The sequence below is a fragment of the Bos taurus genome, chromosome 16 (genome assembly GCF_002263795.3).
Source record: "Bos taurus isolate L1 Dominette 01449 registration number 42190680 breed Hereford chromosome 16, ARS-UCD2.0, whole genome shotgun sequence".
Taxonomy (NCBI): domain Eukaryota; kingdom Metazoa; phylum Chordata; class Mammalia; order Artiodactyla; family Bovidae; genus Bos; species Bos taurus.
In genome coordinates, this window is record NC_037343.1 from 74,755,424 (window position 1) to 74,827,512 (window position 72,089).

Below are 72,089 nucleotides of genomic sequence, written 5' to 3' on the forward strand. Positions count from 1 at the left end.
GCACTTGGGCGCACGTTGCCTTAGCAATATCTTTCATTCTATTAGTTTTGATAGAGCACCATCCATCTGTTTCCTCGTAATGAGGTTGTTGAGGACCAGGCGCTTTGCCTCATTGGTGCTCCCAAAACACTTTACACGTACCTCTATTACAGCACTTAGGAACTTTTATTCTTGCTATTTGTTTACACAATCTATTCGCCCCTTTAGACTATCAGCTACTAGAGCAGAAGCTTCTAGGCCAGCACGTGGAGGATACTGGTAGGCAGGCAACGAAGAGCGCCTGTGTTCACCACCCGTCCCCCTTTTTACAGGAAGAAGGCAGGGCTTAATCCCGCAAGGATAGATAGTGGTGGACTGAAGAACCCCACTCAATAAGGCACGTGAACTCAGCTTTTGTAACTCTAGACCCAGGGCTTCCCACGAGCGCTTACAGACACATGTTCTGTGGTTTGTAGTTTCACAAGGGCATACATATATATAGTCTAAGTCACCTTCATAATAGCCTTTAAGGCAGGGACACAGTTTTAGAACTTGAGGTAGAACTTAGTGAATAGGAAAACAGACTCAAAGGTGTCAGGCAATTTACTGGGCAAGACAATCCAAAACAAAGGCTTTGCAGAACTGTATTTAAATGCTAGTTCTATCCCTTCTTGCTTATGACTTAACAGTTATTTCATCTCTAAAATAGGAATTGTAAACCCGGCCTTGGAGAAGATTCTGAGATTTCCAGATAAAGGAAATACATTGTTTTGGCTTGTATTAAGCATTACACAGAAGGTAACTATTATGATTGCCATCTTAAGGTTACATCTACATTTTCTAAAGAAGCCCTCTTCTCTTTTAGATTCTTCTTTTAAGATGTAAATACCCTGGGCGGGACAATACTTTAAGACTGGCATTTCAGAGCAGAAGGCATTAAGGTTGAATATTGAGGAGTTCTTCTCAAATTGCCAAGGGGATTGAAACCTGGGGGCTGGAGGTGACAAAGTGAGATTTTCTGACTTTATTGTTTTGGAGGTGGTCTCAGAGGGTGTAGGGAGTGGGGAGGTGGGGACTAGACTGCCTGGATGCTTTCCTGTGCAGCCCTGCCTCCATAATTCCGTAGGAGAGTGAAGTGAAGCTTGGACATACGGTACTTATGGCTCTGGAGAAAGTTCTGTGTCCTTGCACGCTGCTTTGAGGATGGGTAAGTGGGTGTCCAGAGTGATTATGAATCAGAGAAGCATGTGGGTCTGTTTGACTTTGATGGGTCAACACCTGCCTGCATGAGTCTCCTTTTGCGATGTTTGGAAATGAGGTCCTGGAAAATGAAGTGTTACCTCTTCCTGCCTTGGCCACACTTGGAATGAATAGCCTCGTCGCTCTGAATTCATTTGGTGTTTATGGGAATATCATATGTAGTTCTGTCGACGTTCCCTCGCCATTATAATGCAGTTACCATAGATAATGCTCTCTTAGTGCAATATGTTATCACCATTTTAACAACCTGACATACGATCGGCTCATATTATCACTTAAATGAAGCCATTAAGCAGCTAGAGGCTTCCAGGAGTCAGATGCAAGAGCATCCAGTGGACAAACCTGAGCCACTTCCAACACGGCCAACCTTTTCAGCCCTACCTGCAGGTCATCGGGCCAGCTGGCTAAGGGATTGTGAAACAGTTCCCTCTGAAGCTAACTTAGACGCCAGGCCCTGAGCTAAGAAAGGAACTCCTGCCTTATTACAACTCTTCTTTAATGCAGAAAAAATAAAAAATGGGTGCCTAAGAGCAAAGCAATGAGATGTAATCAAATTCACAACTCCAGCTACAGAGCTGAGTACTTTAGATCTGAGGGAGGCAGCAACTACACAGAGACCTGAAATTACACCTGAAATTACCTTGCCCGTGAGGTTTGATTTGAGGCATAGTAACAGCATCAACTAACATTTGCAAAATGCATGAGGTTGACAAACTCTTATCGCATATACTGTATTTTATTTGATCTTCAAAAGCACCCAGTAAGGTAAACTATTATTATCCCAATTTTCAGGTGAGGAGAGGGGTTATTTTCATCAAGCTAGCCTCATAGGATTATAGGAGGAGTACACAAAATAATGCCTGTGAAAAGCCTAGCATTTAGTAAGCACTCTCCACATATTTCTTTTCATTAACTGAGATATTTCAGTGGGAAGTTTCCTCTGTCCAAAATCATTTCTCCATCTCCCCCAAACTTAATCCCTAAAGCCCATCATCAGATCATCAGTCTGATTGGTATTTGATCCATGAAATGGGTCTGTTGTAGGAGTCTGGCCCCCCAAGTCCAGTTTTATGGGAGGAACTGACCAGAAATGGGAGGAACCAGTGACTTGGGAGTCAAAGAACTCGATCTAACTAAATAATTAAATTTCAGGATTAATGGGGTTTCATTTAAATACAAACTGGCAAGTGAATTTTACAAGAGGTGCCACTTACACAAGAAGATACTAAGAAGTCCAGAAATTTGAGAGGTTAGGAGAGAGTTTGAATTTTAAACTTCAGCAGTTGCCATATAACAATGAACAGAGGTCCCTGTGCTATACAGTAGGTTCTTATTTGTTATCCATTTTAAATATAGCAATATATAACGTTACATGGTAGACTGGATGGTAGGATAATTTGGGGGAGAATGGATACATGTATATGTACAGCTGAATCCCTTTGCTGTCCATCTGAAATCATCACAACATTGTTCATCAACTATACTCTAACACAAAATAAAAAAGTTTAAAAAATTAAATAACAAAATTGACAGTTTGTCCTCAGCTGGGACAACACAGACTTTCTTCTGAAGACTTTATTCTTTTTAGAGCAGTTCACAGGAAAATTGACAGCAAGGTGCAGAGAGTTCTCATATAACTTCTGGGCCCTGCACAGCATGGGTTTTTTTTAACCAGCTTCCAGGACTTGGGAGGTGAGACAGACAGAGAGTGAAGATCCCGTGATAGGAGCAAATGAAGAAACCCAACGAGGACACAGCGGTGGTGAGCCTGCAGGGCTTAGCAGAGGTCCTCCTAAGACCAGAGGCCACAGGGGCTCTCGTGGGAGCAGAAACACACTCTCTGTAAGCTGGCAAAGTGATGCCAATGCCAGCTGGGTTCATAGTCTCCTTAAAGCTTTAGTGAATTATGTCTGGAATCCTCCACACCCAAGACTGAATTCCACCTGGCCCTCCGCATTCTGAGCCGCTTCTCGGGTTTTGTCTCTTGCTTGGAGCTCAGTGTTATCCTCTCCAATTTTTTTTTTTTTTTTTAACCCTTCTTTGACAGTATATTGAATCATATAGGGGGTGGACGTGGGATTACAGTTTAGAGGGGCTCCTACCCTCTGTGCGACTTTATCTCACTGCTGATCCCCTCATGCCCTTCTTTCTTAGAATCAGTACGAGGTTCATCTTATGGGACATAGACCTGTCTGCTTCTCTTCAGGGATGACTTCTGTAGCCCCAGACTGTTCTCAACCTTGGCCATGCCTATCTTGGGGAATCCCAAGTGGATTTACATCCAACCATTCTTATATGCTTTTTATTTCCATTCTGTATCTCCATTTCTATTTTATTTTCTTTTTTTTTCACAAGGCCAGAGGGGAGAAAAGAGGACGCTGAGAGGAAGTTAAAGAGCACTGCAGGAAGCTATGGAGAAGGCACTGGCAACCGACTCCAGTGTTGTTGCCTGGAGAATCCCAGGGACCGCGGAGCCTGGTGGGCTGCCGTCTATGGGGTCGCACAGAGTAGGACAGACTGAAGCGACTTAGCAGCAGCAGCAGCAGCAGGAAACTATCTCTACTTTACAATCAAGGTCGAACACTGATAAATTGTAAATAGCGTTCACCTGCGGATGAATACCCTGGCGGAGAGAGACTAAGGCAGCAGACCGATTCTGGCAGGAGGGATATGCAGCGTGCTTAAGAACCAGCGTGGGAGAGAGGAGTTGCCGGCCGCGCAGTCCGGGAGGTCACGAGGTGCAAGCTCCTCCCTCCAGACACTTCCATCCTGGGCTCATTTTACAGTTCGTCTGAAGAAAGAGGTACCGGGAAGGACGACCTGGGACAACAAATCCAGTGCGCCATCCTGGGTCTGGTGGAGATCAGGAGGCACTTTGGTGTGTCTGACAAAGGGGGCCCTTCCTTGAAAGGGGATGCTCCTCAGCCACTGGACAGGGCACGGTAGAGAAGCCAGAAAAGGTGGTCATCCCTGTCTGCGGTTAATGGGGTAAAAAAGGGCACTTCCTTAGCTCTGCAGCCTGTACCTTCACGTAAATTGAAACAGACAGAATTACCATTGATACAAATTAAAAACAAATAAAAAGGGTACACGGAGCTGATTCTGGGAGTTCAAACTCCATTACCAGCTGATTTACTGAGCAGTGACCTGTGATTGTTGGGGGGAGGGCGGGAGGAGCAAGGAGTCTCTGTGAATCCCATCAACCCCATTGCCATGTGGCACACTAGTCAATAAGCTATTTAATTTAATGGGAAATGGTATTGACGAGCCAGAGAATGCAACTCACAAAAGATGCAGCTGCAAGGAGCAGATAAAGTCTTCAACCCAGCCTCACTCTTGGGGTATCCACCCCTTAGCATCTCCTTTGTCAAATTCAGAGGAGGGACCCGTGGGATTGGGGGGATCAGGGCCCCAAGGGGATGGTGCTTATGTAGGATTACCAACACTGAGAGATGGAGTCAGCGAGGGGTGGACTGGCAGGGAGATTGGGAAGAAAATTGGAAACAGGTCTTCTGAACTGAGGACAAAGTCGTTAATGACCTTTCAGAGTGAAGGCAGTCAGCAAGGGGAAGGCTAGTAATTCCAGAGGCAAACCCATCAGCTACATCCCAAGAGGAGAACGAGCCCATCTGTTTGTTTTATGGGCCAGATCAGGGTGAAATGCTACCAGAACCAGAAGCGTTCTTTGGCCAACACAGAACTGAGGCAGAAAAAACCAAGCCAGTCGCACGTACCATCGGGGCCTACAGCAGGAAGACAGGGGAGTTTTTTTAGAAAGGGAATGGACATGTAGAAAATTAGGACTGGAAGGGACATAGGAAAGAATCCAGTCTAATGTCCCCCCACTGTATTTGGGAAAGGGAAGTGAGGAATATAAGACAAAAGAGACAAGGAGGTGGGGCTGGGTCCTTCACCCCACGTTCAGTGAGATTCCCAATGCTGGAACGAGTGTAACAGATACAAGCCAACGGGTAGGACTTGGATCAGCCTGAGCACACCCTGAGCTTTAAGATCTGAGCTCTAAAGCAGGGGTCCCTAACTTTTGGGCCGTGGACCATGCAGGGGTCCCCAACCCTCAGGCTATGGACTGGTCCTGGTCCATGTTAGGAACCAGGCCACACAGCAGGAGGTGAGAGTCTCTTTCTGTATCTAAATTTCCTTTTCTTACAAGGATACCAGTCAGAGTGGATTAGGGCTCCTCCCCAATGACCTTGTTTTAATGGAATCACCTCTTTAAAGGTCCTACCTTCAAATACAGTCACATTCTGAGGTTCTAAGGGTAATAGGCTTTTTGAGGGGACACAACTCAGCCCATAACAAGCCCTTAAATTAAATAATTGGCTGTGTATAGAAGTGGGGAAAAAAAAGTTTCCATTCTTGTAGAGCTTACTATCATGAGCAAGAAGATAGTGATCAAAAAGGAAGTATGAAGAACGTTGTAGTCTAGTCGCCAACTCACGTCCGACTCTTTGCAACCCCAGGGACTGTAGCCCGCCTGGCTCCTCTGCCGCTGGGATTCTCCAGGCAAGAATACTGGAGTGGATTGCCATTTCCTTCTCCCAGGAATGTTCCCCACCCAGGGATCGAACCGGCATCTCTTCTGTCTCCTGCACAGGTGGGTTCTTCCAGTAGCACCATCATGTCTTACTCTTTGCAACCCCATTGACTGTAGCCTACCAGGCTTCTCAGTCCATGGGATTTTCCAGGCAAGAGTACTGGAGTGGGTTGCCATTTCCTTCTCCAGGGGATCTTCCTGACCCAGGGATCGAACCCAGGTCTCCCGCATTGCAGGCAGATGCCTTATCCTCTGAGCCACCAGGGAAGCCCTTGGGATTACATAACACAGGGTAAAAGGGATTGCGAGTGATGAGGAAGTGCTTGCTGTTTTTCGTAAGATGTCCAGTGAAAGCATCTCTGATACATTAAAAGTTACACAGTGACCTTAAAGCAGTCAGGAATCAAGCCAGATTTATATCCATATAGGAAAAAAGAAAATAGAGCAAAGTTTTAGACTAGTGTCACACGTGGTAAGTCATAAAAACGTTTGTCTTCATCATCGTCATCGCCACCACGGTTTTCCCTGTCACTTTTCCCACACCTATTCTGCTTCAGTTGCTGGAGACCTACCTGCATCTTCAGTTTGTGAACAGTTTCCACCAGGACTGACCAAGTTCACGGACGCGCTATCCTGCCAGCAGGTTTCGTCTGGAGATGGTCTTGAGGCTGTGTGTTCCACGCATAACATGCTCCATGGGACCGAGCCCCTTGTGCAAGCTGTGCCTGTCCCAGTGTCCCAGGAATCCCTACTGTGTGGCTTGTATTTATATAACGAAGCTGTAAGAACCCCAGCTTCTCTCAGATGGTCTATCTCCCAGGCAGGACTGAAGTTCAGCCCTTAGCAAATAGTTCACACTATTTGTTCAGGGCCTAGCTTCCCGACACCCTTGAAGTTCTTTTCTCTAGAGCAGTGGTTCTCAGTCAAGGGAGCAAACGTAATTTTTCACCCCTAGGTAACACTGAACAATGTCCGGAGACACTTTTTTCATGGTTACAATTTGTGGGGTGCTCCTGGTATCTAGTTGGCCAAGGTCAAGGATACCACCGAACAGCTCACATGGCCCAGGATAATTCCTGCAGCAAAGAAATATCCAGCCCAAGCTGTAAACAGTGACATCATTCTGGCTGAGAGACCTGGAATGAAAAGAAGGCACCAAATGCCAAACACAGAGCAGAGTAGGGAAAACAGGAAGGGATGTGCACCGTAGGGCGAAGTGCCTCCTTAGTGTGGGGTCTGCCTTCCCTGATCACCCCATCCCTTTCCTTTCCCTCCACACCCCGTCCTTGTCCCAATGGTCCCAGGCAGTGCCTGGAGGGCTTCCGTTAGACGGACCACCAGGAGCTACAACCCTGACCTCTGGTCTTGCTCCCAGTCTGCCTTCCCACTGCCCTCCAGACCTTACCTCCTGGGACACGCTTCAGACCAGCATGGCTCCGCACATGCTGGAATTCACAGACCCCTGAAGGTACTAAATGCTGTAGCTTCACTTCTCACAGGAGCGACTGACAGCTGCGTGTCTCTCGCCTGAAGTCAGGCTCAGTGCCAGCTCCCCGTCCTTCCCTGGGATGGCTACAGCTGAGTCCGAATCAGTGCACCATCAGTCCACAGACGATGCTGGGAGGCTGTCACCAAGGAGGTCAGAAGGTCAGCCACGCCTTGCACACCATAGTCAGATCAGAGCTCTACCTCGGAAAGAATGTAAAGGCCAACTTCACAGAGCAATCCCACAGTCCAATAGAACAGAATCTATTACAACAATTTCTGCTATGTAAACTCCTTTTCCACTCCCCAAAGGCTTGAGAAACTTCCCTTTTTCACCTTAAGTAAAGAAACACCCAAAAATGTTCTTTAAGTTAAATCAGCTTTCCTCCTGAGACAAGGAACATCTGTCCCTGGCCCTGCCTTTGAGCAACAGCCCACCCTGGGCAGTGGGTGAAGTGATGGAATGATGGAGGGTTTTCGTGTTCATGAGTCAGAGGACAATGGGACAGGGACTCACCAGCCCCAACAGGGTCTGAGAGTTTTGGTGATCCCCACAAGTCTGGAACCCAGACTCCCTGCAGACAAGCGTCTATGGCAACAGATAGCATCCGAGAGATGACAGTTGTGTTCTGAATGCCACAAGCATTTCAGGAACCAATAAAGTAGGGACGCTTGACGATGGGGGGCAGGGAGGGAGAGATGATATTGGAATGGAGAGAATGTGTAGTGAGTTTGAAGCCAGGTTATTTGTAAAGCCGGTAGAGTTTCTCCCAAAAGGGCAGATGTAAACGAGAAAAAGAGCAGACCAACGGCTAAATAAACATGAAAAGTTGGGGAGAGGAAGAGGCAGGCAGCCCGAGGCAGAGCATCCTGGGTGTGGAGTTGCTCCCTACCCTCCGCTTTGTCCTTCTTATCCTCACCCAGAAAGGATGCTGTTGCTTCTCAGAAAAGGTTAAGGAATTGTCCTGAATGCAATTATGGTAGCAAAGAAAAAGGGAGAGAGAGATTATGTACCAGCCTTCCAATCTTGAGAAACTCTGTGCCGAAGGAGGAGGAAAGTACTGGACGTGTGATCAGGAGGCATAGACGCAAGTTCCATCACCGTTACTTTTGGCCACCTCATCCTGGCCAATGAGGGACCTCTGTAAACTGTGGTTTCTCCACCACAAACCCATAATAACCACTCTGCGTCCACCAGAACCCATTCTGAGAACCAAATGAGATAACTGTGAATACGTTTTGTAAACAGCAAACATTAAACCAGCCTTTCCCATAACGTTCCCTATCGAACATTAATTCCATGGGAGAGTAGTAAGATCCTCAATGCACAAAGCAAAACAAACAAAAGACAGCCATCAAGCTAAAGGGCTCCTGTTTTAATTGTGAGGTTTGGGAAGGTCTTTCCAGAACTAAACTGCCTGGGATCTTTTACTGCTGAGTGTCTCGCATGACTGACGTTGCAGAGCGAGTTTGGGAAATGTTTCCCTGTAGAGATATCAGGAATGTTCCCTCTCTCCTTGGCTGTCGCATCAGTGACGGGACTGTGCAGAGGCGAGGGGTCAGGCTGCCCTGGCAGAGAGAGAAAGGGGCCTGAGGACTTGCTGCTCCTTGAGTGTGTCAAACACATTTCAAGGTTTGAGAACCCCTCGCTTTCTTAGGAAGTACAGACCACACGTTCTGGGTGGAATTGTGCCCCAAAAGGAATGTTGAGTGTCTAACTGCTGGTACTCTACATGTGACCCTGTTTCAACATAGAGGGCTTGGCAGAGGTAATCAAGTTAAAATGGAGTCCTGAGGAGGGGCCCTAATCCAAAACGGCAGTCATCCTTATGCAAAGGGGGAAATTTAAACACAGAAGCAGGCATCAGGAGATAAGCAAACGGTAACGTGCCACGGAAAGATGAAGACAGAGATCTGGGCGATGGAAATACAAGCCAAAGATCACCAGCAAACCACTGGAAGCCAGGGAGGAGGCACGGGACTCCCTCGCAAACTTCAGGAGCAACCAACCCCACTGACACCGTAATCTGGGACTTCTGGCCTCCAGAGCTGTGAGACAATGCATTTCTGTTGTTTAAGACACCCAGTTTGTTGCACTTTGACATGGCTTCTTTAGGAAACGAATACCCCACACCTCCTCTAAAGAACCTGCCAACCCTGCGTCAACATTTACAAGGGCCTGACAAAGAGCTGGAACTCAGAATACAGATGATGTTCAAGTTGGGCTCTGTTTAATAAAATTGCAATAAGATCTGCTGAAATTCCTGAGGCTTTTATTTTCCCTCTTGAGCTCAAAGTAAACCATGTTTGGAAAACTAAGAAACTCAAAAATGAGCTGTCTTCTTTGGGAAATACTTGTACTCATTCAGAGGAGGGTAAATGGGATGGTGTGCGTTAGCAATAGTGGAGACAGTCAGATCGCGTCAAGAAATACCGGACCGAGCCGTGGCAGAGAAGAGGGCCAGGTGTTTGCCCAGCAGGACTGCTCTGTGGGGTCGAGACGTAAAATGCGACGGTGGTGGCCAGTATCTGGCACGGAATGCATGTCTGAAAAGAAAGAGGAAACCATGGTAGTCTGAGCCTGAGTAGCTTATCACTGAGTTTTATATAAAACTTCAATTAATTTTAACCAATCCGTTTTCTAAGAATTAAAAGGGTTAGTCAAAGTGCTATTTGACAAGACATTTTTAAGAAATTGCTTTTTCCTAAGATACCGATCCTTGCAAATATTTAAACATGTTGTTACATTTCTCTATGAGTTCTAACAGGGTCAAATATTTTCCCTCTAATGGGAATGTTTTCTGTGCCAATAGCGTAAATGCCGTCTTTAAATTGTATTTGCTGGCTTTTACTTTTAGGGAGTGTCATTAACACTCTGCCATTTCCCCAAATTTTCTGATGTACTATATTGAGAAAACACTTTATTTGTAAACTCTGGAAAGTGAAGAAATACTATGGACAGAAGAGCAGCTTCTGTTTTGTCCAGACTTCTAGGAAGCTCCAAGCTAAATTAAATGTTCAATATCAACAATTAAATTTTTTGCTTCCTCTACTTTTTTTTGAGTTCATGATTTTTATTTTCTACTTCAATGTTAAATGCCTCATTTTTTCATTAGCAGCATGATTTTTATTTTCCACTTCTATTTTAATGTCCTATTTTATCATTAGCTCTCTGAAGTTAGTCTTCAATCTCTTTACTGAGCTCCAAATAGCAAATATCCAGCTTTTTAGGACATATATCTGTCCAGTCTGGATATCTCACAGAAGCTCAAGACTACATTCAAACTCATGCTTTTATTTTTCCTTCTAAAACAGAGCGCACATTCTGCTTTTCTGTCTTGGTGATCGTCATCACCAGTTTCAGTCATTTCCCTCTTTTTAACTACCCACACTCACTCCATTACTATCCTGTTGAATCTGACTGTTTCTCACATCAGTTTCTGGGCTGCATCTATCTTTATTCAGGACTCCCTGGGTCACCATATTGCTTCCTAATACGTTTCCCTTCCATTAAGTTTATTCTTTAAAAAATTAAATAATGTCACTCACTATTAAGAATTCTTCCGGGCTTGTTCTCTTTGTGAGGATGGACTTAGGCTCCTTTAGCATGGCACACAAGGTCACCTCTCCAGCTTAGTATGGTACCCAGGCTCACCTCCTCGGCCTCAGGACCTCCAGGTGAGTCACATGCTCACCTCCATAGCATCAGGTCTCTTAGCACGGGACTCAGGCTCACCTATCCAGCTTCAGGCTGCACACATTCACACCTCTGCTGGCTCAGTTTCACTTCATTTTAGACTTATAATTTATGTCCCAGATATTTTTGAATCACCTCCAAGTTCACAATGAGACTCTATCTCAAATATACAAAATCTCTGAGCCTCCCTCTTCAGGGTCAGTATTACTACTGTTAACTATCTCAACAGCTGGCTCAACCAGAAACAACAGTGTCTCCACAAAATCAAGGGTCAGAAGAAAAATTAACTTCAGGCCTTTGGACTTGCTGATTTCTTTTCCTTGAACAGCATTTTCAAACCCAGTTCACCTAGATAATTCTTCTTTGTTCTCTGAGACTCAGTGCAAGCATCTCTTCCTCTACAAAAGTTTTTGCTATTTCTTGTTTCTCTTTAGGAGCTGTAGCTTCTGGCCTGTGTGCCTCCAATGTATCTTTTACATGCTCCTACTAGAGCTCCTACATGTATGTAACTGTATGTTACCTTATCTCTACTTAACCATCACCATGAACACACTAAATTTTAAGTTCCTTGCCTTGAAAGCAAGAACGATTTTGCATCACTTCTATCCCCAGAATCCAGAACAGTGATATCACATAATGTGAATTCAGTAGAAAGTTTTCCCAGGAAATGAACAAATGAGAACCTTCCTGGAATTATATGAGATATAATAGCTAAATAAAAAGGTCAGTTCAGTTCAGTCACTCAGTCATGTCCCACTCTTTGTGACCCCATGGACTGTAGCACGCCAGGCTTCCCTGTCTATCAACAGCTCCCAGAGCTTGTTCAAACTCATGTCCATCAATAGCCTTTAAAATATAAGGCCATACCTGGTACAAGTGATCTACTTACTACTGATCTACTTTATTGCAAAGTAATATGTGCCCACGAATATGCCTACTACTAACACCATGGGGTTCCCTATGTAAACTGCATGCAATTAACTAAAATAGGTTTCACTTTCTATACAGCAAAGCCTTAGAGTAAATCACTGGCTGTAAAGACAAGGTCTCTATGCCTCAGAGAAGTTTATATCTAGATATAAGATATAACTCTATTCTACAGATAAAGAAAATGAGACATTGAAAGAATAAATAACTTGTACAAGGTCACTCAGGGAATAAGCGTAGGAATAAGATTCAAATGTGGGCAGTCTGCCTCCCGATTCAGACTACTTTCCACTTCTATGGACTATAAGATATTACAGGGAAATCTTAAAACATAACATCGTCTTTAGCTCAAAGTTGTACTGTATGAGAGCTACAGGAAGCCAGAGAAGTAGATGGAACACTGCATCGTGGAAGAGCTAGTATTTAAGTTGGTCTGAGCAAATCGGTTCCAACATACAAAGGAAAAGGAAAGGTATTCTCAGAAGGGGACATAGCATAAACTAAGGCTCATGCTCAGGCAAATCTTGCAAAACGTAACAAGAGTACTAAGTAGAAAGCTATTAATTATTCAGAGACAGTAAGTGCTAAATAGTCTTAATCTATTTTCTCCCAGTTTTATTTTTCTTTTAAATGCCAAGTTTTCGTGTTATTTTTCAAAACTGAGATTAGACCATATGCACAATATTGAATCCTACTTTTCTTTAACTTGTGTACTATCATAAGCATTTTCTTCTTATTATAAACTATTTGTAAGTATTATTTTTAATAGCCACCTGATCATTAAATGGATATATGATAATGTAATTAAACTTTTTCCTGTTGTTGAATGCTTAAAGTCCTGTACTATTTGTTTGGATTGGAAATGATGCGACTAAGAACATCTTTGTCCATAAGGTTTTTACATATTTACTCTTATATCCTTGTGATACAATTACACAAGTGAAACAAATTCTCTTAAATTACACAAGTGGAATTCCTAGGTCTAAAGTACTATTATTTTACTGTTTTCCCCTCATGCTGCTGCTAAGTCGCTTCAGTCGTGTCCGACTCTGTGTGACCCCATAGGCAGCAGCCCACCAGGCTCCCCCATCCCCGGGATTCTCCAGGCAGGAACACTGGAGTGGGTTGCCATTTCCTTCTCCAATGCAGGAAAGTGAAAGTGAAAGTGAAGTCGCTCAGTCGTGTCTGACTCTGTGCGACCCCACCGACTGCAGCCCACCAGGCTCCTCCATCCATGGGATTTTCCAGGCAAGAGTACTGGAGTGGGGTGCCATTGCCTTCTCCATTTTCCCCTCACATAACTAGACTAATACTTGCTGGAAATAAGGGATCAGAGTTAAATGAATTAAAGTTGCTGTCCTCAGGAACTGACTTTCTAGAGGAAAAACAAATAAATAAACATAGACAAATAAACAAAATCCAGTTGGGAAAATGTCTTAATTGAAAGAAGTATAAGCAAAAGCCATGGGACCAAGTGAAATGAACAACATCTCTGCTGGGAAACTATGGAACAGTGTCAGAAGGAAGTGACTTCTGAAATATATTCTTATCAGCTTAATCTGAGCCTGATTTGGGGGAGACAAATGTAATGTCTGATCAAGTTATTTCAGAACCATTAGGAGATTTGAAGCTAGTGCTACCAACCCAGAAGGAGTCTGACGATTATATATTTTTTAAGATGCATTTGCCTGCATTATTAACTACATTTCATCATAACTATTAACTCATATAACCAAATTACTAGATGCAAAATTGAGGAAGCTCAGTGCTTTGCTGGCTTCACTCAACTCTGTATCATTTGGGGAAAAGTGAAAGAAACAGGAAAGAAACAAGAAATTGTTTGTGTTTTGGATGATTCTGGAAAGAGCACCTTGTTATAAACCACAGAGAAAAGAGAGGGGGAAGCACCAGCTTTCCTAGGTCTCTTTCCTTCATGCTCACCCTCTAGGCCAGAGGTTTCCAGACTCAGTTTATGGCCTTCTTAGTGTCTCAGTAATTGCTTTCATGGCATCCCTAAGCCAGAGGAAATAGCTAACTGTTCCATTTATCAAGCAGTTAGATTAAATACATACCTAACTAAAGTTAGGTTAAATACTTAATGATATTTAATGTCCTAAAAACATAGTAGCCATTTGAAAAATAATGCACATTAATTGAAAGAAGAAATTATTTGCACTTTATTCTTAGGTAACTGCAGTCACTTGCAAAGGAGACCTGTGCAGAATTCTCAAACCTTGGAATCAGATCAAATATCACCACTCTTGCCTCTTGATCTGCATCGATCTTAACATAATACTTACCTTTTATCATAACGGCTGCCATAAACACAACTTCACAAAGATACGATAGCGCCTTGCTGATGGGAATGTAAAGTGGGGCGGCTGCTGTGGAAACCAACGTGGTGGTTGCTCAAAAAAACGAAACCCAGAATTACTGCCACGTGATCCAGTGATTCTGCTTTGGGGTGTCTGCTTGAAAGAATTGAAAGCAGGGATTTGAACAGAAATATATATATCAATGGTTCAAAGCAGCATTATTCACAACAGCCAAAAGGTAGAAACAGCCTAAGTATCATTGACAAATGAGTCAAGAAAATGTGGTGTATATACATATGTGTGTGTGTGTGTGTATAATATATATAGAGAGAGACAGAGAGAGAGAATATTATTGACCCCAGAAAGAAACGCCAATGCACACTGCAACATGGATGAACCTGAAGACATTGTTGAAAGTGAAATAAACCAGGCACAAAAGAACAACTGTTGCATGATTCCACTTACCAGCTGAGCCACAAGGGAAGCCCCATGATGTACCAGCAGTCCTCAGATTCATAGAGACAGACAGTAGAGTGGTGGCTGCCAGGAGCTGAAGGGAGGGGAGAATGGGGAACTGATGTTTAGTGGTACAGAGTTCAGTTTGGGATGATGAACAAGTTCTCAAGATGGATAGTGGGCATTTTGCACAAAATCTTGGACTGCAAGGAGATCCAAACAGTCCATCCTAAAGGAGATCAGCCCTGGGTGTTCATGGGAAGGACTGATGCTAAAGCTGAAACTCCAATACTTTGGCCACCTGATGTGAAGAACTGACTCATTGGAAAAGACCCTGATGCTGGGAAAGATTGAGGGCAGGAGGAGAAGGGGACGACAGAGGAGGAGATGGTTGGATGGCATCACCGACTCAATGGACGTGGGTTTGGGTGGACTCTAGGAGTTGGGGATGGACAGGGAGGCCTGGCGTGCTGCGGTTCATGGGGTCACAAAAAGTTGGACACAACTGAGCAACTGAACCAAACCGAACCGAACTGAACTTGCACAAAAACATGGCTGTACTTAATTCTATTGAACTGTACACTTAAAAATGGTTAAAAGAGTATATTTTATGTGCATTTCACTGCAATAAAAACGCCCCCCAAAAAAAAGAAAATGTGATGCCATCAGAAGAAATGCAGTACTGTCGAATGCTGGAGCACAAGCAACCTGGAGCTGATAGCTTGCCTAGGGTCTGACCACGCTGACTTTCATTGCATTTCCTCAAAAATTTAAAACATTCAGTGAGTGAGTTTGGGGCCATATTCTGGGATGCCTTGGCAGCTTTTACAAACATCTATATAGGTCACGTTCTCTACCTTAACACTTATCCCTTCTCCTCTGGGTAGTTGTAGACAAAAGGGCATGGAAGGAAGCCACACAGCTGTTTCACCCCTGACTAGCTCTGTGCTCTTAATACAACCACCTCTCTCACCCAGAGCTCCCTCCTTCAATGAAGATAAGACTTTCCAAAACGCTTTACAAAAATCTAAAACTATCTTGTTACCAAATAAAAGCTGTATTGTTACCAAATAAAAGCTGTATTAAATCACCAGGTAAAAGCTATATTAAGTTCTATATCTTAATACCACTCATGGGACACAGAAAAAGCAGGGTTCTTCTACCGTGCTTTTGTGGAAATCCTCAAAACGGTGATGTAGATCCTGCCCAGTGGAGTCAGGCAGGCAGGCCGCCCTCCCCACACTGCTCACCGCCTTCATCTCCCTGACTCTCTACTCCTGTCATCTTCAGCTTCTCTCTGTTCCAAACTCATCCTCAACTTCCCTCTCTAAGCCTTTCCCCATGCTCCGCCTCCTACCTAAAAATTTGTCCCCATTCCCCCCTCTGTTTACCTAAGAAATCCCTGCTTATTCTTTCATCCCCCACCTGTCCCTGTCGTTGGGAAGCCTTCCCTGATGTCCTAGACCAAGCGTCTGGGATCGCTTCTTTGTGATTATTGTATGATGTCTTCCTCTCCAGCCTATGAGCTCTTTGAGGGCAGACACTACACCCATCCTTCCCTCCACTGGGTCCTCAGTGGCCTGACACGGGTCCTGGAATATAGTAGCTGCTCAATTAATTTTAGGAGTTCCTCATTCACCAGAAATGTCGAGATTCATACAACTGAAGCTGAGACAAAGGAAAGCAACTGACTATGTTGCCGTGAGTTGACTTTATTCCTCATTCATCTGAAGGCTATTTTTTTTTTTCTTTCTCTCCTTTTTCTCTTTCTTAATATTCCCTTCTCTCTCCTTTCTGGCTCTTAGTACTCTCATACCAGTGCATGCTAAGTCACTTCAGTCGTGTCCAACTCTCTGCCACCCCAAGGACTGTAACCCACCAGGCTCTTCTGTCCATGGAATTCTCCAGCAAGAATAATACTGGAGTGGGTTGTCATGCCCACTGCAGATCTTTCTGGCTCTTAGTACTCTCATACCAGAGACTGAGAAAAAAGTGCTGTTCTGGGAATCTGAAGGGGACAGGAGGGAGGAGCTTTTCTTTCTTTGGGACACAAAAGGAAGAGAATTCCTGTATTTAAAAGGTGTCTTTGGACAAGTACAAAATTCGGCCATCTCTCCTCTTCTCCCAAAGTGTAAGCAAGTCTCTGCCTCCTTTTTGTGTTAATATCCATGCAAAGAGATCTTCAGAAGCAGTTGGGGGGAAGGGAGGTTGGAAGGGAAGGGTCTCCTCCTAAGGCTGGCAATATTGACTTCCCAGGGAGCTCCCAGTGCTCACCCCCCACCTCTTGTTATCAGGAGCCTCCGATGTACCAGGGCTGGATAAATCACTTTACTCACATATCCTCTACTTCTTACCAAGAGTTATATCCTCAGAGATATCACTGCGCCCATTTTACTGAATAGGGAAATGGACTTTCAGAGTGGTTAAGCAGTGCTCCTAAGGCTAACCCACTAACTTGGTCCTCAGGGTAGCAGGACATCTCTTCCCGTTTTCCTTCTCCCTGGCCTCCATCGCATGCCCACTCCATTTCAGCTTCTGGAAGGAGAAGCATAGCGAGGATTTCCCCTTGGGAGCCCACTCATTTTCTTGGGTGCTGGGGCTTATGCAGAGTTTAGAGTGCCTGTGATTCTGTCTGCCACTTAACTGAGATTAGCTGGAAGCAATCTACTTAAAGTTTAAGCATCAACTTATCACTTTGTTAACTGCGCATTCATTTTCCCGGGGATGGTTAACTTTAATGGCAATGGAGAACTGAATCATGTGGCAACAGGTTCGGTGACATGTGGGAGCCAGAAGGGAAGTGAGAGGCCTTCCCCATCACATGCTGTGTGGAGGGGGCTCTGATGTAAAGAGCTGGATTGATTGTCTGCCTGCAATTTCCCCACAGGGGACAGACAGGAAGACTCTCATTCTGTTACCCCGTGATTGACATCAAGAGCTCACTCTCCTCGCAAGGCAGGATGGCGTCTGAAAGAATGAGCAAGGCAGGGAGATGGGGTCAGGATTTCCTCCAGCCACAAGAAACTCGGAGACACACAGGCTATCAGAACCTGCCTGCTAGAAGGGATCTCTGTGCTCATGCAGTCTCATCACTTCATTCTACAGAAGAGGAAACCAAGGCCCAGAGAGGGACAGAGGCCTGTCCAACAACACACAGCAGGTCTTAGAATAGAAGCAGACGTATTGCCCCATCTCTCACCTTCCAAGAATCTCTTGAATCCTCAATGGCAAACAAAGTACAGCTTGCTTAATTCCTCAAACTAGGTTTTCTGGACTTGTAACAAAAAGCATTCTTTGATTGTATGCCCACGTGGTTTCCTGTTTTCTCCCAAAGAAGCAAAACTTTCCTTTGAGAAAATTAACAGGCTCACAAGTTCTTGAATTCCCATAAGTTCCACCCACCCCCCAACTCTCTGTAAGGACTATTAGGTACAATCTTCTTTTTGTCATACGTTCTGATTAGGTACAGAAGGCTGAGACGTTTTAACTTAGTTAATGATGGATGACGCAATGAGAGGAGAAAGGTAGGTATGAGAGACCCTACAAATCCAGAGAAGTAGGCCTGACTAAGGAATCTGGTACTTCAGTCTTCATCCAGATAGCTGATTTTAAAATGTTTCCCTGGGACTCCCCTGGCAGTCCAAGGCTTAAGGCTCTGAACTTCCACTGCAGGGGCCACAGGTTTGATCCCTGGTCAGGGAACTAAGATCCCACATGATGGGTGGTACAGTCAAAAAAAACATAAATAAATAAAAATATTGCCTTCTTTGGCAGTTTCAGAGTGCCATGCTCGGGCTCAGCTTCAACCAGCCAACTTTTCTCACCAAGTATCCATCCTAAGTCAGGCAAGTTTCTTTATGGGCATCTCCAATGTCTCACGTCCATTTATAAAATGTATACTGAGCCCCTACTACACATATGACATTGTCCAATATTCCGGAAATAAAAGGGGAAAAAAAGAGATAAATCCTATTGAATAGCTTGCAGAGTCTGATACAAAGTAGCATCTTTCAGTCTACAAGTACTGATCAATTTGTAGATCATGAAATACATTTATAGGCTGTGAACAGAATTTTCTTTTAATGAAATGATGGTATTCCTGCCTCTATGTGACTCATTCAAAAGCAGAGACATTACTTTGCCAACAAAGGTTCGTCTAGTCAAGGCTATGGTTTTTCCTGTGGTCATGTATGGATGTGAGAGTTGGACTGTGAAGAAGGCTGAGCGCCGAAGAATTGATGCTTTTGAACTGTGGTGTTGGAGAAGACTCTTGAGAGTCCCTTGGACTGCAAGGAGATCCAACCAGTCCATTCTGAAGGAGATCAGCCCTGGGATTTCTTTGGAAGGACTGATGCTAAAGCTGAAACTCCAGTACTTTGGCCACCTCATGCGAAGAGTTGACTCATTGGAAAAGGCTCTGATGCTGGGAGTGATTGGGGGCAGGAGGAGAAGGGGATGACAGAGGATGAGATGGCTGGATGGCATCACTGACTCAATGGACGTGAGTCTCAGTGAACTCTGGGAGTTGGTGATGGACATGGAGGCCTGGCATGCTGCGATTCATGGGGTGGCAAAGAGTCGGACATGACTGAGTGACTGATCTGATCTGATGTGACTCATTGGCCAGTGGAACAGTAGCAAGCATGACGTAAACAGTGACTTTAAAATTGTTTAAGCTTTGGAACTTGCCCTCTCCTGCTGCCATTGGGAACTCTGAGATGATCAGCCTGTGCAAGAACCAAAATACATGCCTCAGTTGCCTGTTCCCCAGACTGCAAACCTGATGTGTGAGCAAAGCCCACCCAGAACCAAGCAGCCTCTCCCCTCACCTAGCCAACCCACCAGCTGACCACAGATCCATGAGCAGGCCTGGCTGAGATCAGCTGAGCTTTGCCCAGTGCGGAAGAGGGCTTTTCAACCTCAGCATTACTGACATATGAGGCCAGATAATTCTTTGTTTGGGGGATGTTCTGCACAGTATAGGATGTTTAGCAGCATTTCTGGCCTTCACCCACTAAATGCCAGCAGCATCCACCACCACAGTGATAAAAATAAAAAAACCTTGACACAACCATGTGCCCCCCAAAAGGCAAAATCACTCCCAGTTGAGATCTACTGGCCTAGGAAAAAAACACCCAACAAAATTATGAGCAAATGACACTGTTGGTGTTTTAAGCCACTCAGTTTTGGGTCCACGATACAACCAAAACTATCTGGTAAAGAAATAGGCTAGAATAGGATAGATTAGGAAACATGCCACTCAGCAAAGGAGAGTGCTATATTATAGAGCTCACCTATATAATTCTATATATTCTATTATATTCTATATATATATCACCTATTATATTCTATATAATATAATATATTATATTATATCATGAGTGTACCAGTTGATAATGTAAAATTTATTTTTTGGTATAAGTTAGAGTCAAAAAGATTTCAAAATCCTGTGGCTTAGAAAGGAAAGCACATGCAGCTGGGTTTTTGTTCCAGCTCTGATACTTAACGACTGAGTAATAGTAGGTGTTTTTGCTAAATATTCTGAGTCTTAGACTTCTCATCTCATCAAACCAGCCTGTCTCAAGTTTACCTATGAGAGCTAAATATATAAAAATAGACTGCAAACGATGCAGAGCCATGGACATGTTTATTAACGTCATCGTTGGCTTGCTTTCCGTTTGTCTTGGCTTGTCTTTTCACGCTCTGAGTGTCCTCCACCTCCCAGCTTCTAGTCAGACTTCAGCCACGATTCCAGCTACACAGGTCAGGACCTTGCTCCGGCAAACATTCCTTCCTTGGTCACTCATGGAAACCTTCTCGCACTTATTAAATGTGCCGCATGCCTACTTATCAAATGTTACCTTGACACTTATTACTAATTCCTACTTCGCACTCAGCTCCATCCTGTTTTGTTCACATGTGGTACATGTTTTCATTTCTCTCTCCACCTAGTAAGTCTTCAACCTTCCTGAGGGCAAGAACCACCTTACATCCTTACTGGCATTTCCCACCATGGTAGCCCATTCTCCTGGACACACAACAGGTCTTCAGAAGGACTTAGCTTCCTGATTCTCATTCAGAAGGCTTGGTGCTCACTTCCTTTCCACTTAGTTAATTCTATATATTCAGAAGACCATGATCTCCTCCATAAATTAGCCTCCCCCCTTTCGGTTGCTCAGATGCTCAATCGAGTCCGACTCTTTGCTACCCCATGGACCTTAGCCCACCAGGCTCCTCTGTCCATGGAATTCTGCAGGCAAGAATACTGGAGTGGGTTCTAGGGTTTGAGCCATCACCCAGATCCACCAGTGTGATTCATACTGGTGATCAGGAGCAGAATAATAGCCCCATGCTGACTGTTTGGGGTATCACCAGATAAACCTTTTCCTAAGAGGAATATCACCCACCAGGAAAGCAGCGGCTGCCTGTGATAACTGTGCTTTTCAGCTAAAGAGGGCCTGGGGCACCTGACCTCCTCCTTGGCTGCAAGCCCTGAGACAGGTTATTAGCAGCACAGCAGCTTCGTCCCCAGTAGAGCTGGGATAGAGCCTCCGCTTCTCATCTGGTTAATTACTACTCTTCCTGCAGGAAGCACACCAGGCTAGAAGGGTACTTTTGGTGGGGAGCAGCCTTATTGCTGTTGGGTTCTCTGAGTCTGTGCCTGGCTTTATTCTCAGGAACACTATTTTCTGCTTCCTCTTGTCCCCCCAGGAGACAACCCTGCTGCTCCAGCATGGAGAGTCTAGGCTAAAAGGAGGATTTACTGTTTGTTGGTAGATTATTAACAAGCGCAGTCTGTTAATGCTCTCTGATTGATTTCTGGATGCGTTTTCCCTTCTGGACTGTTGGAACTCAGCTGCAGAGGCTGGTATGAGGAGACAAAATGTGTACATGATTCCTCACCTCAAGGGCAGCTAGAAAAAGGCATAGGAATTTATTAGATGAAGGCCCAGGTGGGAAACACCAAGCTGACTCTACCTTCCCTGGAAATCACATATCCTGAAGATGCAGTCTGGTTAGGAAGAAAGAATATTGGGCTTGAGGCCTGAATATCTGAGTTTGAAGGCTACTTCTTTCCAGTAACGGATTTGTTTCCAAGGTGCTCTGACATTGGGGATCTCACTTCAGCCTTTGGAATCTGTTTTGTCCTCCAGTAAATAAGGACTATGACAGTCTCACTCTCGGGGTGGTTGAGAAGCTTAGGTGAAATAAATGCTCCCTAGAAAATTCTGAGAAAATAGGATTCCTTGTTAACACATAAATGGAAGCAGAGCACAGTGGAAGACGGGACACACTGGGTCTCAATGGCAATTAGACCCAGTGGGACCAGACTGTTTCCACGACTGGTGATTCTAAGACAGGCAAATAGGACTCTCTTCTCTCGCCCTCTATGCTGAGGTTCGGGCTACCAGATACGCCAACTCTTGTAACAAAATCAGAACACATTTTTGTTTTCTTTGAAAATGGCAGCTAAAAGCCACTCTTGATTTCCCTCAATTATTTAATTTGCCGTGGAAGACATTAAGTGAGAGGAAAATACTTTTCCATAGAGAGGGTTTAGAAGAAAGACTGATACGTTAAAACTGTTATACACCTACGTGGCAGTTTACAGTTTACAAAAGACTCACATTTCTCCACCCCCAGAGGCAACATGACTGCACTTGGCAGTGACAGGCCAGAATGCATTCACTTAACAAACAAACCCTCACTGAGCCCCACCGTGTGCAAAAGAGCCTCGGGATACAGTATAGAAGGTGGTGAGCATCATTCATCTTCGTGGAACTTACATACCCCTGATAGACGGTCCAGGAAGAATTTAAAACACGATAGAATTCGAGGTGCTGCGAGGAAAATAAAACAGGATAATAATGCTGACACTATAGAGGCGCCGTTTAGAAAGGATGGTTAGGGAGGGGATTTCGGAGGCATTGCCATTTGAAGAGACATTTTAATGGAGGAAAGGATATATAGATAGATAGATAGATACGGATTTCCGGGTATATTTGGATTGCAATTCCATCATGAAAATCAGTGCAAAGGCCCTGAGCTAAGAATATACTTGGCATATTTGAAAAACAACACAACTCAGACCTCCCCCTGTCCAGATTAAATTGTTCTCAGGATCCTTTCCAGCATTTTCTGTCTTCCTAACAGAGGTGCAATCTTTTAATTATTGTTTATTCACTCACTGTGCGTAATACAGCAACCATATAAACTTTGCATTCAAGTGGAGTGAAATTTCCAGTCAAAGCTGGCTGAGTTCAGAACATCAGCTGTTTCAAATAAGGCTTCCTGAACTCTGAAAGAGCATTTGGGATTGGTTATTCCAATCAGCCTGCCTGAGATCTCAAGACTCCCTGTTTATCTTCAGAGTAAAGTGGGATGAAGTGCTTGGTCCTATAAATGCTGGGGTAGAAGGAGCCACAGAGTGCTTCATCCGCACCCTGCAGGACTCCTGAAAAATCACCAGTGGAGAGAGAGTTGGCTGGAGAACTGAGAGTTGGAAGGGAACAAAATGGATAGGTTTTGCTGGATGTGGGGGGGGGAAAGGACATGTACTTGCTTTATAATTGTCTTTCTCTGTAGACGCCTATCCAAACCAGACAATGAAATCCGCTTGCACAGCCCAATCCTCTCTGCGTATGGGGTTGAGAGCTTCATAAACAGCCACGTCTGCTTCCCAGAGAAAATGGAGCTGGAGCTCCCCTTACTTTTGTCTGCTGCCTGAGTCACCAGCTTAGTGCCATTTGGCAGCAGAGGAATGAAAAGAGCATCTTTGTAACTGTTTTATGCTAAGTTAGTTAACGGGGACCCTCCTATTTTCTTCATGTTCCATTTTAGAGGGAAAACAGTCGCACGTATGAGATTCTATTTAGTTTTTCTTTGGGGAACCCAGAGGCAATGCTGGATGTGCTGACTCAGAGTCCCTGCGTCTGCCATGGCTCTGAGTGATAGCAGGAAGGGGGATCAGACCAGAGAGAAAAGGAGACAGAGGAACGGATCTCACCTCTTGGCTGGCTTCTGGTGAATTGCTCTGGTTCTGTATTTATCCCTTATTGCCACCCCCAGCCAATCAGTGCAGTGACTTACATGTCCACACAGAAATTTTGTAAAGCTGACCAACTCATAATTTTCTTTTTGTTAGAATCTGCCCATTGTCAAATTTCTGTGAATTACAGCTATCTGATACTTGAGCAACACACTCCCTGGGCTACACCTCCTTCTTACTAACGCCTCTTTTCTCTTCTATCCTGGTACCCCCTTTTGCCATTATCTCTGTTTATATAGAGAGGCAGAGACGTAGGCCATCTGAACACACTCTTGAAGCAGACTGAATTACTACATTCAGACTACTCAGAAGAGCTTTCAGTAACTCAGGTCCTGAACGCCCTTTCTTCCACCCAGGTGTGGGAGACACAGATTCACTCACAAGAGTGATGGTTGGATGAATTTTCCCTCAAGATATGTTCATCCACCATCACCTTTCAACTAGGAGTGATCAATTATCCATTAACTTAGACATAGTAGCTGTTCTGGGAAAAGGGGAAATTTGGGCTCTAATCCTGGCTTTCCACGGGTGAGTCATGTCTTCATCTGGGCTGTCTGTTGTCTCATTTGTAAAAGAAGGGCTTTTGGAGCAAATCCTCGGAGCCACAGGCTCTGCCGGGGAGCCCGTGGCCTTCCGCTCTCACTTTAGCCAGGGTGAGCTATCACCCTTAACCGTGGACTTCCACTGGGACTTTGTGAATATCTCTAAGGAGTTTCATTAAGAGTTTGAAAACCGCTGGGCTAGATAGGGGCTAAGCTGCAATGTGAGGAGGCAGCACCTGAGGGCACGCGGAGGACAAACTGATTTCAAAACAGCTGCTCTCTTAGTATGGATAGAAAGAAGGAAATTTAGCCGCTCAGTCGTGTCTGACTCTTTGGGACGCCATGGACTGTAGCCCACCAGGCTCCTCTGTCCGTGGGATTCTCCAGGCAAGAGTACTGGAGTGGGTTGCCATTTCCTTCCCCAGGGTGCTTCCCGACCCAGGAATTGAACCCAGGTCTCCTGCATTGCAGGCAGCTTCTTTACCAACTGAGCTACTAGGGAAGTACGGGTATAGGTAATGGGAATGTTCTCAAAGTGGGGCCCCTGAGCCAGTAGCTCTGGTCACCTGGAAACTTGATAGAATTGCAAATTCCTGAACCAGGTCCCAGACTGACTGAATCAGAAGCCCTGAGGGTGGGGAGGGGACACTTCAGTCCCTCCTGATTCTGACAGATGCTAAACTGCGAAAACTGCTACAGAGGAATGAACTTAACCCCTTTGCCAGAAGCTGTACCATCCCCCTTCCCACCACTTTACCCTCAAACATTTTCAAGGCCACCAAAGGCACACACTCCCAACTCCTGGAAGCATGCCAGCTCGGCTTCGCTTCCAAAGGTGAGATGCTAGAATTGGGAACGCAGGCCCATAGGGCTAACAATGCTAGAGGAAGGACTTTGGAATCACCGCAAAGCAAAGGACTGGTTCCTCTCTGCAGCTGCCTCGGGATACCAGAGCTCCCCCAAAGGAGGTGCCTCGCTTATTAACATCATAACTCAAGCAAGTTGCTTGGAGTCACCGCACATGGAAAATTGCCTTCTGCAAAGTGTTGAAGCTGCAAAGTCACCAGCTGAGTCGATAGACTTTTATTTTAACGATGTTTGTGATCAATATTTAAACAGGATTGACCGAGCCTGCTGCTAGAGCATCTCTCTCCTTCCAGCTGCTTGTGAAAGATAAAATATTTACTGGGGGTGGGGAGAGGGGGGCATTTACAGTGGTTATACCAAGAGGGAACATGGGGGTGTGATACAGGGCGGGAGTGCCATAGGCTACATCAAGCACTAATGGGTCTGCAGGCTCTGAGGGCCAAAGGGGTTTCTCATCAGAATTTCTGGGCAGATTAGCAGAGAATTAGAGGAGAATTTATGGAAAGATTTGGTCACTAGTAGTATAATCTTTAGAGTAATAAGAGATTTTCTTGGAAATAGTCATAGTACATTTAATCTTGAATGTATTAAAACCCAACAATTTATAGCTAAGAATCTAGTTCTGGGTTCAGTCAGCTAAAGCGTAACCCTACCTACTGAGTTTCCAGTCATCTTCATTAGCATCTCTGAGTTACATTTTTTTTTCATTCATAAAAGGATTCCTCTTGAAGTTGTAAAGTATAAATGTTGCTGTTGCTAAGTCATGTCTGACTCTTTGTGACCCCATGGATTGCAGCACACCAGGCTTCCCTATCCTTCACAATCTCCCAGAATTTGCTCAAACTCATGTTCACTGAGTCAGTGATACCATCCAACCATCTCATCTTCTGTAACCCCTTTCTCCTCCTGCCCTTAATCTTTCCCAGCACCAGAGTCTTTTCCAATGAGTTGGCTTTTTGCATCAGGTTGTCAACTTGTTGGAGCTTCAGCTTCAGCATCAGTCCTTCCAATGAATATTCAGGGTTGATTTCCTTTACAATTGACTGGTTTGGTCTCCTTGTTGTCCAAGGGACTCTCAAGAGTCTTCTCCATCACCATATTTTGAAAGTATCGATTTTTCAGTGCTCAACCTTCTTTATGGTTCAGCTCTCACATCGGTACATGGCTACTGGAAAAACCATAGCTTTGACTAGATGGACCTTTATTGGCAAAGTGATATCTCTACTTTTTAATACTCTATCTAGGTTTGTCATAGCTTTTCTTCCAAGCAGTAATCATTTTTTAATTTCATGGCTGCAGTCACAGTCCAGAGTGATTTTGGAGCCCAAGAAAATAAAATCTGTCATTATTTCCAGTAAGAGTGACAAAGTATAAATGAGATGATGTAAGGCAGTTGAAATATTGGCTCCCCAAAACAAGCATTCAATAAGCATTAGGAAATTATTGGTAGACCTGGAACTTAAGACCCAGATCTATTTGTCTCTGATGCTATAATTTCAGAGGCTTATTGATGTACAAAATTAGATACCATATTAGGATGAAAATTAATTAAGTGATAGGGTATAGAGTGGACATTCTGGTAATCAGCGAACTAAAATGGACTGGAACGGGTGAATTTAACTCAGATGACCATTATATCTACTACTGTTGGCAGGAATCCCTTACAAGAAATGTAGTAGCCATCATGGTCAACAAAAGAGCCCAAAATGCAGTACTTGGATGCAATCTTAAAAACGAAAGAATGATCTCTGTTCGTTTCCAAGGCAAACCATTCAATATCACAGTAATCCAAGCCTATGCCCCAACCAGTAACACTGAAGAAACTGAAGCTGAATGGTTCTATGAAGACCTACAAGACCTTTTAGAATTAACACCCAAAAACGATATCCTTTTCATTATAGGGGGTTTGAATGTAAAAGTAGGAAGTCAAGAAACACCTGGGGTAACAGGCAAATTTAGCCTTGGAATACAGAATGAAGAAGGGCGAAGGCTAATAGAGTTTTGCCAAGAAAATGCACTGGTCATAGCAAATACCCTCTTCCAACAACACAAGAGAAGACTCGATAGATGGACATCACCAGATGGTCAACACCAAAATCAGATCGATTATACTCTTTGCAGCCAAAGATGGAGAAGCTCTATACAGTCAGCAAAAACAAGACCAGGAGCTGACTGTGGCTCAGATCATGAACTCCTTATTGCCAAATTCAGACTGAAATTGAAGAAAGTGGGGAAAACCACTAGACCATTCAGGTATGACCTAAATCAAATCCCTTATGATTATACAGTGGAAGTGAGAAATAGATTTAAGGGACTAGATCTGATAGATACAGTGCCTGATGAACTATAGACGGAGGTTCGTGACATTGTACAGGAGACAGGGATCAATACCATCCCCATGGAAAAGAAATGCAAAAAAGCAAAATGGCTGTCTGAGGAGGCCTTACAAATAGCTGTGAAAAGAAGAGTAGTGAAAAGCAAAGGAGAAAAGAAAAGATATAAGCATCTGAATGCAGAGTTCCAAAGAATAGCAAGGAGACATAAGAAAGCCTTCCTCAGCGCTCAATGCAAAGAAATAGAGGAAAACAACAGAATGGGAAAGACTAGAGATCTCTTCAAGAAAATTAGAGATACCAAGGGAACATTTCATGCAAAGACGGGCTCAGTAAAGGACAGAAATGGTATGGACCTAACAGAAGCAGAAGATATTAAGAAGAGATGGCAAGAATACATAGAAGAACTGTAGAAAAAAGATCTTCATGACCAAAATAATCACGATGGTGTGATCACTCACCTAGAGCCAGACATCCTGGAATGTGAAGTCAAATGGGCCTTGGAGAGCATCACTACGAACAAAGCTAGTGGAGGTGATGGAATTCCAGTTGAGCTCTTTCAAATCCTGAAAGATGATGCTGTGAAAGTGCTGCACTCAATATGCCAGCAAATTTGGAAAACTCAGCAGTGGCCACAGGACTGGAAAAGGTCAGTTTTCATTCCAATCCCAAAGAAAGGCAGTGCCAAAGAATGCTCAAACTACTGCACAATTGCACTCATCTCACATGCTAGTAAAGTAATGCTCAAATTTCCCCAAGCCAGGCTTCAGCAATATGTGAACCGTGAACTTCCAGATGTTCAAGCTGGTTTTAGAAAAGGCAGGGAAACGAGAGATTAAATTGCCAACATCTGCTGGATCATTCAAAAAGCAAGAGAGTTTCAGGAAAACATCTATTTCTGCTTTATTGACTATGCCAAAGCCTTTGACTATGTGGATCACAATAAACTGTGGAAAATTCTGAAAGAGATGGGAATACCAGACCACCTCACCTGCCTCTTGAGAAACCTATATGCCGGTCAGGAAGCAACAGTTAGAACTGGACATGCAACAACAGACTGGTTCCAAATAGGAAAAGGAGTACGTCAAGGCTGTATATTGTCACCCCTGCTTATTTAACTTATATGCAGAGCACATCATGAGAAACGCTGGGCTAGAAGAAGCATGAGCTGGAATCAAGATTGCTGGGAGAAATATTAATAACCTCAGATATGCAGATGACACCACCCTTATGGCAGAAAGTGAAGAGGAACTAAAAAGCCTCTTGATGAAAGTGAAAGAGGAGAGTGAAAAGGTTGGCTTAAAGCTCAACATTCAGAAACCTAAGATCATGGCATCTGGTCCCATGACTTCATGGAAATAGATGGGAAACAGTAGAAACAATGTCAGACTTTATTTGTGGGGGCTCCAAAATCACTGTAGATGGTGATTGCAACCATGAAATTAAAAGATGCTTACTCCTTGGAAGGAAAGTTATGACCAACCTAGATAGCATATTCAAAAGCAGAGACATTACTTTGCCAACAAAGGTCCATCTAGTCATGGCTATGGTTTTTCCAGTGGTCCTGTATGGATGTGAGAGTTGGACTATAAAGAAAGAAGAGCACTGAAGAATTGATGCTTTTGAACTGTGGTGTTGGAGAAGACTCTTGAGAGTCCCTTGGACTGCAAGGAGATGCAACCAGTCCATTCTAAAGGAAATCAGTCCTGGGTATTCATTGGAAGGACTGATACTAAAGCTGAAACTCCAATTCTTTGGCCACCTCATGCAAAGTGTTGACCCACTGGAAAAGACCCTGATGCTGGGAGGGATTGGGGGCAGGAGGAGAAGGGGACGACAGAGGATGAGATGGCTGGATGGCATCACTGACTCGATGGACATGAGTTTGAGTAAACTCCGGGGGTTGGTGATGGACAGGGAGGCCTGGCGTGCTGTGATTCATGGGGTGGCAAAGAGTCGGACACGACTGAGGTACTGAACTGAACTGAACGAGGGTATATATTATGTAGTCTCTATTAAAGGAAGGTGGAGAAACCAGAAATACGTCAGGAAATGAGGCAAAACTATTGGGGGAGATGAAACTTGAGTAAAACCCGTAAAGATAAAGAGAATAATTGAGAAAGTCACTGGGAGAACACAATCCTGAACATATCACAGGCAGATCTGATGCTGGGAGGGACCCCTTGAATTAGAGGTGCTTCTGCCCTTGTAAATTCAGAGCAAGAGTTAGGTACCCAATGAGTCAGGTACACAGGAAATGTGTGACCTCGGGAGATGAGACTAGAAGTCTGCTTCCCAAGGATCGGTAAAGAGGAGCACGTTTTGGCAGCTGCACAGAGAAGATTAGTAGGCATGATAGGGTGACCAATGTGTACCAGCTTGTCTGGCACTTTCTCACCTTAGTACTAAATGTCCCCGGTACCAGAAACCCCTCAGCTCTTGGAAAACCTGGATGGTTGGTCACTTTATAATGAAGACGATAAGCAGTAGGTGGTTTCCCAAAGCCGAAGGAAGCAAAGTTCCACAGAGGAGAGACTGGCTGGTGGCATCAGATACAAGAGAGAGGACCTGGAAATTACCTACTGGACTGAGAAAACCAGAGGTCCCTGGGGACAGAGGAAGGGACACGGTGATGTCCTGATGTAGGTCCTGGGCTTGACTTTCTGTACCATGCAAAGTCATCGCGGTTACTCCCTTTCAGCCCAGGAATGTCTGGATGAGAGTCATCTCTTAAGAATTTGATTAGTCTCAGGACTTTTTTGGAGCACGAGAAAAACAAGTCACAAGCACACAACCCCCGGAATGCAGTGTGTAGAGCCTGTGTGCTCAGCATCGCTGCCCAGACAGTGAGGAGTTCAGCAGGCTGGTCTCTGGTGCTGAGTTCCTAGTGATTCTGATGTGACGTGGATGGTCAAACGACTGACTTTCCCACTGATCCTGGGAGCTTGAGATGTGAATGACACATTGGGCCACCCCCGCGGCTGCCTGTGAGACGTCTGACTTTGTTCAGATAAGCTGCTCCAGACAACCTCTCCCTCGCCTTCTCCATTGCCCTGTGTTTCAGGCTGTCTCTGTTTTTCTCGTGAAAACCCGTACCTTCTCTTGGCTTCTTTCCTTCCCTCCTTCCCTTTTTACTTGCCTTCTTTCCACGTCTCAGCTTTCTCCCCTTCTTCCTTTTCTCCTTTTTCTCAATTGTCTCCCTCGCCTGTCTCTCTTTTTTCTTCTGGTTTATTTCTTTGAGTCCTTTTTTGTTTAGCTGAGACTTGGCAGGAAGAGGGCCCCCAAAAGCATTAAGATTCTTTCTTTTAAATCATGGGCTAGAATCCAAAAGTCCTCTTAGCCCATCCCAGGGTCTCAGAGTGATATCTACTCCGGTCGTGGCCCAGGGAATCAGCTAAATCAATGGGCAGCGATGTCTCCCTTTAACTGGCCTCCTTAAGACAGGGCTGCTGGGACAGGCCACACTGCAGGAGACAGGGAACTCCTCCACTTTCTAACAGAATAATTTTTCCCAAGGTGCGGGGAATCTGCATCTCCTAGCTTTAGCTTCTCAGACCCTTCTATTGTGGAGACTGAAGGACTTTATTTCAGGGATGCAAAACAGACCCCTATAGAAGATGGGCTGACTTTAGTTACTATTTGAAGGGTTGAACTGAAGCCAGCATGGATTATTTTAAAAGCACAGATATATTTTTAAAGTCAAATCAGTCTGGTTCTTATTAAAGTTGACTGTCTCCATGTGGGTAGGAGTAGGCCATGGATGTGGATATGTGTATAGATGTTTTTATCCTTCTTAAATTCTGTGAAGTCATCTCTCCACTAATGTATAGGATCAACTTTTAGGCTTTAGATCTGCCTCCTCAGAAACCACAGTGCTGACTTTGAGGGTCTAAGCTCAGACACATTCTGCTTCTCCTTAGAAGTCTTGGTGAATGTCTTGGGGTGTGTTTGAAGAGGGATTGCAAGTTTCTCAGTGTGTTTCTTGTTAGATCAGAGATTCAAAAAAAAAAAACTGAAACAAAAATTTGATTTGGTTTGCAACACACATTGTGCTGTCGGTGGCAACCAGCCACACATGCTGTCATTTACGCAGAGTAATTCTGTCCGGGTTGTTTTTATAGCATCGCTTTCCCTCCACTCACCGCACAGACTATCCAGACACCCTCCTAAAGCACTTGTGTCTGTGTGTCTATGCATGTCAACAAACTACAAAATTACAAGTGTGTGTATACATATACATAAGTTCATTGGGGAAAAAATGTATTTTAAGTGTTTTGTACAGTCAAACAGATTTGAGTTTTTTTTTTCCCTGCCCATGTAAGTTCTTGATTATGTACATGTGTGGCCCTTTTCCCAGGGAAAGGCATTTTTCACAGTAAGTTAATCCCAACTCACAGGTTTTACTTGCTCACTGTCTCTCACACATATAATCTCTTTGGTATGTAATCACACCTTAGTCTTTTCCATCTTGACAAAACCTTCACTGCAACTTTTAGAAATACTGCAATACCTAATCTTCCGTCTCTGAAACTCAGAGCTGGGCGCCGTTTCCTCTTTCTTCTTGCTGCTGCCTGTGTGCACCCCTGAAATTCAGGCTTACCCCGGCTTCCTTTCTACCTGTCGTCATTTCCTAGGAGAATCTTTATCCTTGAGGACTTTGGCCAAACACAGCATGACAATGATTCTGAGATCCGACCTTAAGCTTGACCTTTCATCCTTGGTTTATGTCCACCTTTCGATCGACACACAGGATTTTTTTAACTGAAATTTTCCCCCAAAGTACTGTCTAAAATCAAGCCTAATATGTTTTCCTTTCAACCTGTTTTCATCCTTTATGTATCACATTCTAAATTTGTTAAAACCAAGACATTATCATTTTACTCATCTCTTCCAAAATTCTCACCAGTCCCTGAGGATTGACTTCGCTCACCAAAAACCCTTCCTCTTGCTCACCAATCCCAGTCAACTGTCCTTATCAATACCTACCTAGATTTGTGTAACAGAGGCTTTGTTTTTTCCTCTGCCCCATTGTCTCCTATCTTCCACTCCAAACACTATATTACCGACAAAATTTTCTGCAAAGTGTCATTTCAGCATTCGAATCCTTGCTTCACATCCTCATCGCCAACTGGCTCACGTACAAACTCAGAGCTCTCTCTTTCCTAGACCCGGCTTCATCCTTTATCTTGCCAGTTATCTTCATTTCCTTATAATGCTTTCGCCACTCACCATACCTTTTCACTTCTCAGGTACCCACTAGCGATCTCCTTAGAACAAGCTTCTCTTACTCACCAATCCAAATTCCTCATTTCCTAATGGGATTAATTCAAACCTCTCTACCCAGATGAAGCTTTCCCAGAGCATGTCTTTCCTGCAGTGCAATGAGTTAGCATTCTCCTAACATGTTTATTGGGACACATACTCATCCATTTATGCATTATGTTTTTTTTTCCCCAGTTTCCTCATCTCTTATTTCCTTAAATACGTATTTAGCAACTTACTAAATCAGACCTTGTTAACATCCCCAGAGTCGAGTATAATACCTTGAAAAAATAAGAGATATAAACATGAATAATTATATACCACATCTTCTTTATCCATCCATCTCCCAATGGACACAGGTTGCTTCCATGTCTTGGCAGTTGTAAACAGAACTGCTATGAGCACTGAAGGACATGTATGCTTTTGAATTAGAATTTTCCCCAGATATGTGTCCAGGAGTGGGATTTGTAGATCATGTGATAACTTGATTGTTAGCCCTTTAAGGAACCTCCATACTGTTCTCCATAGTGGCTGTGACAGAAAATGCAATCTTACTCGGCCATAAAAAATGAAACAATGCCATTTGCAGCAACAAAGATGGAGATAGAAATCATCATATTAAGTGAAATAAGTCAAAACAAATGTCATATGATGTTATTTATGCATGAAATCCAAAAAATAAATGATACAAATGAGCTTATTTACAAAACCGAAATAGACTCATAGTCACAGTAAACAAACTTACAGTCACCCAAGGGGAAGCGGGTGCCCTCGAGGCTGCTTCTATGGTGTTCGACTCCTTGTGACTCTGAGGACCGTAGTCAGCCAGGCTCCTCCATCCGTGGTATTCTCCAGGCAAGAATACTGGAGTGGGTTGTTGTGCAGTCCTCCAGAAGATCGTCCTAAAACAGGGATCAAACTTGCGTCTCTTACCTCTCCTGCATTGGCCAGACAAGATCTTTACTACTAGCACCAACTGGGAAAGGGGAAAAACTAGGACTTTGAATTTATTTACACACAACACTATATATAAAATAGGTAAACAGCAAGTACATACTGTACAGCACATGGAACTATACTCAATATCCTGTAACAACCTAATAATAATGGAAACAAATCTGAAAAGTATATATATACACACATATATATATTATCAGTACAGTTCAGTTGCTCAATCGTGCCCGACTCTTTGCAACCCCATGGACTGCAGCACACCAGGCTTCCCTGTCCATCATCAACTCCCGGTGTTTACTCAGACTCATGTCAATTGAGTCGATGATGCCATCCAACCATCTCATCCTCCGTCATCCCCTTCTCCTGCCTTCAATCTTTCCCAGCTTCAGGATCTTTTCAAATGACTCAGTTCTTTGCATCCAGTGGCCAAAGTATTGGAGTTTCAGCTTCAGCACCCGTTCTTCCAATGAATATTCAGGACTGATGTCTTTTAGGATGGACTGGTTGGATCTCCTTGCAGTCCAAGGGACTCTCAAGAGTCTTTTCCAACACCACAGTTCAAAAGCATCAATTCTTCAGCACTCAGCTTTCTTTATAGTCCAACCCTCACATCCATACATGACTACTGGAAAAACCATAGCTTTGATTACATGACCCTTGTTGGCAAAGTAATTCTGCTTTTTAATATGCTGTCTAGGTTGGTCATAACTTTTCTTCCAAGGAGCAAGCATCTTTTAATTTCATGGCTGCACTCACCATCTGCAGTGATTTTTGGAGTCCCTGCAAATAAATTTGCCACTGTTTCCCCATCTATTTCCCATGAAGTGATGGGACCAGATGCCATGACCTTAGTTTTCTGAATGTTGAGCTTTAAACCAACTTTTTCACTCTCCACTTTCACTTTCATCAAGAGGCTCTTTAGTTCTTCTTCACTTTCTGCCATAATGGTGGTGTCATCTGCATATCTGAGTTTATTGATATATCTCCCAGTAATCTTGATTCTAGCTCATGCTTCATCCAGCCCAGCATTTTGCATGATGTACTCTGCATATAAGTTAAATAAGCAGGGTGACAATATACAGCCTTGACGTACTCCTTTCCTGATTTGGAACCAGTCTGCTGTTCCATGTCCAGTTCTAACTGTTGCTTGATGATCTGTATGCAGATTTCTCAGGAGGCAATTCAGTTGGCCTGGTATTCCCATCTCTTTAAGAATTTTCCACAGTTTGTTGTGATCCACACAGTCAAAGGCTTTGGTGTAGCAATGAAGCAGAAGTAGATGTTTTTCTGGAACTCTCTTGCTTTTTTGATGATCCAATGGATGTTGGAAATTTGATCTCTGTTTCCTCTGCCTTTTCTAAATCCAGTGGAACATCTGGAAGTTCACATTTCACATACTGTTGAAACCTTGCTTGGAGAATTTTGAGTATTACTTTGCTAGCATGTGAGATGAGTGCAATTGTGCAGTAGTTTGAACATTCTTTGGCATTGCCTTTCTTTGGGATTGGAGTGAAAGCTGACCTTTTTCAGTCCTGTGGCCACTGCTGAGTTTTCCAAGTTTGTTGGCATATTGAGTGCAGCACCTTAACAGCATCATCTTTTAGGATTTGAAATAACTTAACTGGAATTCCATCACCTTCACTAACTTTGTTTGTAGTGATGCTTCCTAAGGCCTACTTGACTTTGTATTCCAGGATGTCTGGTTCTAGGTGAGTGATCATACCATCGTGATTATGTGGGTCATGAAGATCTTTTTTATACAGTTTTTCTGTGTATTCTTGCCATCTCTTCTTAATATCTTCTGCTTCTTTTAGGTCCATACCATTTTTGCCCTTTATTGTGTTCATCCTTGCATGAAATGTTCTCTTTGTACACACACACATATGTGTGTGTGTGTATAACTAAATCACTTTTCTGTACACCAGAAACTAACACAGCATTATTAATCAATCATATTCCAATTAAAAAAATTAAAACAACAACAACAACAACCAATGATTATTGAATGGAATGGTCATATTTTGGAAGAGAGTGCTGCATTAACATCTGCAAGTGACAAAAATTCAACTCAAACTGCCTTAAGTATTAATAAATGGGGAATTTCCTATCTAACATAAAAGACAGTTCCAGAGGTAAAGGTGGTCCACGACAGGCTTGGATTGGGGGCTCAGCAGAGCCAGGCTACCAACTTTCCCCCGTGACTCTGTTCTCCTCTGTGTTGGTCTTACTCTCAAGCAGGACCTCTCTGTGCGTGATCCCCACCAATTCCAGGCTTACGACTTTCCAGCTCCCATCACATCAGAAAGAACATTCATCTTTGAAATGATCAGCCTGGAATTAGTTTTTATTGAACTAGCCTAGTTGTGCGCCCGTCTGTAAACTCTTCATCATGGACTACAAACTGGGAGCTGTGCCGATTAGCCAGGGCTGGTGCACGCATCCATCCCGGAGTCCACTGATAAGGGGAGGACACTTGATGCTCCACAAGCCTGGGTCATTTGCTACTCCTGATGCCACCACTCAACTGGCAGGAAGTAAGGATGAGGAAAGGGTTTTCCTCAAGCCAATCGTGGTTTTGTTGTCGGAAGAAAGGAGAAGAAGAAAGATGTTAAACAGGTAAAAGCAACAAATTTTCACTATAGGTGATAATTCTCCCCTTATCACTGTATGATAAGGCTGGGTATCCTGGAGAGGGGGAATTGGATTCAAGGGTGGATAATTGAAGACTGGTGGTTTAGTTGCTAAGTCATGTCCAATTCTTGAGACCCCATGGACTTCAGCCTGCCAGGTTCCTCTGTCCATGGGATTCTCCAGGCAAGAATACTGGAGTGGGTTGCCATTTCCTTCTCCAAACTGAGGATAAACCACTGGTTAATAAGTAATTTTACCTACTCTCATTTAATGAAAGAAGATCTTCACTCTGGGTAGAATTCCATTCTCCTTAAGGGTTCTGCTTCCCTATCAAATTTGCCTTCATTCATTTTCCACAGCATAGAGAAACCAATTTAGCTAGATACTAAGATGTGGTCAAATTTTGTTGTAACCCCAGAATTAGAAAGAAAACATGAAATAAATTGAAAGTCAAGTTATACTACAGGATTTCTTTTTTTTTTTAATCCTTTCTCTGCAGATTTAAAAAAGGCTCAGGTGAGTTAGATCTGTAAAAAAAAAAGGGGGGGGTAGCCTTACCATGTAATTAATATTTATTAAGTTTTTAATACAACAGACATCACTGAGGCGAAAGGCTGATTATCAGTTCAAATTTCCTTACATAAAACTTGACCTTTCCGTGCTGGGACACTTTCCAGCTTTCTGCACAAAAAATAGCAAAATGTAATTCTTATGCCTGTGAAGTTGAGGGATTGATTTCCAAAGAGAGAAATAAATGCTTCTTTCTTTTCTACGCCTTTTTCTTTTTCTTCTTAACAGAATGAACAAATTCATCGATTCTTCTCACGGAGTTCTCTAAGTCTTCTCTCTGTCGATTTCTATATTATGCTAATCCAAGAGAGCTTGGCAGGTGGCAAAACATCTGGGTTCCTGATTGGGTCACCAAATTGGCCCGTTAACCACATTTCCATTTTCTTGTCTCCAGTTGTTGGTAGTCATTGCTCTCTTAGTGAAAACTAACCCCATGATTTCACATGGGTCCCCTTAATGACACCAGGAGGCAGAACGGTGACTTTTCATGTTAGAGAGAAGAGCTTATCCCTGATTTTGTCAGCTTATCCCCAAATGAAACAGAAGAGCCTGTAGCCATGCGGCAGTGGTTCTCAAGTAAAGAGAAACAGAACTGTTTCTCTGTTCTGAGCAATAATCCCCACTCAGACAAGCAGAGTCCCATCCTGCCTGCATTGACAACCAGCAGGCTTGAGAAAGATGTTCTTTGTTATGTTTTTGTTCCCCCAGAGCTAACTTGACTTGGAATCAAGTTAGAAGCTGACACATGTGATTCCACAGATTGACTTCTGTTGACCTCATTCAGTGTAAGTGAATAGACTAATGAGTGATGAGGCAGCATTCACATCTGCTTCTCAGGGTCGGGGCCATAGTATTCTCCCAGGGCTCCACCTGCTCACTGCTGGGCTTCATCCACTGCTGTGTTGGGCTCTGTTACAATGGATGCTCACCTAACTGATGGGACTGGAGCCTCCTGGGCCATACTTTCTAGATGCAATGCTTCTTTTCCTACTCAGTCGTTGGTTCTTCAGGGGGCTTTCACTCTTAAGTACCATCCTTACTTCTTCCTCATGTCTATCTCTCAAGAGTCTTTACCCTTCTGTCTATTTTCTGCCATCTCACCTATAATTGGATTTCCCATGTGGTGCTTATGGTAAAGAGTCTGGCTGCCAGTGCAGGAGATATAAGAGACGCAGGTTCGATCCCTGGGTCAGGAAGATCCCTTGGAGAAGGGTGTGGAAACCCACTCCAGTATTCTTGCCTGGAGAATCCCATGGACAGAGGAGCCTGGCGGGTTACAGTCCATAGGATCACAAAGAATCAAACATGACTAAAGTGACTGAGCACACACAGTGATAATTAGAACCATGGGCCCGTTCTGGACCCAAGAGCCATACATGAACAGAAGTGAACTCTGGACCTCCATGCTTCATAAGGCCGGAATATTATTTCCTCATCAGTAAACTCCCTACCTCATATGATTGGTATGAAGATTAAGGAAATAAAAATATGAAAAATACTTGTAAAACAGTGTGTGGCAAATAGTGAACACCCAATAAATATTAAATGTTTTTGTTACTGTCACCTCATTACCCCAACCTGAACTCTCCCAGATGCTTTGATTAACAAACTAATTCTTCTTATTACTTTTTAATTAAAAAAGAAAAGGAAAACCATAACTTTGGGAGATGCACCAATAGCCAACTGGCAAACAAGCCGGTGGGTTTTTCGCAGCCAAAAATCTTCCTATCACACTCTACTGGGGCTGAGGACGTGGGTTGTGTTTTTTTCAACAAAAATTAGCTCCTTTTTTCTCCCTAAGGTACAACCATAATCTTCCTTTCTTCTCCCTTCCAATAATTTCATTCCAACCAAAACCAGAGAATAAAAGGCTTTATTTGGCAAGCATCTCTCTAGAGGAACCTTGAAAGAAGGAGGTAGAAGAAAGAGGCTTCCGTCTTTTAATTTTCAGTGTGTGTGGCATCCCGCTCTGGTCATTGCAGCAAGGCTGGGAGAGCAACAGGCTTCCCTTGCTCCACCCTCTTTGAGTTTCTCTCAACTGCCCTTCCCTCTCCACCCCATCTTTCTACAGCCCAACACCCAACAAAATGAGGTTATTTGCATGAAATCAATTCCATGATTCACACACAAAGCCCGGAAAAACCTGCTATGCAATTGTATGAGTAGTTTTTCATGAATCAGACTCCTAAGTGCTTGCCAACAAGCTAAATTCTCCTCTTGTTAAGTGTTATATATTTTTTTCTTTCCTCTTTCTTCTTTTCCGTGTACTTCTTAATATTGATAAGCTTCTCTTAGTTGAAGGGAATCATTTGCATTTTTCTTTAGTTCTCTGTGTAGCAAGCACATCAAAGGACCTCATTCCCCCTTGCTTTTCTATTTTTCCTTCTCAGTATCGGAACTATCTTTAACCCATACTCAGATTGAAAAGATGGTGCCATGTTTGAAGGGAAAGTGAAAACTGATGTTTAAGAATCTGGATTTTTAGATCTAATACCAAAAGTCATTTGAAAGCTAGGCTTAACTTCTTATTTTTCAATCAATTAACTAATTCACCCCTAAGTAGTGGGCATTACCTGGGTTCCCAACCCTAATTCTAAGTACTTTGGCGACCAGAAGCTTAAATGAAAAAAGAATAGTTAGTGCTGACAAAATGAAAGTGATTTGTGACCACTAGCATAACGAGTGTAAGTATAAATTGTGTGGTATGGGGCCTCAGGGCTGCTGATAACAGCAGGGAGGATGTTTTGAGTGAGTGGGGAGGGGGTCATGAGATGAAGTAAGACTAGGTTAACAGAGGAGGAGCTAATAGACCCGGAAATGGAGGATTTGGATGTCAGTAAGCAAGGGAAATCATTCCAGGCAAAGAGAAGATTCATTATCTATTAGTGATGATTGGGACAATTAGACAGTGAGGACCTGCTTTCAAATGGTCTGACTCTCTCTGGTATATACCACCCGCACTGTGGCATCTTACATACATATGGGCTTCGTGTATAAATCAGGGTCCAAGTAACTCAGGCTCAATGGCCAGGCAGGTAGCACGCTGCTGCTGCTGCTGCTGCTGCTGCTGCTAAGTCGCTTCAGTCGTGTCCGACTCTGTGCGACCCCACAGACAGCAGCTAGAAAGGATCAAAGAGAGAATCCAGTTGAGAGTGGATTTCTTCTCCGCTCAGGTAGGTGAAGAGGAAACAGAGTCAGAAAGATAAGGAAGAGTGCCATTTCAATTGTATAATATAAAAGCACACTAACTACACAGGCAAACACATGCACAGTAATAATTGGAATCCTGATGTACACACAGTTTTCTAGTTTTATTCCCTTAATAAAGCATAAGCTTTCTGGCTATGTTGCTAATTAAATATTATTTTAAAATATGACTTAATGGCTGAATGATCTATCATATTGCTTTACCACAATATATTTAAACATTCTCCTATGATTGCCTGCTTATGTTATTTCCATTTTTTTCTCCGTTACAAATAGTTTTGTGATAAACACCCTTTAATATTAATCTTGGATAGCATTTCTAATGATTTATAAGACATATTCCTAGAAGTAGTATTATTGAATCCCCAACTATGTGCAGTTTAAGTCTTTATAAATAGTTCTAAATCATTTTCCAGCAACATAGTACCCATTTTTATTCCCAGAAGCAGTGAAAAAAAAAAGTAGTGGTTTCACTAAAACCATCTAAACATGGAATGCTACACATACTTCCTTTCATTTAAAACTGTATATTATTTCATACAAAGAAATATAATCGTATATTTAATCTTATTTTATTTGCAGTCTAAAATATGCATGATTTAAAACTAATATATGAAAGTTTTAAAGCATATGGACATGTTAGAACTTGCCACACAGGTGAAGAAAATATAATCAAGAGTGTAATCCCTCTAGTCCCTCTAATCCCTCTAATCCCCAACATATCCCACATCCTCCCTGCCACTAAGAGATCAACATGACGTTGAATTTGTTAGCTACTTTCTTCATAACTTTCCTATATATGTATATAACCTAAACAATTTTCAATTTAATTTAGCTTATGTTCAAACTTTGTAAATATGATACTGTATGCATTTTTCAGCAACTTGCTTTTTTTTAACTAATGTACTTCACTGCTGTATATGAATTTCATCATATGAATGTATCACGGTTTATCCTCGCTCTTGTCAATGGGTATATGGGTTGTCCCTAGTTTGGGACAACACTGCTGTGAAGATTCTTCTTTGTCTCCTGGTATTATCCTTGGGGGAGAGTGTCTCCTGGGCAGTGACATAATCTGGAGAGTGCACGGCCCCGGGGACAAATGAGGCTCTCCAAAGGCGCATGGGAGTAGGCAGACTTTGGGGAATGTTTCCAAACTTTTTACTTCTGTCCATATATTTTCCGTAAACCAATTCTTTCCAACCTCTCCTATTTAATAGCTCTTTTTCCACTTCACAAAAGTAAGGCGTACCTCTCACTCATCCAGATTCTTGTTATGGTGCATTAAACTGGAGTATAAAAGACTTCAGGATGACAAACAAAGGGACATTTTAAAATTTTATGGTGATGTTGAGAAAGCGAATGACTTTAATGAATGGGTAACAAATCATTTTGCAATTCAGATACATTTCAATTCCTTATTGTCCACAAAACCAAGCTTTCAGCTGCTAGATTATTTAAAATAATTTCCAATGATAAAATCATCCATCATAAATCAGTAGGTGATATTTGGCATAGAGATAGCAATGAATTCAAGGAACTGAGTGACACTGCTAAACATAACTACTTCTGGTCCTCTGTTTATTTATAAGAACAGGGATTCTTAGCACTTTTATCTATAAAAACAATACATAGGAATAAAATTGATGCTTTATTCTGTCTCATTCTAGCTATAAATGCTATTTATCCTTAGACATTCAAAACCAATCAACAAAATTATTTTCCAATAAAATATACATTCCCAATAAGATTATGGTTTTCATAACTAACAATTATATAACAAGGTTGCCATTTATCGATATTATTTGAATCAATTTTTTTTACTAATAACTATAATAATTCAACCTATAAGAACATTTTGATACTTAGATCCTTATTATCATAATGAAAATCTTTGAAAAATTCAATGACTGCACATACTCTTGCTCTAAAGCTGTGTGTGCTCAGTCACTTGAGTCGTGTCCGACTCTTTGCAAAACCATGCCAGGGTCCTCCCTCCATGGGATTCTCCATGCAAGAATACAGGAGTGGGTTGCCATGCAACCACTCCACTTTTCTAGGGGATCTTCCTAACCCGGGGATCAAACCTGTGTCTATTATGTCTCCTGCATTGGCAGGCAGGTTCTTTACCATGAGTGCCACCTGGGAAATCAGCTCTAAAGATGGGGGATAAGGTAATCAATTAAATACTTTGAAGCTTAAAACTATATTAAATTTGGATAAAACTATTTAGAGAGACATGGAATTAAAAAAAATAGGTCTAAGAAATTAATTAAACTCAAACTACAAAATAGCTTAAACCTGGTTAATTTTATTTAAAGTCAATACGCAGGGAATTATATTTGTTGCCTGAATTAAAATCTTCAATGAAAAGTTTGTGACAACTTAAAATTATGCAAGCAGTGCGTAGTTTTTCAGAATTCTTTTAGGGGGTGCCCAGCGGAAGACGTTTGCCACCCTCTGCTCAAGGGTGTATGCTCAGGAGCAGAATTGTATCAATGGTGTGCACAGCCTCAGTATTTCTAGGTAATGTCACTCTGTATCCCAAGTTGTCCAATCCTATCAGAACTAGAGAATTCCTAATTGCTGAACATTCTCCCAGACTCTGAGGATTGCCAGTTCTCCATTTTTGCCAAGCGAGTGGGTGTAAAATGACATTTCATTGTGGCTTTAATTTGCATTTTCCTGACTTAATGAGGTTGAGCATATTTTCATACGTTTATTGGCATTTGTGTTACTATTATTTATTTTTAAGATTTGCTAATTTGATTTACAAAAAGTGATGCCTCATTTACATTTCTTTGATAACTAACAGGGTTAATACTTTTTCATATGCTTATTAGCCTTTTTTTATGTTTTATGTGAATTGTCCATTCATATCCTGCTCATTTTTCTATTGGGATTTTAGAAGCTTTCTTATGAATTCCAATGAGTTCTGTTAAGGCTTAGGCTCTTTACTTGTTATATGTATTGTGCTGTAATCTTGGAATAAACTGTACTTTGTAAATATGATACCATAGTTCCTTTAATATACTTATGAATGTGATTTACTGATCTTTTGTTTTGGATTGTTACATCAATATTTATAACTCAGATTGTCCTGCCAGCACTCTGCTCTGTTTCGTTTGGCTTTGTTTTGTGGAGGTGGCACTCTGTCAAGTTTTAGTATCACGATAATGCTTGCTTTTTAAAATGAATTAAGAAGATTTCCATTCTTTTCTAGGCAGACTAATCAATTACACACTGTTGTTTAAAAAATTGACAGAAGACAACTATAAAATACTCTGCAACTGATTTTCTGGGAGGAACTAATTCTTAAGGTGAGTTATTATGTTTCTTTTTCCTTCTTTTTTTTTTAAATCAAATTTTATGTGTATACTTTTTCTAGCATATCATCAATTTCATTACGAACTTCAAATTTATTATCATAGGTCAGGATAATCTGGTTTATGGATTTTAAAATGTCGTTACACTGACCTTATATCCTTGTTCCCATTGCAGATGTTGTATATTTGTAATTTTTATTTCTTACTTTGAATTGTAAAAAGATTTTAAAATTTATTTTTCTCAAAGAACTATCTCCTGAATACATTAATACATTTACTTTTTATTTTTTAGTTGATTTTTCCTTTTACTTGTGTGTTTTTTTTTCTTTTTAGTTAGATTTGTTGCTAATCTATTGAGTCTGCTGCTTAATTTGTTTATATTTGGTGTTGTTGACTTTCTGTTTAATAATGTGTGTGTATTAATCGCTCAGTCATGTCCGACTCTTTGCAACCCCATGGACTGTAGCCCTCCAGACTCCTCTGTCCATGAGATTTCCCAAGCAAGAATATTGAAGTGGATTGCCATTCCCTTCTCTAGGCGATCTTCCCCGCTCAGGGATTAAACCCACATATCCCACATTGCAAGCAGATTCTTTACCGTCTGAGCTGCTAGGGAAGCCCCCTGTTTAAAAATAAAAAACATTTAAGGCTGTTTCTCAATCTTACTATCTCTTGAGTCAAGGATCATTTTTCAATGATCAACAAGTTACTGTCTGTATCTTCCTCTTTTCACTAACCATCCAAAGATGTAACTCTCATGCTCCCTCTCCTTAAAGTACTTTATATTGTTCCTCGTCAGGCACTGAAATAAGTTTCAAACTCTTCCCTTTATTTCACAGTCCTCTATTCTCTGGCCCTAGTATGCATTTCTCAATGTATATTCATAGCACCTCCTTTATTTACATCCTATTCTAGAGACCCACTAACTAGACACTGATTTTTTCCCAGACTTTCTAACCATTGTGTATTGGCCTATGTTATTCCTTCCAGACTGGTTCCAAATAGGAAAAGGAGTACGTCAAGGCTGTATACTGTCACCCTGCTTATTTAACTTATATGCAGAGTACATCATGAGAAATGCTGGGCTGAAAGAAGCACAAGCTGGAATCAAGATTGCCGGGAGAAATATCAATAACCTCAGATATGCAGATGACACCATCCTTATGGCAGAAAGTGAAGAGGAACTAAAAAGCCTCTTGATGAAGGTGAAAGAGGAGAGTGAAAAAGTTGGCTTAAAACTCAACATTCAGAAAACTAAGATCATGGCATCTGGTCCCATCACTTCATGGGAAATAGATGGGGAAACAGTGGAAACAGTGTCAGACTTTATTTTGGGGGCTCCAAAATCACTACACATGGTGACTGCAGCCATGAAATTAAAAGACACTTACTCCTTGGAAGGAAAGTTATGACCAACCTAGATAGCATATTCAAAAGCAGAGACATTACTTTGCCAACAAAGGTCCATCTAGTCAAGGCTGTGGTTTTTCCAGTGGTCATTTATGGATGTGAGAGTTGGACTGTGAAGAAGGCTAAGCACCGAAGAATTGATGCTTTTGAACTGTGGTGTTGGAGAAGATTCTTGAGAGTCCCTTGGACTGCAAAGAGATCCAACCAGTCCATTCTGGAGGAGATCAGCCCTGGGATTTCTTTGGAAGGAATGATGCTAAAGTTGAAACTCCAGTACTTTGGCCACCTCATGCGAAGAGTTGACTCATTAGAAAAGACTCTGATGCTGGGAGGGATGGGGGGCAGGAGGAGAAGGGGATGACAGAGGATGAGATGGCTGGATGGCATCACTGACTCAATGGACATGAGTCTGAGTGAACTCTCTGAGTTGGTGATGGACAGGGAGGCCTGGCGTGCTGCGATTCATGGAGTCGCAGAGTCACATACTACTGAGCGACTGAACTGAACTGATTCCTTCCATAGGGAGTGCCCTTTTCCTCGCCCTCAGCCCCTGGTAACGTTACCATCTTTTGGAATTGCATTCAGTTCTCCAGGTGGCTGTGGCTCCCTAGTCACTGAAGTCACGCAGAGTTGGAGCCATCGGGTTATCCCCCACTGGCCACTTAATTTCATCTTGCCGGGAGTTTGCACACAGGCTTGTCAGGCCTCATGCCCGCAACAGTACCCTTCCATGCTGACGTATCAAGCCTCCCCGCTACATTTCGTGACCACAACATGAGCCCAATATTGGATAACCATGCATCAGTCAAGTCTGACACTTGTTTTACTGAAAGGAGTCATGTTTAACAATTATACCAAGACAACAGGTTTAAAAGCTCCCTATCTTGGGCAAACCAGAATATATGGTCACCCAACTAGATCTTATGAATTGTGTCTATATATGCTTAACAAGTCTACATTTTTCTTATTCCTCTGTAGGTTGGGGATCAAACAAGAGCACTTTGTATAAAAGTACAGAAACAAAGGCTTTATTGACACAGATATACTCACCTAGGACTTAATGTACCTCTACTTGGGTTTTGTAGATAATTTACATAGGCTTTGGTTATCACAAACAATAGCTATCAGAACCCATCACCCTGGCCGTGGCCTCTTAGGGTCCAAGCTAACTAAAGGGAGGCAGGGAGCCATCTGGCTTGACAAATTCTGGGACATGATATTGACCTCATAATGTCTGAGATATGTCATGGGAGAGAAGGATGTGGTGTCTCAAGCTTATCACAGGATGCGCACTGTCACATAGATTTTATAGCTCCCAGTGTTACAATATTTTCTCAAGTCTTCTCCCAATCCCACTTTCTCTCCCATCACCATGACAACACACATTTCATTATTAATGGAGACCTAAGGGAAAGCTTCTGGTGTTCGGCCTCTCTCAGGACTCACCTCCTGCTTTGGCATGCCATGAAACCATTCTGATTCTAGACACTGTGCTTTGAAGATTCCAAGTGATCTCAGTTTTACATAACAGAGATAAGCAGTATAGATGGTGAAAACACAGGATTTTGCCAAGATTTCCTACAGCAATTAGCTAGTACAATAAAAGGAACAAAAGGAAAGCCATTATAAAAATGCTAAGCTATTTAGATTTGGAGATCCATGACTGATTCCTGGTTCTGACAGAGAGAAAAGGGAAGGGATGGATTCTAAAGTTTTCAGTCTGATTTTATAGTGCCTCTCCATTCCAGGACTTACGAATGAGACAGCAGAGAACAGTGTTTCAGAGATGAACTCAAGATCCATATGGAAGGTAAAACAACATCCTGCTGACCCTTGATACTGTTTTTTCTGTATAGACGTAACTGACTTAAAGGCCCTGTGATAAAATTTAAAAATAAATAAATAAAAGCAGAGACTCTGTTATCTGATTTACTGTGGATTCCCAGACCCCACGTAGAGGAGTGAATGACCTTAGAAAAGTATACATCGCTCCCCTGAATTGCTGTTTCAGTAAAATGGAAAGAATAAGCCTAACACTAAAGATGAAAATTAATGCATGTAAGAACCTGGAATAAAATTATTCAATGAAAATTAGAAATAATAATACAAAAATCATCGGAGGAGCAGTTTTGAGCCGTTCTTATGCACACATAAATTCCACTTAAGCCACAGAATCATCTAGCAATGGGAGAAAACAGAAGTGAGACCCGGGACCAACAGGTGAAAATATGTTAAGATCAGGAATACAAGCAGCCAGAGTCACAGAATAAAAACCGAGTTTCTAATCCCTGTCCTAGGAAGAGGAGTGAAGTGAAAGTCATTCGGTCATGTCCTACTCTTTGTAACCCCACTGACTAGTCCATGGAATTCTCCAGGCCAGAATACTGGAGTGGGTAGCTTTTCCCTTCTCCAGGGGATCTTCCCAACCCAGGGATCGAACTCAAGCTTCCCACATGGCAGGTGTATTCTTTACCAGCGGAGCCACAAGGGAAGCCCTAGAATACTGGAGTGGGTAGCCTATCCCTTCTCCAGGGGATCTTCCCCACCCAGGAATAGAACTGGGGTCTCCTGCATTTCAGGTGGATTCTTTGCCAACTGAGCTATCAGGGAAGCCCTTCACGAAAAGGAGAGAGCGTGTTAGAATAAGAACACATGTGCCTGATGAATTTACATATCTGGCGGTCCCTGGGAGGGTCTTTCGGCAGCCACTAATGGTGGCTTCCGAGCCACGCCACCTTCTCCATCACAGCCTCGTGGGGCCTGTGAGATGGAAAGGAATTTAAGCAGCAGAGGACAGGCCAAGGAATCAGTCTACTCCCCTCCTCCAGCCAACGGTGATCTGTCCATCAGCTCAACCCCAACAAAACCCATAGTAAGTTTTCTTTCTTTCACTTCCCATTTCCTAATCTGCCCTTTACACGTGGAGACTTCTCTGCTGCTAAAATGTTTCTCTTGCCTTCCCTTTCTATTTTCGTTCCACTGCCACCGTTCTCCAGCCAGCCCTTGTCAGCTCATGCCTGATTTAATTCAGCACCTTCCACACAGATGTCCCTGTCTCCAGGGTCTGCCGACTCCAATACCTTCAGCACAGCTGCCAAGATCATCTTCCTTAGGCAATGTTTTTGTCACATCATCCCCCAATCTCCAGGGCCTTCAGGGTCTCTGGTTCCCTCCTGCTTCCCACCTCACCAATCCCATCCCCTGCTCTTCTACACAGCCTCCTCCACTGCAGTCAAGCTTATGGGCTTCCCAAGCCCTGAATATGATCTTCTTTCGTAAATGTTTACCTATCGTTCCCTGATCTGAAATGGCCTACCCCTTCCTCTCTGCTAATTCATGACCACGATTGCTCTTCAAAGTTTATTTCAAAACGACACCTTCATAGATGTATGTTGTTGTTGTTGAGTCACTAAGTCATGTCCGACTCTTTTGTGACCCTATAGACAGTAGCTCACCAGGCTCCTCTGTCCATGGGATTTCCCAGGCAAGAGTACTTGAGTGGTTGCCATTTCCTTCTCCAGGGAATCTTCCTGACCCAGGGATTAAACCCATATCTCCGGCATTGGCAGGTGGATTCCTTACCACTGAGCCACCTGGGAAGCCCTCCTAGACATATATACTATAGCAGTAAATTGCACCTCAGCTTGTGAATGGACTTGGATATTTGTGGGATAAATTGTGATCCCCGAAATCCCTCCTAGATGCCCAGAGTGAGCCACTGAGTTTGATCTCTTTCCCAGGTACCAGCTTTATACTGTGGCTCCACTGTGCAGTAATTCTCACTTGATGATATGTTAGTTTATAAATGTTGTGACTTCATTTCAATCTCTCTCCTGAACTGGATGAAAATTCCCCAAAGGCAGTGATTCCGCTTTCCATTTGCAACCCCTCTGATCGCATATGCATAACTGTGTGCAGAGGACCGGCTCCAGAGATGCAGTGAGCTGCCTAAAGTAGAACTCTCCCCTGCCCTCAGGGAAGCTGACCTTTCCATGAGAAAAATAAATTGGAAGTAACCTCAGTGCTCGACCCTATAAATACGTTATGAATATATGTATATACATATATATATTCTTGTAATGTAATATTATTCATACCTTAAGAACATTTTTGAAGGAACTTTTAGTGACATGAGAGAATCTTACCATATAAACTTGCTTTATATATATAATTGTTATATAACTATAGTAAGTAATTTCAATGTAACAACATAAAGATAAAAAGATGATGAGAAGGAAACAAGGAAGAAAAGAAAGAAAAGAAGGGATGGAGGGAAAAAGGAAGGAGACAGGTGGATTAATGAGGGGAAATGCAGCAATATGCAAATTGGAGGTTATCTTTGATATTTGGTTCTTAGTATTTTTTAATTTATTTTCATCTTTAGTATCTTCCATTTCTTTACATATTCTAAAATAATCCTACATTGCTTATAACATAAACAGAAAATACATGCCTTATTAGAACCTCAACTGCTTATCAAAATATCATGTTTTCTAACAGTATTTTTAAAAATATTACATCATAGGAGGAATGAATAGGCAAGTGATAGAGCGATAGACTGAATGATAACTGGGAGAATAAAATTTTGATATTCAGGAAATTTCCAGCTGTTACAGAAGGGGCAGCTATTCCTCAGACCAGGTAAGAGAAAATTTTGGATGTTTTCATTTTGTGCATGTTGCTAATCCCATCCTTTGAATGACAAAATCACCATGTTCATCTCCATAGCTACATCATCATCACCTGCATCTCCACCACAACCAACATTACCTCAACCAACACCCCACCTCCATCGTCATCGCTGGCACCTCCTCTCTACCGCCACCAGCTCCATCATTTCCACCATCATCTCCACATCTCTGCCTCTTTCACCACCACTTACACCTCCGTCAACAACCAATATCACCTCTACCACTGCTTCCGACACCAACTTTACCATCACCTCCCCCTCCGCTATCAACTTCACCACTTGCAACACCGTCTCCATCACCTCTACCTCCTCCACCACCACTGGCCATCACCTCCCCCTCCGCTTCCATCTTCCTGTCCTTCACTGGCTCCACTACGACCACTATATGGTGACTCTTTTCCTCTCCATCACCGTCGGCCTAATTGGGTGGACAAGTCCTCGGTGGAAAATTGAATGGAGGGAGAGTACAGGGGACAGAGAAAATAAGAACACATCCCCCAGGGGACCGTGCTTCAGATATGAAAAATAAACAGAACTTTCCATGTCCACGGCTCAGAATAGGTGGGACTGGGGGTAGCTGGTTAGCAGCATGAAGAGGAAGTCTCCTGACTTGCTCCTTTCAAGTAGCAAGACACCACAGACTAGGCAGCTTACACACAGCATAAGTCTGCTTCCCACAGTCCTAGAATCTGAAAAGTCCAGGATCTAGACACCAGCATGATTTCTGCTTGCTAGTCAGTGCCTTTCTGCTGTGTGCTCGTCTGGTCAGAGGAGCCAGGATCTCTCTAGAGACCTCTCATAAGGGCACTAATGCCATTCATGGGGACTCCACCCTCATGACCCAGTCACCTCCCAAATTCCACACCTACTAATACCAACATCTTTGGGGGTTAATATTTCAACATATGATTTTTAGGGGGACACAAATATTCAGAATATATGCCCCCTCAGCACCTGGGCTGAATGGGAAGACCGACCTTGGAAAGAACACTGCCCCAGGTAGTCAAGAGTTCATCAACTTTCTAAGAGCTAGAACACTCCATGAATCCAGTGTCATATCATCCAATATCTTATGAAGTGTTCACTTAGAAAGCTACTGTATACTTACAGGCAGTAGAGACAGAGGAAAAGGGTGGTTGGAGTGAAGGCAGCTGGCTGTGGAGAGCTGAGCAGGTGTGTGGCTGCGTAAGCGTGTGCACAAGTACTGATATGCACACCTTCACTGGGGCACGTGAGGGGATCGCTGAGCTCCAGGATGCCTGTAGCACCGTTTGATTCTGCTTAGGTTATTACATATTTTCACATACAAATTGAGTAGTAGTCACTTTTGCCCAGAAGCATGAAGGGATGTACAGTTTCAAATTAACCTTGTCTCTGAAGGAAAGCTTGTATGTGTGACACAGCAAGATGGAAAATGGTTTCTCTCTGCAACACCTGTTATAATTCAGACAAATCTGTGGAAAAATACTGTGAGTTTTCATAAGGAGTCAGGGAAGGGCAGGAAATCTGGTCAGAAAAGGGTCTGAAGTGGGGGGATGGAACCAGCCAGCCCCGACAGGGGTAAGAAATGATGACCATTTGTCCACATGTCAGTATCTAAAGGGAATGAGGGGATGACACTACCTATCATTCATTCATTCATGTAAGAACCATGCTCTGGGCACTCATTATATGCCAGACGTTACTCTAAGTATTAGAAATAGTTCAGGGAACAAAACAGACAAAGTTCTTTATAGAGCTTATATTCTAAAAGGGGATACAGATGACAAATACATTTCTCCTATTATCACTTCATAAATAGTAAACGGTATGAGAGGCATGATAAAAAAAAAATAGAGTATAACCACAGCACTAGGACTATTATTTTAGATGAAGTGGTCAAGAAAGACTTCTCGGGGCAGGAGCAGTTTGGGGGGGGTGGTGCGAGGTGGAGGGTGATATTTGAACAGAATGAAGGGAGGGTGAAGCCATGTAAGTATTCAAGGAAAGAACATTCTAGGCAGAGGCAGTAGAAAGTGCAAAGACCCTGAGGCCAAAGCAAGCTCAGAGTGTGTTAGTTTCAGAATGCACATGGTACCCCACGGTGAACACGAGGTCCAGCCTGCAGGATGGAGCTGGAGAGGAACAACCCAGGGGGATAGTGTGGAAATGACGTCTATGAAATTCCTCAAGTCCAGATCGGGTACATGCTTAGTGGCCAGGGAAAGGGACTTTGAATTTTGCTCTAATTTGATGGAAAACAATGGGGAGATTTGGGGGAAAGAAACATTTATCATGTGCCTGACGGCACTTAACCTTTTACCTATATAGTTCCTCATGTGAAGTCATTTGTCTGGGACATAGGGGTGTGTATGGGCCTCCCTAGGCTCCACCTTATACTCCACAGCTTCTGCAGGACTAGTCCCACAGGGGCCTTCACCAGCTTTGCTCAAGCACAGCCTGATAGCACTGTACCTGAGCCTTACCAAGGATCACTTCCTGCCCCAGAGCTTCTTTGGTTTCCACCTTGGCATTCAGGAATCTGGTCTGGAAGGGACAGCTGTTAACACCCAGTGAAGGGTCACACTTAACCAAAGAATAACAGAAAACGAGGGCTAAATGCTTCTGCTTTTGTTCCCCATCAACAGCTAGTTCTGATTTGAAATTCTAGTAAGATCCTGGGCCAGGCTTTTGTGCAGCATCCAACTCCATCATGACTTCTATTGCCTTGTCCATCCCCCTTATCCTGATTCACTATTTGTGTCTTATGTTCCTTCTGCCTGCATTCACATTCCTAAACAAACTTGCTGTGTGTTTAGCAGACATTGTGTTTAGGGAAATACAAGGTAAGATGATGTGACTATCTCCATTTTACAGATGAATAAGGAAGACATTGAATAAATTGTCCAAGGTCACATTGGAGTCAAAAGGCGAAAGGAAGTTTATCTGATTCCAACCACCAGAGCCTTAACCACTTGGATATGCTGCCTCATCCTCAGAATCAGGCAGAAGACAGTGCTTCATGTTGAGATGGTCCTTCCTGTTGGGAGAATAGAAAATCCCACACCAGGGATGAAGATGCACAGATTGGCAAGGGTAACAAGAGTTCCAGGGCAACTCATCTGATGGGGATTCAGGGAAGGCTGCAGGTGCTGAAGGAAGGATCAGAGCTAATCCAAGGCTGAGGAAGCATCTTGAACCCATGGCTTGGGAAATGAGAGTGGACACAGGCATATTGGGCTCAGGGAGCTGTTTGTACTGAGTCCTTCCCCCAGTGTCCTGGATACCAGGCCTGCAGCAGCAGAAGAAATTTCAGAGCCTACCCTATAGGAGGCAAGTGAAGAATCTCACGTATTAAGCATACATAAGGTAAGTGTAGGGGAATTATCACCAGCTATGTTTTTTAATGATATATGTAGTGCGACTGATAAGAAACAAAAAATCCTAATTGCTAGTAATAATGGTTCCTTTAATCAGCACTTATTTGTGTCAGGCATTGTGTTAAGTGCTTGCGTCTAGTATCTTTTCAGAAATACCATGATGTAGATACAATTCTAATCTAAATTTTAACAACCAGAATTAGCGTGGTTCACTCAGCAAATGTCATGCAGTTAATAAATGATAGAACCAGGGCTCAAACTAGGTCTCCATGACACCAGAGCCCTTTCTTCTTAACCACTTCTCTAGAATGCCTGAATGAAGACTCCTTTTTAGGAGGCAATGAAAAGCTATTGGAGACACTGGGGCAGAATACTGTAGGCAAAATGATTTGAATGCCAGGTAAAGAGGCTGAAATCACGCTAAGAAGAAACAATTAGGGGAAACTTCAAGGATCCCAAAGAAGGTGAGATGGGATGAAATTAAGGGGGTGGCCTGTGAATAGAAAAGGCAAGATAGGATTTGACCCAAGTGTGACTGACTAAAGAACCGGTGAGGCCATGGAAGCGATTAAACCAGAGCACACGGGGAAGAACGGTGTCTCGGAAGATCCTGAAACTTTGATCTGATTGGAGAGTGATGGTGCCATTAATGCATACGGGACATCAGCAGGAGGGGGAGGGAAATGGTGAGGTCTGTTTAGGTAACAGAATTTGAGATCTTTCATGAAAAGAATATCTCACAGACTGAGAGAATTGGACTCGGGGCTCAGGGATGAGATGAGGTCTCAGTTCAGTTCAGCCCCTCAGTCGTGTCCGACTCTTTGCGACCCCATGGACTGCAGCAGGCCAGGCCTCCCTGTCCCTCACCAGCTCCCGGAGTTTAGGTCTAGCGATGCAGATTTAGGACAGCTCTAGCCCTGCACCCTTGGAGCAATCGGGTGGAGAAAGAGGCTGGATTCTCTCACTTCTCTGTTTGCCTGCCTCTTGTCCCTTACCAGGTCTGCCTGGTTTCCAACTCTGTTCTAACCTTTCTTTCAAGAGAATCACACATGATGTTTTGTTCAGGTTGGAGTCCAAGATATTTGATTGTCAGGATCCTAACTTAAACTTCTTTTTCTTTTATGCCAAACAGTACTGTAGTAGGTTGTTGGCCTGATACCCTACAAAGCTTTTAATTTTTTAAGGGACAAATTCTGAAATGCGATGCCGATCATCCCTCTCCTCAGTCCAGGGCCATTGGAAGCAGAAACATAAACCCAAAGCGCTCACCGGAAGTGACTCTAGCAGCATTTTAACCCCAGTCCTCAACAGGCCTTGCTCCATCCTCAACCTTTACTCCTGCTTATCATCAACATTCAACATCCGAGTCTCCCCATCTTCCCTCTCCAGTTTCTAGCCTCAGGCAGTTGACATATAGGAACTTTGCAATTAAATTCTCCCCTCCGGCCAAACTGACCCCAAACTGTACTTATGAAATGGCTCAAGTCTAAGTATTGTTCTGTTTTTGTTACTGCATTTTTCTGGGGCACACAGAGCCTCCTCGCAGGCAGAGCGGCGTTGCTGTACTCTGGAAGGTGGCCTCCTCTAGGGCAGGGATGCTACGAGGCGACATCAGCCGAGCCTTCCCTCTTGGATCCGCAGGCCACTTTGGCCACTGCTGCTGCTCTGTCCCTGCCTGTAGGCAGATCAGAGCCTCAGCGAAAGGAGGAGACAGGCAAGGCAAGTCTACAAAACCCTCCCATCCACTCACCCCATCGGCAACCCCCGGCTGACCCCTGCCCGCTTGGCTGTGACTGATCCCTGAGGCCAACACCCTCCAGCTCAGTCCTCCTCACCCATCCAGCTCTTCCTGGATACACGAAGGAGGCTGCTTATGGGCCATCCCTGGATGTTGTTCTGGGTTCCACGGTGAGAATAAAACACAGTCCTTTCTTCTCAAGAAGCACCCAGTTTAGTGGTGTGGCAAGTGCAATACCAGAGGGAAATTTATGGAAACAGCCCAGAAGCGCTGCCCAGCCAGCCGGAGAGGCAGGGAAGGCCCATTAGATGCAGGGCCGACTTTTCCATTAGGCCCACAAGGCACATGCCCAGGACCCACGGTGCTTTTAAGAGCTTGTGATAATTTATTTTTAATTTTAAGTGTTTTTAAAACCAGAAGAAGAAAAAAATGAATAGAAGTACAATGATTATATAACAATAAATTCAGCCTTGTATACTAACGTGGTTGCAAAATATGATTCTCAATTATGTTTTTTAGAAGAGCGGTTCATAGCAATGATATTGCCTAAGAATCTACCTGAAATGCAGGAGACTCGGTTTGATTACTGGCTCAGAAAGATGCCCTGGAGAAGGGACAGGCTACCCACTCCAGTATTCACGGGCTTCCCTGGTGGCTCGGTCGGTAAAGAATTTACCTGCAATACGGGAGACCTGGGTTTGATCCCTGGGTTGGTAAGATCCTCTGGAGGAGGACACGGCAACCCACCCGAGTATTTTTGCCTGGAGAATCCCACGGACAGAGGAGCCTAGTAGACTACAGTCCATGGGGACACAAAGAGTCGGACATGATCGAGTGACTAAGCGCAGCACAGCACAGGGCCTCCTGAAGTCAAATTGTGACTCTGCCTAGACGAGGAAACTGCAGGGAAGAGAAGAAGGCATCTAAAGGGGGACGAGGGAGGGACTTGCTAGTAGGCGAACCTTACAAGCAAGCCCGGGACACCAGTGACCCAGTGACGCTAGGGAACAAGTTGGATCCAGGCAGCAGGGAGAGATTAGGTAAAGAAGAAGGCAGGGAGGCGGGCGTGAGCCTCAGCCACTGTCCTAACAACCTGTAAGGTCCTCTGAGCCTGCTCCCCTCCACGCCCTCACTTAACCCACTGCACTGAGTCAAAACTCACCAATCCTGTGCCTCATCCTGTCCCAGCCAACAGTCTCCTTAGGACATAACCTGGGTAACAAAGACAAGCATGTTCCATTTTACAGTGTTTTGCAGAGATTACATTCTTTAAAAATTCAAAGTTTGCTGCAACCTGCACCCAGCAAGTCTATGAAAGTGAAAGTGTTAGCCACTTGGTCGTGTCTCTGACTGGGGAGCCCACCAGGCTTCTCTGTCCATGGAATTCTCCAGGCAAGAATGCTGGAGTGTGTAGCCATTTCCTTCTCCAGTGGATCTTCCTGACCCAGGGATTGAACCTGGGTCTCCAGCACTCAGTCGCTCAGTCGTGTCCGACTGTTTGTGACCCCATGAATCGCAGCACGCCAGGCCTCCCTGTCCATCACCAACTCCCGGAGTTCACTCAGACTCACGTCCATCGAGTCAGTGATGCCATCCAGCTATCTCATCCTCTGTCATCCCCTTCTCCTCCTGCCCCCAATCACTCCCAGCATCAGAGTCTTTTCCAGTGAGTCAACTCTTCTCATGAGGTGGCCAAAGTACTGGAGTTTCAGCTTTAGCATCAGTCCTTCCAAAGAAATCCCAGGGCTGATCTCCTTCAGAATGGACTGGTTGGATCTCCTTGCAGTCCAAGGGACTCTCAAGAGTCTTCTCCAACACCACAGTTCAAAAGCACCAATTCTTCAGCGCTCAGCCTTCCTCACAGTCCAACTCTCACATCCATACATGACCACAGGAAAAACCATAGCCTTGACTAGACGGACCTTTGTTGGCAAAGTAATGTCTCTGCTTTTGAATATGCTATCTAGGTTGGTCATAACTTTCCTTCCAAGGAGTAAGCATCTTTTAACTTCATGGCTGCAGTCACCATCTGCAGTGATTTTGGAGCTCCCCAAAATAAAGTCTGACACTGTTTCCACTGTTTCCCCATCTACATCCCATGAAGTGATGGGACAAGATATATATAGGCACTGCTGCTGCTGAGTCCCTTCAGTCGTGTCCGACTCTGTGCGACCCCACAGATGGCAGCCGACCAGGCTCCCCTGTCCCTGGGATTCTCCAGGCAAGAACACTGGAGTGGGTTGCCATTTCCTTCTCCAATGCCTGAAAGTGAAACGTGAAAGTGAAGTCGCTCAGTCATGTCCCACTCTTAGCGACCCCATGGACTGCAGCCCACCAGGCTTCTCCGTCCATGGGATTTTCCAAGCAAGAGTACTGGAGTGGGGTGCCATTGCCTTCTCTGATATATAGGCACTAAGAAACCCAAAATGTCACATGACCAATCCTGTGATATTGGCTTTATAGCAGTGGCCTGGGACAGAACCGGTGATCTCTCTGAGGCCTGCCTGTGTGTGCCAAAATGCTCCTGCCCATGAGAAGCTTTCTACACCACTTCGTCTAGAGCCATAGTACTCCTTTATATAAGAGAATGCTTCCCATGGGAGGTGAAGGATGAGATCTGGAAGCAGGAGGGTTCTGGGCTATCCACTACATCCCTCCCTGCGTCAGAATACCAGTGTGAGCCTCTCTGCGAGGCTGGTAAGGGGCCATCGGCTGCCTTTTTCCTTCTGTTTACAAAGTACCCAGAGTTCTGCTCGCTCAGTGACCATTTCTGAAACATGAAGTGAAAGCAGCATGAAAGAACAGGAGAAAAACCCAAACATTCATTTGCAAGAATACCAGCGCCCGCCCACCATCACCTCCTAATGCATGTGCCACTTAAATGCACTTGTGAGAGGTGTTCATTATTTTCCCCCATTATTTTGAAATGTGCTTCAAAACCCCTCAAACAGCAGTGTGCCATCACGTTGTTTAAACATATGATTTGGTAAATCAGTACCCTCACAGCCCTGAAGCTCTGGGGTTATATCGTCTTGGAGCAGACACAGCTCAGGGGTCAACTTGCCGCTGTGACTTGTCTCAACTGCTCCCCACCCCATCCTGATGGTTAATAAAAGCGAGGTCAAAAGGAGAACTCAGGGACTCCTGAGGTAGGCTGGTGGGATGCGGCCATTGTTCCCAGAGGCTGGTCAGCTCCCAGGGAGAAGGGAGCCCATTGCTGTCAGGGACCCCGGAGACAAAGCCTAGCCCAGCTCTGCACCTGAGCCTGGGGCTGACGGGGGCTTTCCAGAAGGAGCCTTGACTTAAGGAATACCCCTCTTTAGGAAGACTTGGATACGTGAAAATGGAAAGCTGCAGACGGATGCCGCGAGTGTGGGTTATGTGCACCAGCAAAGAACACCTTTGAGCAGCCGTTCCCTTGGGTGCGCTCAAGAGTTTACACTCCGGTCTCAGAATTGTAGGATAGACATGCTCATGGCAAGCCACTGATTATAGAAAATCAAACGGAGATGCATTCATTGATTTGAGAGGAAAATAAGAATAATGGGGAGGAGGGTTTCAAACTTTTAAAAAATCAATTTATGTAAATGTGTCAAGAAGATATCAACTTCATGAAGAGAGTGAGGCTTCTTTCTCTTGTTTTTGACCTAGCGGCTGTCAACCCTCAGCTTCTTACTGCGTTGTTTTTTCTCTGTACGCCGGTCTATCTACCTCGTCTCTGCATGGCTACTTTACAATAAATGTGCAATTCCCTAGGAAATCAAAGGCCAACCCACAGAAAAATACATAAAGATCAGGAGGCAGCAAACCCATTCATACCAGCCTCTGTGTGCTTGGAGGAGGGCGTGGCCATTGCCTAGGGCGGCTGTTGTGCTGTGGGGTTGGGGGGTGGTCCTCTCACAGCTGAGGGCAGAGGCAGACCAATGATCCCCTCTCCCAATTTCCTTTATTCACTCAAGGTCACTGCAGAACTCTTGGAGACGGTATCGATTATCCACTTTCCTGAATCCCCTGGATGTCGTCTGCCTCCGAATCCACTCTATTCTCCCCTGGTAACCAGCCTTCACACTCAGTCCTGACCGTCCCAGGCCTTTCTCACCGAAGGCCTGAATATCTGCCGCAGCCCTTCATCTCTTTCGCCCACTACCCTTATTCTCCGTCTTCCTTAGCATGGAGGGTGTTCAGTTTCCTGTCAAGTGATGGTGGACAAACCACAGAAGAGTGCAGGCTGTTTTCTGACCCTGAATCACTCCCTGCGGTGGTCGCGTCTCCAGTGTGAGGTGGAGGTTATGCTGGCGGCTCCTCCCTGTTGTCCCCTAGGACTGAGCTCGTCATCCACCGGGAGCACCACTTCAAACAAGAGCGTAGACGCAAGAGGAGAACGAGCGGTGGTCTGTGGGCACAGTTCAGTCTAAACTCCCACTTAGAGGAGAAACATTACCTCAAAGGAAAGGGTCTGAGGAGATGTAGCCGTGCTAACCACACAGATACATCTCTTACTGACTCAGGGACAAACGGGCTCCTCAGAGCAAACACTTCTCCGTCACCTCCCTGGCATGTTAGTGCTTGGTTTTAAATGTCTGTACTCTATGATGGGTCTCCAAGAACATTGCATCAGAAATGTGTGTGGGCTCCAATTTCCACAGGACAGGAAAAGGGAAAATCCAGCCCCTGGGCCAGCTTTCGAGTTCAAGCTTTACTATTTAAAACTTCACTATTTCTCTCAAGGTTTCAAAGGGCTTAGGACCGAGTTTCATAAAGAAATAAGCTCAAGGAAAACTATTTTGTCTTCTCTCTCTTCAAACCATTTGAAGAGGGACAAAGTGATTTTTTTTAACTAAAAGTATTAGATTATCCAGGAGATAAATAATGCCCTCTTCTAAAGGAGATTCTTAACCTATTGTTGTTGTGCAGTAGCTAAGTCATGTCTGACTCTTCGCAAGCCCATGGACTACAGCACACCAGGCTTCTCTGTCCTTCACTATCTTCCAGAGTTTGCTCAAACTCATGTCCATTAAGTCAGTGATGCCATCCTATGATCTCATCCTCTGCCACCCACTTCTCCTTTTGCCTTCAATCTTTCCCAGCACCAGGATCTTTTCCAGTGAGTTGGCTCTTTGCATCAGGTGGCCAAAGTATTGGAGCTTCAGCTTAAGCATCAATCCTTCCGATGAATATACAGGGTGGATTTCCTTTAGGATTGACTGGTTTGATCTCCTTGCTGTCCAAGGGACTCTCAAGAGTCTTCTCCAGTACCACATCAATTCTTCGGTGCTCTTTTCTTTATGGTTCAGCTCTCACATCTATACACAACTACGGAAAAGACATAGCTTTGATTATATGGACCTTTGTCAGCAAAGTGATGTCTCTGCTTTTTAAGACGCTGTCTAGTTTTGTCATAGCTTTTCTTTCAAAGAGTAAGTGTCTTTTAATTTTATGGAGGCAGTCGTTGTCTGCAGTGATTTTGGAATGTAAGAAAATAAGATCTGTCACTATTTCCCTCTCTATTTGCCATGAAGTGATGGGACTGGATGCCGTGATCTTAGTTTTGAATATTGAGTTTTAAGTCAGTTTTTTCACCCTCCTCGTTCAACCTCATCAAGAGGCTCTTTAGTTCCTCCGCGCTTTCTGCAATTACAGTGCTATCCTCCGCATATCTGAGGTTGTTGGTATGTCTCCCAGCAATCTCGACTCTAGCTTATGACTCAGCCAGTCCAGTATTATGCATGATGTGCTCTGCATATGAGTTAAATAAGCAGGGTGACAGTATACAGCCTTGTCATACTCCTTTCCCGATTTGCAACCAATCAGTTGTTCCATGTCCAGTTCTAACGGTTACTTCTTGATCTGCATACAGATTTCTCAGGAGGCAGGTCAGGTGGTCTGGTATTCCATCTCCTTGAGAATTTTCCGCAGATTGTTGTGATGCACACAGTCAAAGGTTTTAGCATAGTCAATAAAGCAGAAGTAGATGTTTTTCTGAAATTGCCTTGCTTTGTCTATGATCCAATAGATGTTGCCAATTTGATCTCTGGTTTCTCTGCCTTTTCTAAATCCAGCTTGTACATTTGGAAGTTCTCGCTTCGTGTACTGCTGAAGCCCGGCTTTAATGATTTTGAGCATGACCTTGCTAGCATAGGCTTCCCTGGTGGCTCAGCTGGTAAAGAATCCTCCTGCCATGTGGGAGACCTGGGTTCGATTCCTGGGTTGGGACGATCCCCTGGAGAAGAGAATGTCTACCTACTCCGGTATTCTAGCCTGGAGAATTTCATGGACTATATGGCCCATGGGTTGCAAAGAATGCGACATGACTAACTTTCACTTTACTAGCATATGAAATGAGAATAATTGTGTAGTAGTTGAACATTCTTTGGCATTGTCTTTCTTTGGAATTGGAATGAAAACTGATCTTTTCCAGTCCTGTGGCCACTGCTGAGCTTTCCAAATTTGTCAGCATATTGAGTGCAGCACTTGAATAACATTATCTTTTGGGATTTGAACTAGCCCAGCTGGAATTCCATCACCTCCACTAGCTTTGTTGGTAGTGACGCTTCCTAAGACCCACTTGACTTCACACTCCAGGATGTCTGACCTGCGGTGAATGATCAGAACGTCATGGTCATCCAGGTCATTAAGAGCTTTTTTGTGCTGTTCTTCTGTGTATTCTTGCCACCTCTTCTTAATATCTTTTGCCTCTGTTAGTCCATACCATTTCCGTCCTTTACTGTCCCCATCTTTGCATGAAATATTCCCTTGGTACCTCTAATTCCCTTGAAGAGATCTCTAGTCATCCCCATTCTATTGTTTTCCTCTATTTCTTTGCACTGTTCACTTAAGAAGATTTTCTAATCTCCCTTTGCTATCCTCTGGAACTCTGCATTCAGTTGGGTGTATCTTTCCCTTTGTCCTTTGCTTTTTTCTTCTCTTCTTTTCTCCATTATTTGTAAGGCCTCCTCAGACAACCACTTTTACTTCTTGCATTTTTTCCCCCTTGGGGATGATTTTGATCACCATCCCTTGTACAATGTAATAACTTCTGTCCGTGGTTCTTCAGGCACTCTGTCTACCAGATCTAATCCCTTGATTTGATTCATCACCTCCACCGTATAATCATAAGGGATTTGATATAGGTCATACCTGAATGGTCTGGTGGCTTTCCCTACTTTCTTCAATTTAAGCCTGAATTTTGCAGTAAGGAGCTCGTGATCTGAGCCACAATCAGATCATGTATAGAGCTTCTCCATCTTCAGCTGCAAAGAATATGATCAATCTGATTTCAGTATTGACCATCTCACGACGTCCACGTGTAGAGTCACCTCTCACTTTGTTGGAAGAGGATGCCTGCTATGACTAGTGTCTTCACTTGGGAAAACTATGTTAACCTTGGCCTTACTTCATTTTGTACTCAAAGCCAAACTTGCCTGTCACTCCAGATTTCTCTTGACTTTCCACTTTTGCATTCCAATTCCCTATGATGAAAAAGACACCATTTTTTGTGTGTTAGTTCTAGAAGGCCTTGTAGGTCTTCAGAGAAATGGTCAAATTCACCTTCTTCAGCATTAGTGGTTGCTACATAGACTTGCATTACTGTGATGTTGAATGGTTTACCTTGGAAATGAAATGAACTGAGATCATTTTGTCATTCTGAGATTGCACCCAAATACTACATTTCAGACTCTTTTGTTGACTGTAAGGGCTACTCCATTTCTTCTAATGGATTCCTGCCCACAGTAGTAGATATAATGGTCATCTGAATTAAATTCACCCATTCCCATCCATTTTAGTTCACTGATTCCTAAGATGTCAATGTTTTTTCTTGCTTGACCACATCCAGTTTTCCTTGATTCATGATTCCAGGTTTCTATGCAATATTGTTCTTTACAGCATCAGACTTTACTTTCACCATCAAACACATCCACCACTGACCATCATTTCTGCTCTGGCCCAGCCTCTTCATTCTTTCTGGAGCTATTTCTCCGCTCTTCCCCAGTAGCATATTGGACACCTACAGACCTGGAGGGCTCATCTTCTGGCGTCATATCATTTTGCCTTTTCATACTGTTCATGTGGTTCTCAAGGCAGCAATACAGAAGTGTTCTGCCATCCCCTTCTCCAGTGGACCGCATTTTGTCAGAACTCTCCACCGTGACCCATCCTTCTTGGACGGCCCTGCATGGCATGGCTTACAGCTGCATTGAGTTACACAAGGCTGTGATCCACGTGATCATTTTGTTTAACTTTCTATGATTGTTATTTCATTCTGGAGGCTGTAGAATTGTAGTTCTTGCTTCTTCTGCCTGCCCTCTGATGGATGCGGATGAGACTTGTACAAGCTTCTTGTACAAGTCCCTTGAGAGGGACTGGCTATGGGGAAAATCAGGTCTTGCTCTGGTGGGCAGGGCCATGCTCAGTAAATCTTTAGTCCAATTGTCTGCTGATAAGTGGAGCTGTGATCCCTCCCTGTTGTTTGACCTGAGACAATCCAGTCCTAGAATCTATAGGCTTTTGGCAGGGCTAACGGCAAGCTCCAAGAGGATTTAGGCCAGCACGCACCTCCCAGGACTGTGCTGCCAGCATCCCTGTCCCTGTGACAGCCACTGCTGACCCACGCCTCTGGGAGATCCTCAAACAGTCACAGGCAGGTCTGGTTTAGTCTCTATGGGGTCCCTGATCCTTCTCCCTGGGTCTTGGTGCTGTGCATAAAGCAAAATTCTGGGCCTTTCTATAAAATTTTGCAAAGAAACCACTCCCTTTCTGCTAAGAAAAATGAAAAAAATAATCCTTACTCTCCAACCTAAGGCCTTTGTCCTTTCCTGAAAAATCAGTGACCTAAACCTGACTTCAGTTCTCAGTTTCTCCACTAACGAGACACTCACTAGCTGTTTCTCACCTTTGTCCAATATGCATGTTCCTCTGTCAATTACAGAAAGTTGAAATGGAAGGTCCCTGTGGCTCTTCCATTCTTACTGAGACATGACCTTGTGGGGCTGCTAGAACATTCTTTACCAAGGACATCCTGTAGCCATCAGGGTGCTCTTGGACCAGACAAAGAAACCTCTCTCCAGAAGGCTCCCACATTACTCAATCACAATGGCACCCAAGTTGGGCAAGCAAATTTTTGACTTCTCTGATTTCAGTTCTCACAAGGGAATTGGATTAACAGTATTTTCTCCTCTCGTAGAAAGAGAAAGGTTTTGTTCCCATCAATCCTAGTTCATCATCAATCCTAGCATGTTTTATATAAATGCCCCTAGAAAGCTCTCACTTTCACATCTTGCCAAAACTGGCTGAGCTCCTGGCTCGGGCTGGGGAACAGAGGAAGAATTACGAGTGTGGTTGAGCACGCTGGCATGCGTGAGGCTGAAGCAGCTCTGTGTATCAGTAACGTGTAATGACAGCCTCCCATCTGTTCTTGGAACTCTTCATCTGAGCCTTCATCACGCTGGAAATCTGGAAGGAGATGAACACAAGGAAGCTGTTCAAAAGCCATCCCTGAACTCAAAAGTACCTGCAAAAGAGGGATTTACCAGGGGTTGACAGTGGGGAGCCTGGCCGACTGCAGGGCTCAGGGGAGTGTTGTCAGTGTCTTTGAGGTGAGAAGGAAGGTCAAGGGCAGGCAATGTATTCTTTAGCCCCAACTTCTGTGCTTTAGTGGAGAAGGCAATGGCAATGCACTCTGGTACTCTTGCCTGGAAAATCCCATGGACGGAGGAGTCTGGTAGCCACTGTCCACAGGGTCTCAAAGAGTCAGCCACGACTGAGCGACTTCACTCACTCACTTGCTCTGTGCTTTAGAACAGGGTCTTGAGTGTTTCTTGCAAAGAAATATCAGCCCAGGAAGGAGCAACTGCTCCCCAAATGCCTTCACTGATGAGACTCCAGATTTTCTCAGTGTCCATTGCAGCACAGACAGATCCCTTGGCCAAAACAGAAGTTGCAAGACTGACAAACATGGAGAACGTCCATCATTCTTACTGACTGACGCCCCCACTTCTGCTCTTAAGGAAAGAGAAGAGACAACAGGGAAAGAAGGAAGGGCTAGAGCAGCTAGGCCCCCGAATGGGTGGTCTTTGAAGAGAAAATAATACTCATGAAGTCTGAGACTCCCTGATGGGTACAGAGCCACCTCAGTCCCCGGGAGTCCTGGAGAGACACCGCCCAGGGAGAGCAAGAAAACAGTGCTTTACATTCACAGCTCTGGCTTTTCAGAGCTGGGCTCCGGGGCCGGCATCTATCACTTGCTACCTGGGAGCCCAGGGCTGCTGGGGTTTGCCTCAGGCGGCTGATTAGACAGCAACAAAGCTTATTAGGGCCCCCAATTTTCCCCCAGGAAATCTCTCCCTCAGGGGAGCAAGGGGCACATTTTCCTGGATCTGATAAACCCTCTTGGGAATCTGTGATCACAGTCTTGGCATATAAAGGGAATCTGAGCAGGAGATTATGGAATTTACTGAGGCTGAAATATGACCTGTGAAACATCAAGGAGAAGGGGAGCTGCCGGCTGTGGGTCTGGCTGAGGATCACTTCCCAGCTGCAGGGTTCAGACCTTGCATCCTCCTGAATAAGTGAGTCAATTCACAAGCTTCTTTGGCCGTCTCTGTGCCCTGTGAAGTTTCTCCAGCCAGCCCTCTCTGCTTTCTTCCCCCACCCTCAAACACAGACCATTGGAAAAGACCTCTGAAATGTGAACAGATTAAAAATGTTTACCCAACATTTGAAGGGATGGCTAAACATTCCTCTGAGGGAGCCTCATTAGAAAGAAGTTTTGAAAGACGATTCACTTCATTCGGTTAATTCATTTATTTAACATTTTGGAGCACATCTTAGGTTCCGGCAAGGTACTTGACCTGAGGACAGAGGAATAGGAAGCTCGTGAAGTCTGGCTGAGGAGAGAGTAAATATGCATATGAGGCCATTACAGAAACAATCTAAGGCAATTTGAAGCAAAGGGAGATGGCAAGAGATTAAAAAGCAAAGTGTTGCTATGGAGAGATGCTTGGGGGCTTGACCAGGTCAGAAAGGGCTTGGAGGAGGGTGGGTGTCTCAGGCTAGCTTTGCAAGGGATTGAGGCTTTGAATGGAGCAGAAGGGCAAAGGTGTCCAAGAAAATTGGCAGAGCGAAGCCTTTGCTTCTTCTCAGACCCTATCCCTCTGCTTCTTCCCTCCTCTCCCAGAACTGGCAAAAGGTAGTGTCCATCAAGACCTCTGTGAACTGCAGCCGCTGGCCTTCCACAGAAACGGGCCTGAAACCCACAGACCGTGCACCCCCGGGACAGGTCGATGGGCAGTGTGGTCCCTGTATCAGCAGCGCCCACAGCATCTGTGAGCTTGTTGGAGATGCGAAACCTCAGGCCCCACTCCCGACCGACTGAATCAGACCTGCACGTCACAGAGCCAGGAGACTCACAAGTGTATTCCAGTCTGAACACAGAACAGGCCTCCCCATTGCTCCTCGGGACTCCAGGCTTGTCCGCCCTGCCTGCCCAGCAGGGTGGCGAGAGCCGTCCGGACAAGAACCGTGCCAGGAGTTGTCGGTGCCATTGGGAGCGCTCACACCACCCAGAGCTCCCATCTCACACCTGACCCCTAGCTTGAGAGTGTGCTTCTCTTCCAGAAACGGTCCTTTCTGGGGCCTGCAACCTCCCCCCACCTCCACCCCTCACCAGCCTCACCACACAGTGGGCCTCTCAGATGCAGGACTGCAAGAGAAGGGGGCTATGGAGAAGACAGTCAGCCTCCGGACCTGGAGTGGAGAGACCTTAAGGTCAAATGTATGATTCACTGCTGCGTGACCTTGAGCAGGCTGCCATTTTGCTGAGGCTCAGTTTTGCTAATGATAAAAATTCATGTGCTAAGATGCAAAGGATACAAGAAAACAGAATGGCTAAAAAGCATAGGCTGCAAAACTAGGTCCCTGGGATGGACTCTCCACTTAACTGCAGAGTGACAATTGGGCAAGTTAGATAACCTCTCTGCACCTTAGTTTCCTCATCTGAAAAAAATAAACAAGAGCAGCAGGAGTAATGCCTTGAGCCAACGTTGCATTCTCTGCTAAGCTTCCTCGGACTCCCCTGGTAGCTCAGCTGGTAAGGAATCCACCTGCAATGCGGGAGACCTGGCTTCCATCCCTGGGTTGGGAAGATCCCTTGGAGAAGGGAACAGTACCCACTCTGGTATTCTGGCCCGGAGAATTCCATGGACCGCATAGTCCATGGGGTCACAAAGAGTCGGACACGACTGAGCGACATTCATCACTTTCCTTCCTTTCGTTGTATGTTCCATTGAGTTAATATTTGGAAATTATTTAGAATAGTTTGTGGCATATTGTAAATGTTACATGAGTGTTTGCTAAATAAATACAATGAAACACAGAGCAGGGTGACGGGTCTCAAGAAAGTGCTCAGTAAACATTTGTTGCTTTTGAATTCAAAATTCAGTAAGATAAAAGGAGAGAGAGAGAAAAAGCATGCAGGAGTCCCAGATAAAAGGGACGCACGCCATCTCTATGTCGGTGGCCCAAGTACCTGTGAGCACATGGTTGGGTGAGCTGGGCTGCGGCCTCATGAATGGGGTTGCTGGGGGCGAGAGAGGAAGGGGACGGGGGCCGCAAGGTATGGCAGGGCATGGCAAGATAGGCATTCCTGCCTGCCCTTTAGTCCCTGTCAATCGTTCCCCATATTGATGACGTGCCGAAGCATGTGAGAGCAAGACATCATCTGTGCTGGATCCTAAGGCACCAGCCCCTGGGGAGCCAGGCTCTCACCACATCAGAGTCATGGGAGAGGAGGCACTGCTGCTACACGATTGCCTGGCCTTCTGGGGAGGGGATGGGGAGGTGAACCCAGGTCCCCGGCCCCTGCTACCTTCACTTTGGAGAGCTGAGAGCATAAGTGTGACTGGTTCCTACAGCCTCTGCCTGTAGCAGTGAGTCCCCAGTCTGCGCAGCTGGGACCCTGAGAAAGCATGGATGGACTGCAAGGAAAGGGGATGCTTTGATATTCCCTAGGCTGGGCGCTTGGAGAAGGCAATGGCACCCCACTCCAGTACTCTTGCCTGGAAAATCCCATGAACCGAGGAGCCTGGTAGGCTGCAGTCCATGGGGTCGCTAAGAGTCGGACACGACTGAGCGACTTCACTTTCACTTTTCACTTTCATGCATTGGAGGAAGAAATGGCAACCCACTCCAGTGTTCTTGCCTGGAGAATCCCAGGGACGGGGGAGCCTGGTGGGCTGCCGTCTATGGGGTCGCGCACAGAGTCGGACATGACTGAAGCGACTTAGCAGCAGCAGCAGCAGCAGGCTGGGCGCTCGCCTTCTAAGCTCTCCCGAGTTTCCCCGCTAATCCATCCTGCCCCTCTGCCCAGATGCAGCCATCAGCTTTGCTGTCATTGGGTGGCTACATTTGGGGTCGCCCCCACGTCCCACTGCTTCAAGCAGAAGCCGCTCCGCCTGCTCCTGAAGTCCACGGTAACCCGGGCGCAGCCAACCTTCATTCAGCGCTGACTCAAGTAAGACTGTGTCTGCCCCTCTCACCCTCTGTGCTTTGTGTTCACAACCCTCCACGGAAGGGGATAGATTGATGATGTTTGACCCTTGTCACCAAGCTAACAAGTACCAAGTTGGGAACAGAACTGATCTGACCCCAAAGCCCAACATGTTGGCTTTCGTGTTGGTGTCTCCCAGTGTGTGAGAGGAAAACCAGTTTTCTAGGAAAACCAGTTCCAAAGTTTACTAATGGATATTAAAAAAAATATATATATATATATCTGTGAAGATGTATGCATTATTTCTAGATTAACTTCAGAAAGGATTTCTTTATTGCAGGGCTTTTCGTAGCGCCGATGCGACTCTCAGAAAGAGCATTCGAGATTACTCCAACACGGAATCCATCTTCCCCCTCACTGTGCACCTTGCCTGGCTAGAGATCTCAGACAGCGCTCAGGAAATGTCTCTCTGTGCCACCTATTGCCTGTCATCATCTCCCCCCACAGTCATGTACTCTGCAACCCCCTCCTCCAGGCAGCGCGGTCTTCGGGTCCCACGGACTCGCCTGCGTTCCTGCCTTGGTGCTTCAGCACACGTGTGCTTTTCTTCGGTGGTGTTTTCTTCCCTTAGGTCTGTCTACCCATCGAGGCCCAAATCAAGCCCCCTCTCTCCTCAAAGACTTGCTTGAACATTCCAATCTTCTCCATCTTCTGTTCCTCTCAACTCTTACCCACCTGTAATCTTATTTGTGTGTGTGTGCTTAGCCGCTCAGTTGTTTCTGACTCTTTGTTACCCCATGAACTGTAGCCCACCAGGCTCCTCTGTCCATGGGGATTCTCCAGGCAAGAATACTGGGGTAGGTTGCCGTGCCCTTCTCCAGGACATCTGCCCACTCAGGGATCGAACCCAGGTCTCCCACATTGCGGGCGGATTCTTCACCATATGAGCCACCAGAGAAGCCCAAGAATACTGGAGTGGGTAGCTTATCCCTTCTCTATGGGATCTTCCCAATCCAGAATCGAACGGGGGTCTCCTTCATTACAGGCGGATTCTGTACCAGCTGAGCTACCAGGGAAGCCCATTTAGACACTCTTTAGTATACTGATACCGCTAGGAGCTTGAAAATCCTCTAAAGGTAAGAAATATACATCCCACTTCCATGATACTCCCAGGGTCCTTAGCACAGAATGGGAATTCTTCATCAGAATTTGTTGATGGAATACGAATTATTTAAAAGGGAAACTGGGATCCCCCTCCTATGGGCCAGTCAACTCTAAGAGTACCAGCCAGGAAGAGAAGGAGCCGGGCTTCCGTCTTCACCTGGTTCCCATCTGACTCCCTTTTCAGGCTTCAAGTTGGGCGACAGTTCTGAGCACGGCCCTCAGCTGCACCAGCCTTCTGGATTGTTTTTTGACCACTTCTTTGACTTTATTGGTTAAAAAAGAAGGCTAGCCGTGCCAGGAGGCACTGATCCATCTACAGCCAGACACATCTCCCAGCCCATCCTCCAGTAAAGTGGAACTGGCAGTGGAGTGCGAGGCTGCAAACTCCCTGCAACAAGCAAAATTTAAAAAGGAAAAAGAAGAGTTCCTTCAGCCTCTGGATCCTTGCCGGTTCGTCATCCTTTCCTCTTCCTGAACTTCATGTCTCCTTCTGGGTCTCCTTGTGTCTGTCTCTGCATGTCTGTCAGTTTGCCTCTCTTTAAAAAAAAAAAAAAAAAAACCTGCATAAAACAGCAGACTTTCTCCCTGTCCTATCTGAAAGCAGAGGATAAAGCAGTCACATGTCAGGGGGCACATTTTCGGGGTTTATTTTCGTCGGCAATATCCCTCCCCAACCCCCAGTAATTGCTATAGAAACACCAAATCCCCTTCGATCCTTCTGTAGGCGCCGACAGACTTCATTGTAATGTTCCCGACTCCGTGCTGGCTACAGCACACGCCAGGGCCCGGGGACGCGCAAGCGTCAGGGTGAAAATCAGGCGTCCAGCAGATGCTGGCTGTGCTCCCGCGTCCACACATCCGACTCTTCATCTGACTTAAGATGCGGCACAGGACGTCGGAGCCAGGCGCGACGCCGCCCGCGTGGCAGCATCAAGCGCCGGGAGGCAGCTCTGAGGGAAGAAAGCGGCTCAGCTAGGTCTGAGCTAGTCCTCCGACCAGCCCCTGGAAAGGCAAACCTCTTATACCCCTGGGGGTTGGCCTGGCCTCCCGGGAAGGTTCAGCTCCGATGCCGAGGTCTGGAGCTTTCGCCCCGCGGAAAGAAGGGAGGAAAGCGCTATAGTCTCGGGGCTTTAGATCCCAGTGCCTCACGCACTTGCCCAGTCTGTTTGCCCAGTCATGGATGCTGTTTGCACACAGCGTGAGACAGGAACTGGTCCCTTGCAGGTCCAGACTCTGTTTCCGGCACAACTGCCTTCAGATCCGAGAAGGGCCGAAGGAGGCTACACGTGTCTTCTTTGAGTAAAGGACCCACTGAGGCTCTGGGTCAGGGCCTCTGGTGCCCGGGAAAAGGCTTTGGGGGAATACGGGGATAGAAACAGAAAAAGAACACGGAGGCTCACGGTGCCAAGGGGCCAAAGCCTTTGTGCAGGAATTTGATTAAACAGAGACGCGTAATAAGGCTGACCCGCTGCACCCCCGGCAAGATTGAGCTCGGGGCAATGTAGGCTGGAGGGAGCGTGAGTTATGCATTGTACAAAATGACCCCATAAATTCTGAAATGGGTTTTTAAAAAAAAAAGAAAAACAAAGCAAATCAAGATGAATAAATATTAATGAATCGCTGCCTCTCTGTGGCAAGAGGAACGTGCGGCAGAGCTAATGACTCTGGCAGCGGATAAGGTGGACTCCGAATATTTCATGGGGCGTGGAGGTGGACTCCGAGATGGGGTCAGGCACCCGCGTGCGCAGTGGCAGCACTCAGAGCCCTGAAAAGCTGCCGGACAGGGACATGTCTTTGTGCCGAAGGCTGGATTTCCGGCTAACTTTCCTAGGGCATATGACACACGTGGTACCAGCACTACATTTACTGAATCATGACTCTTTGCAGATGCTTTACATATATTAGCTCTACCAAGGAGCTATCACTGTGCCCACTTCCTAGTTAAGGAGCCTGCGGCTTAGAGACAATAACGTGCTCCACATCACACAGCTGGGAAGTGGCAAAGCTGGGATTCAGATCCAGGGCTCTCTTGACTCCAAAGTCTTAGCACCAGCCTACACTGCAGCTCACCACGTCTCTCTCTCTCCCCCGCTCCCCACATATTTCCTAGGCTTTGAATCACATCTCTGCGGCTTCGCCTGACTCCTCCATTGACCTAGTATGGGGGACAGGCTCTCACATAGTAGGTGCTCAATAAATCAATAAATATCTGTTGAAGTGAATTTCCTGCCAGGAGAAGAAAATGACTTTACCCTGTTCTCATAGACAAATGGAAATTCACAAAATAAATCCTTCCCCCAGGGGTAGCTAACCGGTGCAGCCCGACCTCCTCAGAGGCGGACACAAGGGCTATCACCCTCCCAATCATTACTGTTATTATTATTATACGGCTGCCAAGGGCTTGAACAGGTGATGCAGAAATGAAAGCCTTGGCAGACAATAAGTGGTTCTTAAGAGGCAGCCCCGCTTTAGCACCATCTCTACAGGGGACCCCCCCCCACCAGGGGCTGCCAATCACACCCCTTTCCCCAAGCACCAAATTCACTTAAAACATTTTTTTTTTAATTAACAAATGGAAGATCAAGAGCCGACTTTCCCCAGCCTCTCTGTCACGTCTGCACCCAGCAACAGCTAAAGCATTTCCCCTGTCAGTCAGAGGTAAATACCAGGTCTAAGCTTTGTACTATACATCCCCAGAATAGACGTTGCTAATGGCCTTGATGACAGTCCCTGATTTCCAGAGCACATGTGAGAAAGTGGAGGAGAGGGGAGGCCGGTGGGAGGGGTGCAGGGAGGCGACAGGCAGGAGTGGATGGTGTAGTGAGTATCT

The 72,089-nt window shown here is 44.5% G+C and overlaps 2 long non-coding RNA genes across 2 annotated transcripts; one reads left to right on the forward strand and one right to left on the reverse strand.

Annotated features, from left to right (window-relative positions):
* Positions 1-9,190: 9,190 nt before the first annotated feature.
* LOC132342507 (uncharacterized) lies at positions 9,191-16,121 on the reverse strand. Its single transcript, XR_009490931.1, has 4 exons — positions 15,532-16,121; positions 14,684-14,768; positions 14,204-14,374; positions 9,191-9,826 (listed from the first exon to the last, which is right to left on the reverse strand). It is a non-coding gene; the product is annotated as an uncharacterized lncRNA (long non-coding RNA).
* Positions 16,122-16,649: 528 nt separating this feature from the next.
* On the forward strand, positions 16,650-18,032 carry LOC112441796 (uncharacterized). Its single transcript, XR_003029663.2, has 2 exons — positions 16,650-16,805; positions 17,562-18,032. It is a non-coding gene; the product is annotated as an uncharacterized lncRNA (long non-coding RNA).
* The last annotated feature ends 54,057 nt before the right edge of the window (positions 18,033-72,089 follow it).